This window comes from Monodelphis domestica, chromosome 2, assembly GCF_027887165.1.
Source record: "Monodelphis domestica isolate mMonDom1 chromosome 2, mMonDom1.pri, whole genome shotgun sequence".
NCBI classification, from domain to species: domain Eukaryota; kingdom Metazoa; phylum Chordata; class Mammalia; order Didelphimorphia; family Didelphidae; genus Monodelphis; species Monodelphis domestica.
In genome coordinates this window covers 164,841,461-164,913,549 of record NC_077228.1, presented here as the reverse complement: position 1 = coordinate 164,913,549, position 72,089 = coordinate 164,841,461, and the positions used below count along the sequence as shown (strand labels likewise).

At 41.3% G+C, this 72,089-nt stretch overlaps 2 protein-coding genes across 3 annotated transcripts; both read right to left on the bottom strand.

The window, feature by feature from the left end:
- Positions 1 to 28,319: 28,319 nt before the first annotated feature.
- Positions 28,320 to 33,051, bottom strand: PIGM (phosphatidylinositol glycan anchor biosynthesis class M). Of its 2 annotated transcripts, XM_007481661.3 has the most exons (2): positions 30,569 to 30,677; positions 28,320 to 30,472 (listed from the first exon to the last, which is right to left on the bottom strand). In XM_007481661.3, the coding sequence occupies exons 1-2, from the start codon at positions 30,572 to 30,574 to the stop codon at positions 29,333 to 29,335; spliced, it is 1,146 nt and encodes a 381-aa protein (XP_007481723.1). In that variant the 5' UTR covers positions 30,575 to 30,677; the 3' UTR covers positions 28,320 to 29,332. The 2 variants fall into 2 exon arrangements, with proteins under 2 accessions (XP_007481723.1, XP_001379509.1); XM_001379472.5 differs by having other exon boundaries at positions 28,320 to 33,051.
- A 4,455-nt stretch (positions 33,052 to 37,506) lies between these two features.
- Positions 37,507 to 63,602, bottom strand: KCNJ10 (potassium inwardly rectifying channel subfamily J member 10). The gene is made up of 2 exons (XM_001369713.4): positions 63,338 to 63,602; positions 37,507 to 43,128 (listed from the first exon to the last, which is right to left on the bottom strand). The coding sequence occupies exon 2, from the start codon at positions 43,126 to 43,128 to the stop codon at positions 41,989 to 41,991; it is 1,140 nt and encodes a 379-aa protein (XP_001369750.1). The 5' UTR covers positions 63,338 to 63,602; the 3' UTR covers positions 37,507 to 41,988.
- Between the last annotated feature and the right edge of the window lie 8,487 nt (positions 63,603 to 72,089).

Here is a 72,089-nt window from a genome sequence, read left to right as displayed (position 1 = left end):
TGAGGATTATCTACAACTATACCGTTGTAGAGAGGCCATCCTCACGGCCATGAAGGAATGTGCAGACAGTACAGATAAGTGGATGGAACTGGAAAAAATTAAGCAAAAGGAAGATGAAACACCCTCCAGATTTATGGACAGAATTATCGAGTTTGGGGACAGATACTTAGATTGGGACTTAACTAAAGAGAGTAGTTTAAGACAAGTTAGAAGAATCTTTGTAAACAATTCTTGCAAAGCAATTAAGAATTATTTTAGAACACAATGCCCAAGATGGTCAGATATGGACCTTGAAGAATTGCGAAAAACAGCTATATATGTTTTAAAGGGAAACAAAGAAAAGGAGGAAGAAAATAATGATGACATGGAGGAAATGAAGAAAAAAATAAGATATTTAATAGATAGGATAACTAAATTAGAAAGTGGGCATGATAATGAACCAACGACAATTGCCCCTCTCCAGAAATCCAATTATCAATCCATTACTTGCCACTTCTGTGGGAAGAAGGGCCACAATATGATGGATTGTAGAACTTTTCTTAAGATGTTTGGAAGGAATACACAGTTTAATAATAGTTTTAGAAATAATAACTATAGAAATGATGATAATGGTTATAGAAACCAGAATTCTAGAAATTATAATAATGACTATGGAAATAACTATAATGAATATAGAAATAAGAACTTTAGAAACCAGAATTATAGAAATAGCAATTGGGAAATTAATGACAATGTTCAAATTAAAGAAAATTATAATGATAATGAACAACAACAATATATGAGAAATGGAGCTCGTCCAAAAAATACTCGAGGTGCTAATGATCCTCAGAGAGGTGCCCTTCAGGAGGGTGCCCAGGGAACTTCCCAGTATAATAAAGATGATTCTTCTTAGATTGTATTGATTTTGTTGATATTAATTAACCTTTTTCAGTTTTTTTTTCTCCTCTCCAAATAGTAGGAAAGATGAATAAAGAACTTAAGACTATGATTGGCAAATTATGCACTGAGACCCATTTAAAATGGCCTGAAATTCTCCCTCTGGCCCTATTTTATCTTAGAAGCAGGCCTAGAGGAGACTTACATATTTCACCATTTGAGATGCTTTTTGGACATCCGCCTATACAGGCTAAGCCTTTCTCCCCGGCTTATACATCGCTATTAGGGGGAGATATTACTATTGCTTCCTATATACAGGAGTTACAGTACAAACTACGTGAACTTCATGAATCCGGAGCTGCAGTACAAGCTGGACCATTAGACTTTTCTCTGCATGACCTGAACCCAGGAGATAAAGTTTATATCAAGAATTTCAAGCGAACTGGAGCAACTCAACCTTCATGGGAAGGACCATTCCAAATATTATTAACTACTCCAACATCTATAAAGATTGGAGAAAGAGACTCTTGGATTCACTGCTCACATGTGAAGAAAGCATCTTCTGCTGAGACTGATTGACTCTATCTTATCATAAGAATTGGAGATAATAATCCATAGACAAATGGATGCTGTTTTTTTTTTCAAGAATATATTGAATTACTGATTTTTCTTATTTTTTCTTATTTCTTTTCTTTTATTTTTTATCAGAATATTTGATTTTTTTCTCATTTTTTGTACTGAAGGTACACATAATTAATATTAATATTTTTTCCCTGCAGTAATACAAGTTAATATATATACTCTTGCTATAATATCAATATATGCCTAAAAGCTTTAAACTATGGGAACCTGCCATTTATTGATAAAATATTATAGGACTGTGATTAATGTTTGTGTCTGATTCCAGGAAAAGGGATAAAAACAAGGAGCACAGACTAAACCTGAATAGTGCCAATAGAGGACACAAGAAATATTAAAGTGAGACTCGAGGTTGCGACGCTTAACTTATGTTTAAGTCGTAGGACTTCCTTGTATCTACACTCTTTTCGAAGTACTCAAACAAGTACAAAGCTTGACTATCATGCTGGCTCCCTATATCTCTGAAGGAAAAAAAATCAGACAAGGGAATGACATTTCCCCATCAAAATAGAATTCTAATTCTTTTCTTCTTATATTATGGCAACTTCCTGTAGTCTTGGCTACAAATGGCTAAGTGAAATATTACTGCATTCTGTCCTACATACTTGTGGGATAGAAATTACTTTAAACTGGACCTATACAAGGTCTATTTTGAATTTTTCTTATGTTTTTGATTATTTTTCTATTCTTTTGATAATTGACACATACACCCCCATAAATGAACATTGCATTCTGAGCTAAAACTTGATTTTTTTTTTTTAAATACTTACTTCAGGGGGGATTGTATTTTAATTTAAAATCTAAGAATTTTTGAATTTTTTTTGTTTGAGATTGTATTTTTATAAAAATCCAAGAATTTTGTTTAAGATTTTACTTTTATATAAAAAAAAAATTCAAAGATTTTGATTTTGTTCGAGAAAAGATCTTCAAGAAAGAAGCTTGAAACTTATATCCAGAGAATGAACTGTTGCAGAAAGATGCCGAAAACCTACACTTCATCAAGAAGATCAAGAATGAACTTTGGATGTGATTGATTGGACTGAACTTTTGATTGAACATTTATTATAACTGTACACATTTATGCCAAAAGGGACTGCCCCTAATTTGGCTTTCTGTCAATGCGCCTAGCAAACATTGGTTTTGCTTTCTTTTCTTTTCTATTTCCTCTCTCACTATTCTAATTTCTCTTAGAAAATTGAATATCGTGTATATCTTTAGTTAGAAGTGAATTTAGAACTACAAAATGATTATGTTAAATGATCAATGGGGAGACTAGTCTCCCAATGATCATCAGGGGGGATTGTAAACCTCAAAATTTCTTATTCTTATAAATGTTGGAAATTTCACCATTGGGAAATTTCATACTTGAAAAATTTCCTATTGATAGTGGGTCTTGACTATTGGAATGTGAACCCCATTGGCATGGGAGGTTCCTTCTCCTTCCTTCTTAAGATTACTTTAGGACAGAAACCCTTTGCTGAACAATGGAAAGGACTTTGACCTATGCTTAAGCATAGAACAGGAATTTCTTTGAGTCATGATTGATTTTAGAATTGATACAATGGAGATACTTGGAATCAATCTCCACCCTATTCAGTCCTAACAGGATTGAGTAAGGGCTGCAGCCTAGATCAAAATTTAATTATTCCAATCTCTACCCTACTCAGGTTAACAGGATTTAGAAAGGGCTGTAGCAAAGGAGCAAAGATTTAATCATTTGAAAATATGACCTTCAACAGACATGTGCAAAGCCTCTGGGCGGTCCTGGGTTAAGCTAGAGCCTCCATTGGCACAGGTAAATTGATGGACAGTGATTGGTAGATGTGAGAACTGAGGGGAGGCAACTTGGATGGTTTCCTTAAAGATCAGGGGGGTCTAGAGACTCAAGGGTGGTTGAGAAGTTGGTCGGTGTGGTTCGTGTGGGCTCTGAGAAGCTTGCTCTGAAGGAAGTTGAAAGTGGGGGCCTCTGAGACTGTTTCTCCATTTTGGTCACGTGAGTAATAGGGACTGATCTTTTTTTCTTTGCCCCAGCTATCTAAGGGCTTGGACCTTTTGGCCCAGCCTAAACAGAAGGGGTATTTAAGCCCTATTCCCTTCTCTCCCTTTTTCTCTCTCTCTATCTCTAATTCCTTTCTTACTCCTATTGTAATTAAACTCCATAAAAGATTTACTGCTGACTTGAGTTTTCATTTAGGAATTACATAGCTGAATTCCTTGGCGACCTTAAATTAATATATATCAGTCTTTTAAAGTGATTCCCTTGTAACAATCCTCATTCCCTAGCCCTTACCGCTCTTCTGCCTTGGATCTGATACTTAATGTCAATTCTAATATAGAAGTTAAGTTTTTTTTTTAAAAACCAATAAATACCTACTATGTGCCAGTCACTTTGCTAAGCTCTGGGGATACAAAAAGAGACAAAAGACTGCTCTTGTCTTCAAAGAGCTCACAATTAAATGGGGGTAACAACATACCAGCACATATATACAAAGCAAGCTATAAACAGAGGAAGTTTCCATGTTAATACGTTTAACAAGAATAAATTAAGAAACTTTTGTTCCACTATTGAAAGGGCTGGGGAAGCCAGGCACACTTGCAAAAGCGCTGAGGGCCCTTTTACCTTCTTTAGTTAAGACTTAGATGTGAGCTAAGTTCTGATGTTAAAAGGAGAAACTCTGAGTTGGGGCATGAACTACAGGATTATTTGTGAAAAGACTCCATGATTGAAGGTCACCCATTTAAACCCAAAGCTTCAATTCATGGCCAGGCTTTTATTTTACATAATCAAATCCATTGATTAGTTTTCAGTAATTTCTTCTCTTTGCTTAATAAGTTATAATTTTCTACTCTCCTCACTTAAACTGATTATAGCATTCATTTTTCTCTCAAATGTTTTTGTGGTTTGTCTGTTTCTACTTATATCTTTAGCCTAAATAGACTTTATTGTAGTGCCTAAACAAAAATGTTGGTTGTGTGGTCTAATATTCCCAATAATTTTTAAAATATTGATTCATTTTCCTATCATTTTATTCATATCTATATGAAATATTAAATTACATGACTTTAGTTCTAATTTTGAATCTGATAGTTGATGTTATATTCCTTTTATCTGTTTTTCCCTTTTTTATCCAGTAACAACATTGATAATTAAGCATCTGGTAGGATAATCTGAGATGTGGCAAATCCCCCTTCCTCTTCTTTTCCCCCCAGTTTCACTTAATATTTTTGTCTTTTTGCTTTCACATTCAGTTTTCACCATTATATTATCTAATTCTAATGGTATTTTAATTGGATGGTGTTGAGTCCATAAAATTCTTTGGAAAGGATTAACTTTTTTTTCCCTATATTGGTTCAACCTGTGACTTAGTATTTCCTAGTTGTTTTCATATAGGATTTCAGTGTCTGATGGTATACTAGTTTTCAGATATTGGACAGACTTCCCTCCTTATAACTGACCCTTCCCATTGATTAGTTTCTCCTCATTTCTGTTAATGATAACTAAAAAGACTAGACGATTGTTGTAGTTTTTTTTGCCCTAGTAGTTTGCTTATTATTTATTTCAATTCCTTTGTTGTTGTTGTAGTTGATCCTCTTGGAATCATGTCATCTGGAAGAATATATTTTAATCTTATCTTTGACCCATAATTCTTTTTTCTTGTTTTATTATAATATTTACAAATAAATATTGGAAATATTTATAATATTTCCAAAGCAATGTCAGTAGTCATGAATAATGCTGTTTTGTATCTAGTGGGAATACCTACCTCTTGGCTTCAAATAAATACTTTTTAACATAATGAGGAAAAAAGATTTCATTCTTATGGTGTTTTTCATTTAACTGTATATTGTATTTTACCAATGACCTTTTCTTCATCTACTGAGATAATCATATGGTTTATTATAATGATTGTTTTCCAATATTAAGCCATTCTTGAATGACTGGAATAAATACTACTTGATTATGATGAATTTATTTATTTTTTTCCTCTTTGCAGAACTGATATGCTGAATTTAGAGTCATAAGACTTAGACTGAAATGTTATCTAGACCTTTAGAAGCTATATGACCATGAGCAAATTTCTTTTTTTCATGTATTTTTTTTCTTAACAATTTTATTTAATTACTTAATTTAGAATATTTGTCCATGGTTACACGATTTATGTTCTTTCCCCTCTTCCCACCCCATTACCATAGCCAAAGAGTAGTTCCACTGGATTTTACATGTGTCATTGATCAAGACCTATTTCCATATTATTGTTAATATTTACACTAGGGTGATCGTTTAGAGTCTACATCCCCAATCATATCCCCATCGACCCATGTGATCAAGCAGTTGTTTTTCTTCTGTGTTTCTCCTCCCACAGTTCTTTCTCTGAATTCTTTCTCATAAGAATTATCCTGGATCATTGCATTGCTGCTAATAGAGAAGTCCATTACTTCTTTTCGATTGTGCCACAGCATATCAGTCTCTGTGTATAATGTTCTCCTGGTTCTGCTCCTTTCACTCTGCATCAGTTCCTGGAGGTCTTTTCCAGTTCACATGGAATTCCTCCAGTTCATTATTTCTTTTAGTGCAATTTCTTTTAGAGTTCCATCACCAAAAGATACCACAATTTGTTCAGCCTTTCCCCAATTGAAGGGCATTCCCTCATTTTCCAGTTTTTTTGCCACCACAAAGAATGTGGCTATAAATGTTTTTTGTACAAGCATTTTTCCATATTATCTCTTTGGAGTACAAACCTAGCAGTGGTATGGCTGGATCAAAGGGCAGACGATCTTTTAAAGTCCTTTGGGCATAGTTCCAAATCATTAGCAAATTTCTTAATTTCTCAGAGCCTCAGTTTTCTCATCTAGGAAATGGGTATAATTCTTAAATTAACTTATATAAATATTCAGCAAGGTTCTTAAGAAAACACTTTGTAAACTAAAGCATGGCATATATGCAAGTTATCAATCAGTCAATAAGCCTTTATTGCAGGGATCCCCAAACTATGGCCTGAGGGCCACATGTGGTCTCCTGAGACCATTTATCTGGCCCCCACCACACTTCTAGAAGGGGCACCTCTTTCACTGGTGGTTAGTGAGAGGAGCACTGTGTGTAGCAGTGCTGCAAAGTGAGGCGTTGCTCACATACAGTACTACTACTGGTGACATAATCCTTTGCGTGGCACCTTGTTCTAAGAGAAACTGAATGAGAACGAGGCATCTATGTGATCCTGGACAAGTCACTTAACCCTGATTGCCTAGCCCTTACCACTCTTTTGCCTTAGAAACAACACACAGTATTCATTCTAAGATGGAAGGTAAGAGTTTATATGTATATATATATATATATACATATATATGTATATATATAAATAAAGAAATCCTTTTATTATTTTTTATTTAGAATATTTTTCCATGGTTCCATGATTTATGATTCTGCTCCCTCTTCCCTCCCTCCTTCCAGAGCTAACAAGCAGTTCCACTGGGTTATACATGTATCATTGTTCAAAACCTATTTCCATGTTATTCATATTTGCAGTAGAGTGAGCCTTTAACATAAAAACCCTAATCATATCCATATTGAATGACTTGATCAATCATATGTTTTTCTTCTGTGTTTCTGCTCCCACAGTTCTTTCTCTGGATGTGGATAGCATTCTTTCTCATAGGTCTCTCAGAATTGACCTAGATCATTGCACTGCTGTTAGTAGAGCAGTCCATTACATTCGATTGTACCACAGTGTATCAGTCTCTGTGTACAATGTTCTCCTGGTTCTGCTCCTCTCACTCTGCATGACTTCCTGGAGGTTGTTCCAGTCTCCATGGAATTCCTCCACTTTATTATTCCTTTTAGCACAATAGTATTCCATCACCAACATATACCACAATTTGTTCAGCCATTTCCCAATTGAGGGTCATCCCCTCATGTTCTAATTTTTGGCCACCACAAAGAGCGCAGCTATGAATATTCTTGACCAGGCCTTTTTCCTTATTATCTCTTTGGAGTACAAACCCTGCAGTGGTATGACTGGGTCAAAGGGCAGGCAGTCTTTTAAAGCCCTTTGCACATAATTCCACATTGCCCTCCAGAATGGTTGGACCAATTCACAACTTCACCAGCAGTGCATTAGTGTCCCAATTTTGCCACATCCCCTCCAACATTTATTATTTTCCTTTGCTGCCATATTGGCCAGTCGGCTATGTATAAAATTGTACCTCATAGTTGTTTTAATTTGTATTTCTCTAATCAGGAGGGATTTAGAACACTTTTTTTCATGTGCTTATTGATAGTTTTGATTTCATGGTGTGGAGGAAGATAAGACTTTGAAAGGAAAAAACAAAAAATCAAAAAGAAGGGGGTACAACTCCTTGGAACAAATATAAAGATGGTTCTGAAGGAGTCACCTCACTGCTTCCATAAAACCATAAGTGCGAGCTCAGCCCAGAAGGACTCAGGAATTTAGAGATGATGAACTAATCCTCTCACTGGCCAATAAGCAAAAAGATATGGCCCTCTCCTCTTGCATCTACAGATCCTGTCAGGACCATGTCAGCCTCTCTGGCAATGGGGGAATGGAAGGGTGAGGAGAGAGATCAGTACCTTTCCCAAACCCAGGTTCATGGCAGCAGCCAGTAAAGGTCCTTCCTATTCTGGCTAGACATTCAATCTTAAACCTCTAGTTTCCTCCTCTGTTTTGCATTTCTTTGCCAGCCTGGTCCAGAGGCTCCTGAGTAACTTTCTGGACATGTGCACCTTTGTGAATTTGAGGGTCCCAAGATCTTGGGATCCCAGGCAGAGCCAACTGTCCTCAAGGAGAAGATGACCACAGACAAGGGGAAGAAATCAACCCCTAGCCTTGCTTGTCAAGACAAACCTGGAAAAAACTATTTGCACCATTGAAGAACCATGGTGAAATGAAGCAGCCAACATCAGCAGCCCAGCAAAATGTATCATGTCTAAATATGTTAATTATTCACCTCCCAGGAAAATTGAACAGGAACTGTAAATTATTTGTTTAAATTTTTAGTCAGGGTGCTAATGGGACTTGTGTATGTCAAACATTTCTTGTGCCAGAGGAACTAAATAGCTGTCCTCTACCTGATCTGTACTGTATATTTAGTGCCTTTCTACTTCTCCCTTTGCAAAGATTCTAGACATAAGCAAAAACATAAGTTCTAAGTAGATTTTAACCTGAAACTCTGGGTAGTATAAAGAGTCAAAGAATGTGAAAAAAAGAGACTATCCTCCCCTCCTCCCACAGCAGAGTGATGGTGAATGCTTAACATCTGGTTCCCTGAGAGTGGGAAGGGAGGATATGGGATATTTTAAATTTTAGTCTGCATTATTGTTTTTTTATCACTTTCTTAAGTCTAGAAAATCAACAAAACAATAAATTAAACTCTGATTGGTAGTGTTTACCAATTTTCCAAACTATAAATGCTTACACTGAAAATTTAATGATGGGCTCTCACAGGTAGATTCCCATGAGCACCAGCATACTTCAGCTATCCTCTCTCATTAGAACAGGTTCCCCCAGACTAGATTCCCCTGGAATTAGAAATAGTCAAACAACAATTTTTTTAAAGACTTTGAATAGATGGCTATGTAGGTCCCTTAGAGAATAAGCAGTGTGTTTGCATCTGAGAGGGATAAACTCTCCAGACCCAGAAGCTGGATATAACTGTCAGATATACAAAATAAATACAAAGTAGTCAGCTGGGTGGTATAGTGGATAGAACACTGTGGTCCTGAAGTCAGCAAATCCTGAGTTCAAATTCAGCCTCGGATACTTGCCTATTGTATGACATGGGGCAATTAACTTAACCTCTATCTGTCTCGTTTTCTTCAACTTAAATAGGAAATAATAAAAGCACCTACTTCTCAGAGTCTTTTCATGGATCAAATGAGATAATATTTGCAAAGTGCTTAGCATAGTGCCTAGCATAGAGTAGGCATTATAAAAATGCTATTATTATGATGGTAATTCTCTTGGAGAAGTCAGTAGCAGTCACAGATGGGAGGGAAAGGGATCCAAAAAAGTCTCAAGTAGGAAATGGCATTTGAACTAAACTTAGAAGGAACTTGGAGATATTAAGAAATTGAGAAGAGGAGGAAGCACAATCCAAGAATGGGAGATGGCTTGTGATGATATGTAGAGGGGAGTTGGAACATCATTCATGAGGAACAGAAAGAAGGTGAGATGATTTTTTTAGCCATAGTATTAGAGACTGGCAAATACTGCCACATTTTTCAAGAGAGGATGTCATGATGCCCAATGTCCCAGGTTACTCTGAATTTCTTTGACTGAACAATCTTTAAACATTAGAGAATAGGAGGGAACTTGGAATTCAGGTGGCCCATATTTGAAAGAATTTCATCTTCCCATCTTTCACCATTGGCCACTCTCCAGTGGTTTGTGCTGTGTAGAAGAGCAAGAATGAGAGTGGAGAGGGAACACAAGCAACCAAGTCACAATTCTCTTCTCACTCCCCCATCCTTCTTGGGCCAATTATGAAATGTACTATAGATATTCAAACTTGTGGTCATACTTATACTGTTTTGGGTTTCTCAGCATTCTTTTGTTGTTGATCAGTCATTTTCAGTGATGTCCAAGTCTCCATTGACCCCATTTGGGTTCTTCTTAGCAAAGATTTTGGATTTCCTTCTTCAACTCATTTTACACATGAAGAAACTGAGACAAACAAATCTAAGTGATTTTTCCAGGGTCACATAGCTAGGAAGTATCTGAGACCAGATTTGAACTCAAGAAGATGAGCTTTTCTGGTTCCAGGTCCACTGCAGCACCCAGCTACCCTAAATTCTCATCAACTCTCAAATATGTAATAAGCTGCAACTTCTAAACTTCATTCTTCTTCTCTAATCTCCCAAAAAAGAGAGGGGAGAAATCTTCTGTGATGGAATATATCTGTGCTCTCCTCTTTCCCTCACTCCAACAATACCTCAATCCTCTGAAAAGAGTTTATAGGCTGATAAGCCCAATTTACATTTCTGACAAAATTTTAGAATTACTATTAAGTGTGTTGATTTGTAAGCTTTTAGAAAGGGAAAGAATGATGAAGAAAGCCATAATGGATTCTTCAGTACAATTTTTAAAAAATTATTAGGATGAGAAGAATGCTGTTTTAGCAAACCATTTGATAGTCTCAGGTGGATAAGATGGATATATGTGAGTTAGACGCTAATATTAGAAAGCAGAGTTAGAAATGGTTGAAGCATCAAACTAAAAAAAAAATTGTAGATTGATTCAACATGGAGATAGGTCTCTAACCTCAGGGATCTCTATTTAGCTCTGTGCAGTTCAACATTTTTTATCAATGATATAGATAAGGCACATGGTATGTGATCATCAAATTTACAGGTGAAGCAAAACTGGGAAGAAGAGCAAATATTATATAATATATAATGTATTTGAATACCTCAAAGTCTTGACAGAAGAAACTGATGGTCTAAACCTAATAAGATGAAATTTTCCATGTAAAAAGTAGAATACATAAGCACAGGATAAGTGGAAAATGAATAATAGACAACAATTGGGTGAAAAAGATCTAGGAGTTTTAGTGGATTGCAAGTTTAATAAAAGTTAATAAAGTAAGACTAGATTAAAAAAAATCTAACAGTCTTAAACTATATTAAGAAAGGTATAATGTTCAGAATGAGAGAGCCAATACCCACCCTGCCCTCTTCCCTGGTTAAATTCAAACACTGAAGAGAGCAGACAGGGCTTTGTTCTAAGGCACCAAAATTTAGAAACAGAAAGATCTGCAGAGATTGTACAACTGAAAATGTACTATTTGCATTTTGGCAGTCCTTTCACCTTATCAGCCATCTATAAACTAGGTATAATTCATTCAACTAAGAAGCTACCAGATTATGTGCTGAAGCCTCACCCTAGATTATACAAGTGAATTCCATCCTGTCCCATTCCACCCTGATTCTTTCCTGACTGTGGCTTCTCCAACAATGGTATTGAACTGTTTAGGGAGCCATATGGGGATGGGGAGGAATAGTCTTCCATAGTCTCTCCCTTGTCAGCAGAGACTTGGGCTGTTTTTACATAGTTGTTTTCCATTCTTGCCCCAGATGTCAGACTTCTGAACAACTGTACTGATCCTCATCAGACCACTTCTGCTGTATTCTTTTTAGCAACCTGAGCCAAATCTGAGAAAGAATTTTGACAAATTGATGACCATCTGGGCTGGAGTAGGAGTGGTAACAAGGACAGTGAGAGGACTAGGAACTCTGTCACATGAAGATCATTTGAAAGGATCTAGAGATGTTTAGCCTGGAGAAGAAGATAATAACAATAACTGCTTTAAAGTTTCCAAACTTCTTTACAAGGGTATATCACTCTCTTTCAGTATTTTTAGATCTGCCCTACACAAGAGGACTACTGTTTCTCTTGGCTCTAAAGCAAACCTGAGAGTAAATAAATAGGAGTTTCAGAGAGGTAGATTTTAGCCTGATTAAAATTAAAAGCTCTCTAATAATGTATTGTCCATAAGTTGAATGGGCTGCCAGAGTTGTTCCTAATTGGAGGTCTTCAAGCAAAGGCTGGATGAACACTTATTTCTATGGTATATTGTAAAAGGGATTTTTGTTCTATATAGACTGGATTAAATGGTGCCTAACTCTAACCATTTCTGAAATTTCCTGACTTAATGGGGAGGTAAGAACAGGAAGGATCTACCCCTAAGTAGATAGGTTGTAATGAGAAAAGCAATACAGAATTTTGAGACAGAAGACCTGGGTTTGCATCCCATTGTAGATATTACTCTGTTAGTTTCAATTTTTGTCAAATGTAAATCTAGACTAGAAGATTCTAGAACATTTCTCCAGTTGGTGAGGTCAGAATCTAATAAGAAATTGACCATCTGACCAGCCAGTCCTTATCTCTGAATATGAGTAGTTGCTGAGTAGAATGTCATCATCCTTAATTCCTTGATAGGGACTTTTTGTTTGTTTATTTGTTTGTTTGTTTGTTTGCTTCTCTTTGTATCCCTAGCACTTAAAACAGTGCCTAGCACTTTCTAGGAACTTAATAAATGCTTATTCCCAATGGCCATCCTTAAGATCCCCTGTAATCTGTCTAACAGCACTCTTCCCACCCATCCCTCCCTCAGCCACAAAGGTCCTACCAGGCTGGGATGAGAGATAGAGAGTCCTAATGACCACCCCAGAGAAAAGATCCTGGAGCTGATAGAGGTGAACAGGGAATGGCACAGGCCCCTGGAAGGCAAAATAGAACCTTGTTCTGATGCTTAGAGTGCTGCCTGCTTAGAAAGGGGGATAGAAAAGAAGGGTGTCCAGCTGGGGCCCAAAGAAAGACTTTCTGTCCAGGGACAAAGTGACATCCAGACCACAGCTTAGTCCCTGGGAGAACAATTTGTTCCAATTGCCATGAAGACAGAAAAAGCCAGCTCTATGAAGCATTTATTGCTTTGTTAAATATCAAAGAAACCAAGGTCATCCACAGCATCACCAGCCATCTTCACTTTTGTCTTGCCATTGGACTCTGATGACTCTGGAAGACAGAATAAGGCTGCTAACTTCGTGCAACTCTGCTTCACTTAAATCCAAGGTATAGCAAGTAAAAAGTTATCACCCATGACCTGTTTGTATTTATAACTGCTCTTTTTGTATTGGCAAAAAATTGGAAACTGAAGGGATGTCTCTTAATAGGGGAATGACTGAACAAATTGTGGTATCTGTTGGTGATGGAATACTTTTGTACTGTAAACAGTGATGAAAATTTCAGAAAGAGTTGGAAAGACCTACAAGAACTGATGTGGAGTGAGATAAACAGAGTAACTGAAAAATTGTGGGATGAGCAAATGTGATAGACTTGGCTATTCTCAGCAACACAATGATCCAGGACAATTCTGAGGGACTGAGGACAAAGAATACTCTCCACCTCCAGAGAAAGAATTGTTGGAGTAGAAATGCAGAAAGAAACATGATTTATCACCTTATTTATTTGGGTATATGATTTGGGGTTGTAATATGTAATATAATATATGTAACTGTGCTTCAATATAGCTAGTTTCCTTTGTAATCCTATTTTACACCTTTTAAAACATCACCAGACATTACACATTTTTTAGTTTGGACAGCAGATTTCCTAATAGAGTACTAATTGGTAGTAGGGAAGGATAGCCAGTAAATAGGAGACGTAGGAGAAAGAAGCCAGTGGAGATAACTGTATTATATCTAGGTCCAGAGAGTAATCTATCTCATAGTAGTAGATAACACTGATAATGTGGTTTACTTTCAGCTTCCCAAGGACACAGAGAGAAACTAAAAAGTTCACAAACAACAGAAGAAGAAACTAACAATATTCATTGGGAAAAAATATTCCAAATTGCCAATGATCAAAGAAATATGCATTAAAATAAATTAATACTCATTAAGAATTTACTATATGGCAGGCACTGAGCTAGGTACTAAGGCTACAAATACAAATGTCAGATACATCCTGTCTTTTAAGAGTTTTTATCTATATTCTAAAACAACCAAGGTAGAATCTTAAATCCATTAACTTGGCAAAGATGGCAAAAAGTGAAAAAAAAATCAATGGTGGTACGTCTGTGAGGAAAAGAGAAAAAAGGCATATTAATTCTAGCAGTGCTATAAATGTCTGACCATTTTGGAACACAAAATAGAATTGTGAAATAAAAAATTACAGAAATATACTCTCCAACCCTTCAATAATACTAATATGTAGATTTATATCCTAAGAAAGTCGTTGACAGGAAGAAAAAGTCTTATTTGCACACAAAAATATACTTGCACTATTTATATTAATTTAAGAAAAACAATCATGTCCAATGATTGGAGAATAGATGAATAAATTGTAGTACATGAATAAAATGGAATATTATTTTCTTATAAGGAATGACAAAACATGAAGAGTAAATTTAAACAGGGAAGATTTAGGAGATAACTAAATGTCAATTGTTTCTTGAGGAAAACAACTGAAAGTTAAAAATGTCATCTCTGAGAAGATTAAGAGACCATTTAACTGCTATGCTTATGAAAGCTAAATGGTCTCTTAATCTTAGAGTTAGCTATTATCTTGTGAATGAATCTACAGAAACATTGTGAGAGAAATGCATTCTACTCTTATTTTGTGAAGAGATATTTTTGAAGAGAATTTCTGAAAAATGTGAATTACAATTCCAAGTGACCTCTGTTTAATGAATTGAGGAAGAATCAGTCAATGTATATATGCAAGAATATTCTATTTTTCTTGCCTTTTAAGAACACAGGGGTGACAAATTATGAACATTACTAACCGCCAATACACTGTAAATATTCATTCATCTGTATTATTCTTTAGTTTTGTAACAAATTACATGAGCAATACCATGGATATTATTTAAGTCTCTGAGACCAACAAATTTGAGAGAAAAGCAAAAGCTCATGGAAAAAAGAAATTTTTCTGGTTTATTTATAAGCTGGGGCAGGCTACCCAAATTAATTTACTTATTCAGTGCTATACCTATCAAACTACCAAGAAACTTTTTTATAGAATTAGAAAACATCAGAATAAAGTTCATTTGGAAGAACAAAAGATCAAGAATATCAAGGGAACTAATGAAAAAAAACATGAAGAATGGGGGCCTCACAGTACCAGATCTTAAACTGTACTACAAAGCAGTGATCATCAAAACAATATGGTACTGGCTAAACGACAGAAGGGTGGATCAATGAAATAGACTTTGGGTAAATGACCTTAGCAAGCTACTGTGTGGTAAAACCAAAGATCCCAGCTTTTGGGACAAGAACTCACTATATTTGATAAAAACTTCAGGGAAAATTGGAAAATAGTATGGGAGAGAGGTTTAGATCAACATCTCACACCCTATATCAAGAGAAATTCAGAATGGGTAAATAACTTAAATATAAAGAGGGAAATTATAAGTAAATTAGGTAAACATAGAAGAGTATACTTGTCAGATATATGGGAAAGGAAAGATTTTAAGACCAAGCAAGAGATAGGGAACGTTACAAAATATAAAATGAATACCTTTGATTACATTAAATTAAAAAGGGTTTGTACAAACAAAATCAATGCAACCAAAATTAGAAGGGAAGCAACAAATTGGGAAAAAATCTTTACAACAAAAACCTCCAACAAAGGTCTAATTTCTCAAATTCATTCATTTATTTGTTTGTTTGTTTGTTTAATTATTTTTTAAACCCTTACCTTTCCCAGAGTCCTTTGCTCTCCAACCTGCCTCAGCCCTGATATCAGGGTTCCAAAAATCTTCCCATGCACTCATCCTTACAACATGAAAAAGTGTTCTAAATCTCTCCTAATTAGAGAAATGCAAATCAAAACAACTCTGAGGTGCCACCTCACACCTAGCAGACTGGCCAATATGACATAAAGGAAAGTAATAAATGTTGGAGGGGTTGTGGCAAAATTAGGACACTAATACACTGCTGGTGGAATTGTGAATTTATAACCTGGGGAAGGATCTCAGAGATGACTGATTAATTAAAAAGAAAGACTGTGCATTTATATTGATTTATGAAGAAATATAAGAACAGACTGCCTTAAGATCTGAGTAGAGGATTAATATGAAAATGAGAACTAGTAGCAGAGAGAGGGTAGAGAAAATTCATGTAACTGTCAATTTGTACGTATAAAGTTACTGAAAAGTTTGTTATATCTACATATGTAAATTTATTTAGTAGTTTTCTAGACATATCCTTCTCTTTATAACTCCTTTGGGGTTTTCTTAGCAGAGATACTGGAGTGGTTTACCATTTCCTTCTCCAGCTCATTTTACATATAAGGAAACTGAGGCAAATAGGGTTTGGTGACTTACCTCGGGTCACATAACTAATAAGTGTCTGAGGCCAGATTTTAATTAAAGAAGATGAGTCTTCCTGACTCCAGGTCCGACATTAAATACACATGGATGAAATTCCTGGAGGGCATATACTGCTTCAATTTTGGCTTGGTATCTCCAGTGCCTAGCATAATCAATCAACCAATAAATATTTATTAAACACCTGCTATGTGCCAGACACTATGCAAAGCTCAGGGGATATAAAAAGAGGCAAAAGACAGTCCCTGACCTCAAGGAGTTCATAATATGGGAGAGACAACATGCAGACAAATATTATGCAAAACAAACTATGTACAGGATAAAAGGGATTAGCAGAAAGATAACTCTTGAATGAAGAGGAGTTACGCAAAACTTCCAATAAAAGATATTTTAATTGGGACTTAAAGAAGCCAAGAAGGTCCATAGTAGAAATAAAAGAGGGAGAGTGTTCCAGGCTGAGGAGATGGTCAGAGAAAATGCCTGGACATAGTAGGTCCATGGTAAATGTTTATTGATTGATTGATTGTACAGGTTCTTCTGCCTTGCATGTTGATCATGCTTCAGATTAGATTTCCCAGGAGTTTCCTCAAAGAGATTTCTGGTCAGCCTCCCTCCCTGCCTCTCAATCCCCTTCTCTGTTAAGAATTACCCTTACCACTCTTCTGCCTTGGAGCCAATACACAGTATTGACTCCAAGACGGAAGGTAAGGGTTTAAAAAAAAAAAAAGAATTCTCCCTCAAGAAGCTTCTGGCTTTGTTCAGGCTGATCCCTCAACCCTCAGGGCCTGCTGAAGCCCATAATCAAAATAATCCTCTTCCTGTCTTTCTGTCGGTCTTCCTGTTTCCCTTTTTTCCCCCTCCTTACTTTTAACTTTTGTCTCTTCATGTCTGATTCCCCTGCTCATACATACACATAGCCCTTTTTACAGGGATAGACCAAGAACCTAGGATGACCACAGCAAAATCTGAGGTCCCAACATGCAGTATCATACCTCTCATAGGGCTGTGGTCATATAATCCAATTTGCCTTAATGGATATAGATATAAAATTAAGGTGAACTTCATACTTGTTGTTCAGGAGAATAAGCTCCAAAGTCTGAAAAAGTTTAGAAATAAATGCATTAGGTTGTTTGGTAGAGGAGAGTGAGCCAGAAAGGAGGTATGGCTCCTTGGTGTCTAGGCTCTGACATTATGTAGAATTTAGACAAGGGTACCCACAGACAAACCACAGGTACACAGTTAAGCAATTTTGCCAAGAGAGCAATTTGAAAGCAGGATACATTCAAATGATATTAGTAAATAGAAACATTTGATGAAATTTGGGCAAAACCTAAACATAAGGGGGCTCAAAACACATCCTTGAGTGAACCCAAAGACCTGGACATAGGGATAAAAACACAGGAATTCAGGACCTGGGGGAACCCTAGATTTGTAGCTATTTCTGGCATGCTGGAGAGTTAGGGTTGGGGCAACTTTCTGGGTTCAAATAATCATTAGTTATATTTAAACTATAATAATAAGTTTTCTGAACTGTATAATAAAGCTTCCACACACTTAATTCTAAGTGTATTCCTACCCAGTTGTTCCACAGACTTCCCACTCAATATTCAAAAAGGAGCAATATCTACAATTGGGTGTTAAATACCCTTCTCCCAAAAATACTTCTCCCAATAACTACCTTTCCTCTTCCTTTATAAACACTGACTTCCACCAAAGGTTTCATCCTCTTCCAGTTAATCATACACCAAAACCCCTCCATCCAGCATTCTGTCATTTCTGCTCCACCTACCTGACTCTCTAGGTCTCTACTATCCCCTAAGGCTACTTTTGGCTTACCCTTCCAACTGCCTCCCACCCTCCCATCCATCTCCTCACTGATTCACACACATCTGGAGAGCCATCTTTTTAGTCTGAAATCTATCCTTATCTCTCATGCTACTGCCACAATAAATAATTTAAGCACTGTAATATTGGGGAAATGGAGATTTTTCAACCTCAGAGAGTTTAGATTGAAACTGGCAGGCTACTGTGAAACCTATCTACAAGAAAACTGCAGCATCATGGATTGGCCAATCCAATGTATTGGGACTGGTCGTTGGGGAGAGTTACTTGGGAAAAAGACTTGAGTTCTTACTCATGAGGCTGGCTTTGTCCCAGGTGTCTGGTCCCACAGTCTAGAGTCAAACTGAGAGGAGTGGGGAGGAGGAGAGGGGGAGGGAGGGAGGGAGGGAGAGAGAGATCGAGGCCAAGGATCAGAGGGGAGAGGTATAGGCATCATGCCTATTATATTCTTTCCAGCATACATACTCCTTTCCTAAAGAAAGAGGCCCACCAGATACAGGGCTAGCAAACTTTTATTGCTTCAAAAGCACTATAACTCAGGGGAAAGAGTGTGACAAAAAATTCTTGGGGTGGACCTGGGAGCCCTGGGAAAAGGCCAGTAACTTGTTTTATCTGGAAAATCTCTGGTCAAGATAATGATTTATCTGGAAAAATCATTAAGGTTGTTCCCAGTCCAGGTTCAGTTGGAGCAGTCTGGTTGGGATTCAGCTGGTAGATTTCTCAAGCTTAGCTTATAGTTGCAAAGCATGTCAAGGTTCCATCAGAAACCCTTGGAAATTATGGAGGTTGAGCAAATCCAACTAGTTATCATAGATAGTCTTTCTTTCATTTTCATAGCTTAATCTAAAAGAGGGTAACTGGAATCAGATAGGTTTCATTTTTTTCTTTAAAAATAGGTCTTAAAAATAAAAAATAAAAGTTACTTTTAAGATTAAAAAAATAGTTTTAGTCTCCAAACATAATGAAAGAGCTACCTAATCTCTGAATAGAAGTCTCCTTATACAGACAAACTATACAATTAGATATGTTAAACAAATAGTGCCTCATTACAGGCTAGATCTTGGTTCATTTTGTTCCTTCTAGTCAGAATTCTTGTCTGCCCCTTTCTCCAACATGTGATTTGCATAAAATTCTAGTTCATGTGAGTTATTCCAGGACCTTTGGTCCCTGAAAAAAAAATGAAATTGCCTTCTTATCTTGGTTCCTGGATCTTGGATCTTCCCTGCTTGCCATTCAAACCCTGACTAAACAATATATCACTAAAGTAGCTTTATTTTGCTGCATATAGCTCATCTAAAAAGCTTCCTCTTCTAGATTAGACCTGTCACTCATTATGTCATGCATTTCATTTAAGCTGCCAGAAAAATCGGGTTCTTCTAACAGAAAAGCTACAAGTAACCCTTTTTATGATTGCTCTTGCCCCTTTCATCGAGAATGTTGCAGGAAATGGAATTTTGGAAGCTGTCTTTGCCACACTAAAAAAGGAAATACTTTAGGTTAAAGAAAGGTGAGCATCCTAGATGCCAGGAAAATGGAATAGCTCCTTGGCATCTTTAGCTGCAAAAATAAAAAAGGAAAATAAATTTTCTCAACTACAAATGCAAACATGAGTAAAGTCATATGACAAAAAGCATGTGATATTAGGATGATCTATGTATTTGCAGCTAGGTAGCACAGTGAAGAGAACACTAGGCCTGGAGTCAGAAATTGGGCAAGTCACTGAGTCCAGTTTGCCTCCGTTTCCTAACCTGTAAAATACACTGGAGAAAGAAATGGCAAACCACTCTAGTACCTTTGCCAAGAAAACCCCAAATAGGATGACAAAGAGTCAGACATGATTCAGATAAGTGAACAACAACATGAACATGTTGTCTTCCCCCAAAAGAATGTGAGTTTCAAGACTGAAACTATCTAACTTTTGCCTTCATATTCCAAATGCCTAGCACAGTATCTGGCATCTAACAAATTCTCATTCATTAACTGAATGTAGGGGGAGCTAGTAGTAGTTTAGGAAGAGGAATTAGACAATCAAGATATACTCCAAAGATCCTCAATCTAACAAGGAATAAGATTGATAATGATCATCTTGGGAATTAATTTTAAATTACCATGTTCTTTATGTGATAAAATATATAAATATATAAATATATATAAATATATACTATATAAATATATAAAATATATATGTGATAAAAAATAATTTCATACCCCTTCTCTTTGAAGGTCCTATGATAAGTTTACAAAAGTTCCTCCAAATCTAGCTTGCATAAAATCTGAATGCAGCCAATTATTGCTTTTATTTTTCAGTGTGTATGCATCAGCAAATGATTGAGTTTGATTGCTGTTATCCTGAATGCCAGTTTCTACCCCAATAAAAGGAACTGGAGTTAAAATGGAGTATAAGTTTGAAGAGATTCTTGGAAGATGATGGAAACTGAACTGGGGTGACTTAGGATAGGATAGAGGAAGGGAGGGAGTAAGGAAAAAAGGAGAGGAAGGAGGAAGGGGGGAGGAAAGGAGGTAGGGACAGAAGATAGGAGGGATGAAAGGATTGAGAGATGGAGGAAGGACGAAACAAAAGGAAGATTCCACAGTAGACATATCGTTATGAAAAGAATCTATTTAAGGTGTTTCACCTTTTATAGATAGACATTTAACTTGCTTTCTGAAAGGGGTCCAAAAAAGGGACATTTCTGTGACAAAAGAAGCTTGAGACAGCTCTGAGGACAGGAGAAAAAACTACCCCTCAGCTAAATGGACTGAAAGGACCTGTTTGAAAACAGTTTAAAGGCACAACTACTTACTGAAGGTGGAAATGGCTGCAAGGCATGATTGTCCACCAACTAATTTACATACAATTTTCTGGATTTTAAATATAGCTGAGACCCCGAGAATAGACGAACTGTTTGGGGATTTCAGGGAAATCATATATTGTTTATTTGTGTCATACTCGCTTCAACAATGAATTGGGGCTTTATCATTCTGAGTTAAAGAAGAGTCACTACTCATGGGGTGACCATGTTTTAAGTCATCAGAAGTCCAGAAAATGAGAAAGCTGACAATCTGAGGGAGGAGAAGACGCTGCAGCTGCCTAGAGAGAGCTGACTGTCCCTGCTTCTGGAGAGAATCCGAAGAGAGATGAAAGGTAAGAGCAGTTGCTTTGAGTGGAGTCAGACCAAAGGCTGACACGAGCTGTAGCACAGTGACTGGATTTATTGATATCTACCACCATCTACAGGCTGACGGAGAATGAACATGTGATTTGACTTGCCTTCTTCCTGCTCTTTTGAGCAATTCCTCAGGGCCTCAGAGAGCAGATGTGGGGAGCTACACAGTTCTCCAGCTTAAGGGGAACTGCTTGTCTCTGAAATGGCTTAATACTGCTTCAGTACCCAAACAAAGGCAAGTATCTGGAAAGCTGCAGATCTCAGGCTTAGGGCCATAGCCTCACTGAAAGAGTATAGTAATGCTGCTACTTTATTGAAACACACTTGCACCGAGTTTCAGTGGCCTGAAAGTAGCAGAGAAATTACTTTATCCAGCAAGAGGCTCATAGTGTAGACTGCTCCCTAAAAGACATTACATAACCTCTACACCTGCACTGAATGTTAAGTGATTTTTCAGTCATGTCTGACTCTTTATAACCCCTTTGGGGTATCCTTGACAAAGACCCTGAAGTGCTTTGCCTTTTCCTTCTCCATTTTACATATAAGGATAGAGTTAAATGACTTATCTAGGGTCACACATCTAGTAAGCATATGAGGCCAGATTTGCATTCAGGAAGATGAGTCTTCCTAACTCCAGGCCCAGAACTCTATCCATCACTCACATAGGGGTCCCTGCAGTCTAATGGCCCCAAGTCATGGGTTGCCCTGGGCAGGACTTCCTTCTCCTTTGCCTCATTGCTAGGTTTCTGTATACTTACATATTTGTGTCCATTCCACCTCTTTCCACACACACTTTTCATGCTTGGGTAACAGAATATGACCCAGGTTTCTAGGTGAACTATTATGGTTGATTATTCTTGCTCTTGTCTTTTATTGAATATATGTTCTGGCTATTGTTTCTGCTTGATCATTTAGTGAATATTTGATGTTTCAAAGTCAATGGTGTCATTGGGACTAATTTTGTGCAAATGGAAAGGACACTGGTGGGGCTCCAGAGCTACATGCCGCCATGAGTAGGATGAATGTAGTCCCATTTCATAATTATCCCCTAGACTCTGAGAGTGAATAATAGCTACCCACTCAGAGGAACTACATTAGATTACTGAAATGGGTTCATGAGGAGTGAACAAGAAAGCCAGGCTCCAGCCCAAGGAAAGAGGCTTGTGGTCAGTACCACAGTTGAGGTACATTGCAGAGGTTCTTCTGGAATTTATTATGCATCTTTTCCATTGGCAGAGACCACCTGGAGAGAAGACACTAAAAAATTTCACAGAAACCAACTAGAGAAATAAAATATTGGAATTTTTGGAATTTTTTCTTAAGAAAACAAATCTGTTTTTGAGATATAATTTTGATTTTTACACATATACTGTGAAAAAGGAATTAACTCTCTCCTGCCCATTTTTAGATTTCATTGCCAGAAGAATATACACCCCACTTATCCTTAAGTATGGGGAGGTTTGTGACCCATTTGTGTGAAAGTGAGTGATGAATCATAATTGATTGACTGCCCCCTGGGCAGTCCTAAGCAAAGCTTTAGCTGTAATTGGTCTGTGTAAAATGAAAGGAAGGTGCAGGAAGTGATGAAAGGAATGGTCTTTGAAAGTGGCAAGAACTTCCTGTGAGGAGGTCTTTGGCCTTCAACTTGATCCTGGAGGAGATCTGGCTTGGGACCTCAGAATGCTTTTGATTTTCCTCTAGGACTACCATACTAGCTTTCCTGGAGGTACTAGCCTCCAGAGAGGCCCCTTGTCTTGGAGGAGGCATCATGGCTGGAACCCTTGTTTAATTTATCTCTGGGCCCCCTTTGCTGGGACCTCTGAAGTCCTGCCTGGTTTGGACCAGGCTGGAGTAATTATCTGCTCTCTCTCTGATTTCCTTACTCTCACTCGTTCCCTCTATTTTATAAATAAATTGCTATAAAGTCATTCTGACTTGAGTAATAATTTCTGATAACCACACTCTTAAATGTTTTATCCCTTACCCTAATATTTTAACCCTAACAATTCTTAGGAACTTATATTTCTTGATTTATTAGCCTATTAAGCATGGAGGTTGATATCAGTAATAATGATTAAGTATATCTAGCCAAGTACTGGCACTTAGCAATGCAGAGGGTTCTCTCTCAAAGAAATACTACCCAATCTAAGAAACAAAGATATCAGGGATATTTCAAAGAAGCTTTTAAACATGTAAAGAAAGGTCAATTATTAACTAAAGGGTATGAAGAGAAAAGTAAAATCTTTCCCATGTTCTTTAAATTATCCAAGAATGAAGACCATCTAGAATTCCCAGTAAGCTAGGGAGTTTCAATACTACAGTTGCTTACTGGTGGTGGGTCTGCTCACCTCAAGTCTCTCCCCAGTCCAACTAGTCTTCCATTCAGCGAGTAAAGTCATTTTCCTAAAGCCCAAGTCTGACCACATTATCTCCCTTCCCTTTGCACCCCACCCCAATAAATATCAGTGGCTCCCTATCACTTCCAGGATCAAATACAAAATCTTGTTTGGCATTCAGGGCCCTTATAACCTAGTTCCCTCCAACTTTTCCACTCTTGTACCTTACTCCCTGTTGCCTCTCCTTCTGATCTAATGATATTGACCTCCTGGCTGTTTTACAAATAAGACACCCCACCTCTTGGCTTCTGGCATTTTCTCTGGCTGTCTCCCATGCCTGGAATGCTCTTCCTCCTCATCTCTGACTTCCCCAATTTCCCTCGTCCCAATTAAAATCCACAGGAACCCTTTCTCTACCGCTCTTAATTCTAGTACCTGCTTCTCATAATTATTTCCTATTTATCTTGTATATAGCTTATTTGTCTTCCCCCATTAGATTGTGAGCTCTTCAAGGGCAGGGACTATCTTTTGTCTCTTTTTGTATCAACAGAGCTTCTGGTACATTGTAGTTGTTTACTCAAAACATGTTTAATGTATTGTATTGCATTGCAATTTGCCCAATGGTAACATTTTATAGTTTGCTTACACCAACCTTGGGCCTTCTATTTACCTTTAAGTTTTTTGTTCCTTTGATATCCTTCTGACTTCATGGTATTGTATGATTCCTAAGCCTGGAGAACAATATTTTAAAGATACTAACAATGAAAGAAATACTTCTATTTTCATAATGTTTTCGTCACAAAGCAATTTAGCATCAGATCAACAAAGCAGTTATCTCAATTTTACCAAGAGGAAACCTAGGCAGAGAGAGGTTATGGCTTGCCCAAGCTAGCAAAAGGTGAATCTTGAAACCGTGTTCTAATCTCAAAGCTATCCCCTACCTGGCCTTCATGACTCCAGCTTTCAGAGTTGATGATAATGATAAACTGAAACTCCCCAGTGGTTTTTTACAGAGCTAAATGACATTCTCTCCTCCCTCTCCCACCCCCAATCCAGGAGAGCTCCTCAGTAATGCTCAGTATCTGTGGTGTTCAGGGAAGACTAGCATCTCTGGTGTGAGGGTTTGCTCAGCCTTTTTCAGGGCTCTTCCTCTGTCTTTAGTGTTTATCATGATGGTCAGGCTGTGGTAAAGCCTTTTAGCAGATAGGCTAAACCAGTTGAGTTAGAGATAGATGTTGTCAACATGGAATCCCCAGTTTATTTAGTTCGGAGGTAGAAACCCCAGGTTTTGACCCTGTCACAGGAGAGTTTTCTCCCTGAGGGAAGGCTCTACTTCACTGGTCTCAGGTTAACAATAGGCAATCCACTTCTAGGGTTAGGGTTAGAAATGTATTTAGGGGTTAGAAATCGGCAACATATTTAGGGTTAGCTAAACCCAATCCGAAATCAAGTGACTCTTGTCTCCAGAAGCCTTTCCCAGTATATCAAACACAAGGATCGAACTCGGGACCTTCAGCTTGCTAGACTGACACATGTCTTCTGATTGGCTTTAGCTCTCACCTGAAGTGGATGCCTATTGTCTACCTATTGTCTGATAAAGTAGGACCTTCCCTCAGGGGGAAAACTCTCCTGTGACAAGGTCAAAACCTGGGGTTTATACCCTCAAACTAAATAAACTGGGGACTAATAGATTTCCATGTTGACAATGTCTAAACCAAATGTGTGAGACTTCCCTCAATGGAATGGCAGAAGAGAACGATTTGTTCCAATGGCCATGAAGGCAACTGAAGCAGGTGCTGTTGGGCACTTACAGCTTGATAAGACATTGAAGATACCAAGTTTCAACAATGCCTTCCAGGCCATCCCCAGTCATCTTGACTTTTGTCTTGCCGCTAGATTTATTTTAAAACCTTTACCTTCTTCTAGTGTTAATTCTAAGACATAAGAGAAATAAGAGCTAGGCAATCAGGGTTAAGTGACTTGGCCAAAGTCCCACAGCTAGGTCTGAGACCACATTTGAATCCAGGTCCTCCCAACTCCAGGCCTGGTGCTCTATCCACTCTGTCACCTAACTGCCCTTTTGCCACTAGATTTTGATGACTTTGGAAGAGAGCGTGAAGCTGACTACTCAGTGCAACTTTGCTTCACTTAAATCCAATTCATGCACAAGTCATTAACCCATAATGCTGTAGGTCTTCAGAACAAAGGACAAATAACATAAGCTCAGCAGTATTAGCATACTGAAAACACTGCACTTGATATGAGGGAAGTATGGTTGAATCTTCCTTCTACTAATTACTTGAATAGCATTGAACAAGTTATATAGCCCTTTAAAATCAGTTTCCTCATTTGAAAAATGATGACTAATAATATTTATATTATAGGGCTGAGTCAATTCAGCAAATATGAGCCATACTCCTACTGGACAGTGGGATAGTTCTGAGAACGCTGGGCTGTTCTGTTCCAGCTCACTCCATCATCTTGAAGAAAGTTCAATCTACATTTTTTTAAGAGTGTTTTGGTTTTGTTTTTTTTAGAGTTCTTATTAGTAAGGGTTAAAAAAAAAAGTACCTTAATGAGTTAGCTTTGAGGGGAGGCTGGCTAAGGTCCAATGAAAGGAACTACAGATACTTCAGGCTTGGAGAAGAGAAATTTGGGGAAGGGAAAATGATAATTGTCTTCATGTATTGGAGGACTGTCACAAGAAAGAGGAGTGATAAAGATATTAAAGGCTCTAATTCTTAATTAAGCAGTTTTTACCTTGAAAAGATAGCAGTGACTTAAAAGAAATTGGAATGTTATTTTAAATTTGAAATATGACTTTTTTAAAACCATTATGTAACATCTTGATTATCTTCAAGGATTTGAACCAGAAGTTAAGGATGATGCATATTCTTTGAAGTCCCCTGAGTTTGTTAGTTTTTCTCCTCAAGCTGTTAATGGTAGTAATTAATAGCCTTTGTTCTCTTTGGAATGTACAAAAACTTCTCAGAATCTCAGTGGGGGAAGAAGTCTTGTGTCCAAATTCTGGCTTCAGTCTTTCCAATTATAGACTAAAGCTATATTTTGTCCTTGAGCTAATTCACTTTGTTGGAATTATTTGTATTTTTAGAGGAGTCTTCTTTGGTTCCAGAGGCAAAACTAGAAGTAACCAGAAGGTGAAAAATGTAGATTGAACTATGTAGTAAGAACTCTTAAGACAGAAAGGCAAGGGCTAAGCAAACAGGTTTAAGTGATTTGCTTAGGATCACACAATGAGGAAGTGTTTAAAAGTCAGACTTAAACTCTGGTCCTCCAGACTCCTGGCCTGGTGCTCTATCCACTGTCACCTAGTTGCCCCTAAAGTCTTTCTTAAAATGTGTGTGGCCAGAACTGAACATGGTAAACTAGGTATGGAGAAATGGGTAAACTACAATATCATCTCCCTTGTTCTAATCTAAACATTTATGACCTTTTTAAAGTAGGCTAAGATATCCACTTTTATGGATGCCTTATCATCTTGGTGACTAACACCTTGGTGTATCTAACACCTACAATCTCAGCTCTGGACTTCCTTTGCTGCATGGATTTCAGGAAATTACTGCATGGATTTCAGGAAATTACTTGATCTCTCTGGGTCTTTTTTCTCATCTCTAAGGAAGACCTCTAAGAACCCTTATAGCTTTAAATCGGAGGATTCATTAGTAAATTTTATCAGCATCATGGCATTAAACGTTTCTAATGATTTACAGCCTCATCCAAAAGTAATCTTAAGGGTCAACCATTCTAGAGGTTGTGATTTTGAACCACAATTTAAAATTATGGCAATTAATCCAATTCAATAAAAATTTGTATGCACAAGGCATACACCTGAAAGTGTCATTTCTAATAACATCTCAGGCACATTTGCTTTATTAGCTTCCACATTTCTAGTGATCTCCTAATCCCCAGCCTCAAAGGAACCAAACTTCACAAAATTAAATGCTTAGCAATGTTTTCATCTATAATATCATTTAAATTAGTTGCTTAGAAGCCTAAATAAATTCGGTAGGGCCCCAAATCTCTTGAATTGTAGGCAATAATTTTATTGGAAATTGAAAATGTGACCCCTATGTGGTCTTACTTTAGATTCCTCATGTTCACTGGGAATAAAGGTATTATACTAATGTATTAAGTGAGATTTAGGAATATCTGGCAGACTGACAGAATAATTTGACGGGCAGAAAGATCGAAAATCCCTTTGTGGATAAACTGAGCTTCAAATATTCTCAGGAATGCTACAAGGTATTTTAAACATTAACATAAAAAATGTGGCTTCTTTTATGTAAAGGGCATGATAATTAGAGAGCCTAGCCTTCTGGATACAATCATATGTAGTCTTATTTTCTGGTGCTCAATAAAAAGGAAACAAGACTTACATTTTACACAGAAGGTTGTCCTCTACTGGCCAGTCATTCATCTCAATCACATGACCTACAGAAATGTCATCAGTAGAATTGTGCTTATACTTATAAAGATCGATTAAAACAACTCAGTCATTTTACCAGACAAACTATTATAAACACTTTATAGACTAACTTTCTTTCTAAAGAAAAAGTATTTTATAGCATTCAAGAACTAAAAATGTGCTGCAGGCTGACTCTAAAATCCTAAAGGAGTTTATTTATCACTTTCATATAAACAAACAAAAGCCTAAAGAACAGATATCTCTGAATCTATAAAAATATATTACAAAAATGTATTTTTTTCAGATTTAAATATGTAATAAAATTTTTGGTCACTGAAAATCAGTTACATGTCAACACTAGTAAAGTGCAAAAAAGACCCAGTGACAAAACAAACCAAGTAGCACTGAAATATGATTATCAAATGAAAAAGCATTCATTAAGCACTTACAGGCACAAAGCATTATGCTAAGCTCTGATATACAGAAAGAAAAGTACAACAGTCCTTGCTCTCAAGGAGCTCACATTCTAACAGGAAAACAGCACACTTGTTCAGCTTCAAGTCAAATGGAAAGGTCCTGGCATCTATTCCCTGCAAACTCCCACTCAACTTTATTTAAAAGAAAAAAATATTTTACCTAATCCCAAAATGTTTTATTTAGCAGAGTTTTTTTAGTTGTTATTACAACTTTGTCAGGCTGGTGATTGTTAACTCCATTTTATAAAAGAGAATGCTTGGAGGTTAAATTTTTATTTAACCGAAGACATAATGGAATGGCATAGTAAACTCACTAGGCTTATTAAATGGATTCTGTTGGACTAAACTCCCATTGGCATCAATCTTGCAGTAAATGATTTCTACTTATACTAAGTATTTCTTTGGCAACTGAGTACATTCATTCATCCTTTACAATAGTGTGCCCCAAAAGGGTAAGTGAAGGGTTATTCTATTAAAGCTTAACTCTCCTTTACTAGTATTCTTCCAAGGAGTTGCATCCACAAGAAGCAACAATCTTTCCAGTTTTCTCCCTCCACTCTACTTCAGATTTTGGCTTGAACTAAGTTTTGAGACCCAAACTGAACATCTTTGGGGGGAGGGTTGATAAAAATGCTCTAAGCTTAAGTTAAAACATTTAAAAAAATACTTTAGTGGCCCATTTAATGGGCATAAATCACAGAAACACCATATCATCAATATTACCCATTATTGGGATTTGATTTTCTTGGCCAACTTACCCAACTGATAATGAGAAATAATCTGAATCAGTATATAACAGTTAATAAAAAGGAAGAGCAAACCAGCTAACCAAATGAGCAAAAAGGTGTTTTTTCCTTGGAACTCAAGGAAATAAGCAGGAGCCAGCCATAAGGCTTGTCCCATAAACCACAGCCCAAGAAGGAGTATAGCTCTCTTCCAGGACATCCTCATTTGTGGCATCACAAGAGGCAGTAAGCAGAGGTACCATAAAAAATACTGGGAAGTGCAGACCTTATTAAAACTTACAAAAATGGCAGTGTGAAGGAAACAACAGAAGGCAAGGTCCCTATAATAAGCAAAAGACACAACTACAAGCAACAACAACTGTGGCAAAAATGCTGCCAGTCCCAGTGAAAAACTCCATTTGCTCTCTGCTGTCAGATAGAGCATGTAGAAGTAAGGGGAAAAATTGTGTCTTATGTCTCGCCTGGTAAGGTGATAGAGATAAGTGTGCTCCAAAAATTCCCAACCGTATCTATAGTAAAAGACTAAGCCGAGGGTAAAAAATGTGAGTCCAGCAACCACTCCAAAGAGCAGCACATCCCGATTCCATAGCCTCCTGGCCAGTCCCCAAACACGGGACTTGGAGCGGTCCTTCTCCAACTCCCCAGACGCAGTCTGCAAATACAGGGCTATGGGAAGGAGGTAGGTCACCGGGTACACTTTCATGTGCACCGCCAGGCCGTAGACCAAGGCAGCCCATACCACATTCCTCCTCTCTAGAAGGTACAACGCGGTCAGCACCAGAGCGGCGATGAGCGACTCTGCGTTGCCCCGGCTGGACACCACTAGGGGCAGCGGGTTGAGCAGCCACCACGAGGAGTAGCCGCACGCCCGTGAGGGGCTCAGACCAGTGAGGAGCAGGAGGCGGAACATGAGGAAGCCGGTGAGCAAATCGCAGCTGACGAAGAGAAATTTGCCGAAGAGCTCGGAGAGGGAGATGTTGGGCGTGAGGAGCCAGGCTAGCAGAGGCGTGTATCGGTACGTGGCTCTCCGGTACGGGGAGCGACCCTCCATCACCAAGCGTGCCCCGTCCGTGAACACTCGGTAGTCGATGTCCGTGAACTTCACCACTAGGGTACGGTCCTGGTAGAGGCCATAGAAGATTAGGGCCACGCGGGCCGCCAGGGCGACGCCGAACACAGCGGCCGGCCCTCCCCAGAACCCGACTAAGGGCCTCACCTTCATCCTTGGCAGCTTAGTCGCCTCCTGCGCCCCCTAGCCAGGCCGCTTGAGCGGCGACGGCTCGGGTCCGGCCAGCGGAGAACCATCTACAGCCTCTTCCGGGGACCTAACCCCGCCTCTAGAACCCACTTCCGGTTCTGGTCTAGCATTTTTGATTGGTTCGTATGTCTCTCGAGCCCCATCAGTCCTAGGGAAAGGGGAGGACTTCCTGTCCCGTGGCATGGCCTAAGTGTGGTGAGGGCGGGTTGAGGTTTGAATTCCCTGTGTTGGTTGGTTCCTGTTAAAACTGCCCTCCAGTGAGATTGCGGAACTTCTGACTTTGAAAGTTAATGGGAAGCAGAATAGGAGGAAAGGTGATGTATTGTTGTTGTTGTTGTTGTTGTTTTTTAAAAGGGACCCGAGAATCTCCGCTCTGTGTACGTGGGGCCAATGATCTTTACTTCCGAACTGAATTATAAGGAGGATGATTAACGAATATCAAAAAAGGAGCTGTGACCCCCGAAATACAGCGTAGCTTCATCAGGAACAGACCATGCGGGACTAACCTCTTTCCTAATTCAATATAGAGAATAACAGCTAAACATTTAAGTGGCATCTTAAGATTCCAGAGAGTTTTACAAGTATTACGTCATTTGGTCCTCACGTTTCAAGATCAATTGTGTCCGATTTTTCTTGGAAAAGATACTAGAGTGGTTTGTCATTAGGAAATGGAGGCTATTTGCTAATTTGACAGTCCAGGAAACTGAGGCAGACAGGATTAAGTGACTTGCCCAGAGTCACATTGCTAGTAAGTGTGGGAGACCAGATTTCAACTCAGACAGATGAGTTTTCCTCTGACTTCAAGCCTGGCATCACTTAGCTACTCTAAAAGTGTTTGCATACTTCCCTTCCTCACCCCCTTCCCACCCCTTCACCGCCAGCCCATGAATCCAGTTGTTAAAATTTACCAGCATATCTCTATATTATGCTAAACACCGCTTGGGCTCAGCATATGCGGGGCTGAGGCTCAGGCAATAAAACCAGGTGACTATAAGCTATAGCTAGAATTTATAGTGCTTTAAAGGTTTGTAAAGTGCTTTAAATATCTTGTCTCATTCGAATCTCACAGTACATGACATTAAATCCCCTACTTCCGTGTTGTTTTTTTATAGGCAGGAATCTTTAACTCCCTCTATAAGGTTCAGCTCAAGTGCCATCTTCTACAAGAAGCCTTTCATGATTTTCCTAGATATCTACCTTCATTTCCCCCCTTAAAACTTACTTTGTATTTATTTTCATAGCATTTCTTCTGGGAAACTCATTTAATCTGCATTCAGTTTGGGTTTGGATTTCCCCAAAACAGCTGCCACTTCAGATTCTAGGGTTATCCTGTGGGTACTCATTTGTAAGCCACTACTTGGGTTTGGTATGCTTTCCCATTAACAATCTGCCAGTATGCACAATCAGTTCTTAGCAAAGGCATTTATTTACTAAAACTGAATAGTAACTGAACAGTACTACAAAGCATTCCCCCATAACCCAGGAACATATTCTCCCACAAATATACACAGTGTATGTGGGAGGAGTGGGAAAAAATAGAGTACACTGGTAGAGTTCCAAATACATATCGAACACATGACCAGAGAGATTCACATCCCCAGAACTGTAGGAAGTTTTTTCTCTCTTGTGAAGACCTCACAGAGGACCCCTGGATAAAATATATCTACTAGATGAGGAATTTAGTTGTGTTTCCAGGAACTACTTTTTTCCACCTATCAACTTTCAAATTTCTTGAGTTCGTAGATGGTTCTCTTCTCTGTTGCCTGGGGTCCAGTTTCTCAATCCTGCTACCCGCTTCCAGGGCCTGCCTCTCAGTATCTTCTCCTGTGGGGAGTGTGTTGCTCTGCTTCTTTAACTATGCATTGAATTCTCCTGACCTAGTTCTTCTACTGCATTATGGGGTGTCTTTTTTGAATAGTAGCTCTGGAGTTATATTCCATAACCAATAGGGTGGTTCTAGTTTGCACTTACCCAAACTGGTCACCTTTCTCTAGGGTTTATCTATTTAAAACCCCATAGGCAAGTGGCTCATTTTCAGTCCTGAAAATCATATTGTTTCTCTGATTCACTCAGAAAAGGATGCTCACATTTTCAAAGGTTTACTTGGAATTAACCCATTAAATCCTTTTTACTTCTGTTATGGCTGACCCTTAACAATGGCTTCCTACTGCCTCCAGAATCAAACACAAAATGCTTTGTTTGCCAGTCAAAGCCCTTTGTAACCTAACTCCACTCTGCCTTTTCATTCTTCTTAAACCTTACTCCTCTACTCGGTGCCACTGGCCTCCTGAGTGTTATACAAACAAGGCACTCCACCTTTCCATACCTTTTTTTTTCTCCTGGCTGTCCCCCATGCCTGGAATGCTCTCCCTCTTCCCCTCTGACTACTGACCTCCCTGGTTTCCTTCAGTTCCAACTAAAATCTCACCTTCTACAGGAAGCCTTCTCCAATCCCTTTTGATCCAGTGTCTACCCTCTTTTAATTATTTCCTACTTATCCTGTATATAGCTTACTTTCTATCAATTTGTATGCTTCCTCTTGTAAGCTCCTTAATGGGAGGGACTATCTTCTACCTCTTTTTGTATCCCCAGTGTTTAGCCCAGGGCCTGGCATATAGTAGACAAATGTTCATTGATTGATTGACTGTTGAGTTAAATTCTGGCCCCCTGATTACTCCATAGAAAATCATTATATAATTTTATACATGAAAATATATAAGATACTCATCCTCTGTTTCTCTGGGGTTCATTTTTACAAGCTCTCAATTTTTCACATTTTACCCCTTTGAGCCACAGTTGGAAATGACTCAAGGCTCCAAAGCTCTTTCCTTCTTTTATTCAAATAATGCCACCTCTTTAGACATGACTTGCTTTGACGAATGGAGTCAGATGACTTCATGATTTTATCTGTGAAACTTAGTGGTTTGGGTTGGAGTCTTATTCTTTCAACTTTTGGAAAAGGCCACATTCCACCAAATGTTCATCTCTCACCCTCCCTATCATTCTGATGTGGAGAAATGATATAGGCTAGACCATGTCTTATTGCTCAGGCTTTCCTCTTTCTGGATCATGTAGGTAGGAAAGGTACACATCATGATAATAATAAAAGTTAGCATTTTACAAAGATTGACATGGTTTTACAAGTTACATGTTATCCCATTTGATCCTTACAATACCTACCTGGAAGGTAAGTGCTACAATTATGTCCATTTTTACAGATAGGAAAACTGAGACACAGGAGGTTAAATGATTTGCCCAGGGTCACACAGTAAGTATCTGAAGCAGGATCCAAATGCAGATCTTTCTGTCTCCAATTTTAGCACTCTATACTGTGCCACCTAATTGCCTCATGTAGGATATCCCAGTTGACTTATCTGAGGATCCCTCACCCCTGTCAGCAACTTATTACCAAGCTTTTTGATTCTTCTCTCAAATTGTTCCTTAAATCCATCTCTTCTTTTTGTGGACAATCTAGCCCAAGACCTTGGGCTTTAGCCTTTGCTGAAACCATTGGTTAACAGGAAGTGGGAAATCTGCCTTTAGCTCCAGCACTCTCATCTTTTAACTACTATCTGAAACTTCTCTAACCAATGAATCCAAATAGCTTTTTCTGTGTGCCTGGCTTCAGTGAGATAACTCATTAACTGTCCTGTTTCTCCTTATATATTTTGGTGCTCATTTCTAGCACCCAGTTCCCATTTTCCCTTTTACCCCTTTCCTCCACATACGAGCAGAGGTATCCAACACACTACCCATGGGGTCATATGAGGCTCACAACCTTCTGGAGTATAGAACCAGACGAAAATAGAATTTGGAAATATTTAACAAATTTATTTCATATAATATATAATAATATGAAATTTATGTAATATATTAGGAAATCTTTAACAAAACAAATAAAAATAATAAGATATGGATTTTATGTGGGTTTTAAAAGTCAACATATGGCCCTTAGGGATCCTTATTATAGTTTAATGACCTCCCTTTCTATTTGAACCAATGTTCTATATCATAAGAGTGTATTTTCTAAGGTTTGCTTACAAGGGAAAGGTCCCTACGACCACAAATTGTGCAACAGGGCTAAGTATAGCCAGAAGGAAATGTATAAACCTCACTCCAGGAAAGCCACTTCTCTAATCAGGGTGTTTGTTTCCCCAACCTGTTGTCTTTTTCTTATGTCACGGAGTTGACCTTAGATTATAGGAAGCTATACTAGTAGAACATAAAGTCTGTCAAGCAAGGCTCTGAAGGTGGCCCAGTGGTGGACTATATACCTATTTTAAAAGACCAGCCTGGTTAACTTTGAGGGCCTCATCATTAGGTTGGCAGCAAGGTTGATAGATTTTATGCCCACGAATTCTTAAAAATAGCCAAGTAAACGAGGGTGGGAATCTGTACCACTAGAAGGAAAATTCTTATCCAGGAAATCACGGATTCTTGAAACACCAAAGAATGAATGAATATATCCACACACATCCCCCAAAATATTATGCCAGGGTAAGTTCACGTAGAGTGTAACTAAAAAGAGAAATCTACCTAGTCTCAGACTTGGAGACCCCTCTTAAGCTACTATATTGAACCAGGGTTCTCTAGCCTTAGATAAAAACCAGGTTCCCACAAGCCATGATAATGTTATATGATCTAAACCCCATATTTGGCATGGACATCATCTCTCTCAGCCTGAAATGTCTAATCCAATATGCCTAGATAAAAATGGCTTAGCAAGAATTGGAAAACTGGTGCCCTAACTTCCAAGCCAATCATTTTCTACTATACCACTACTTTGTTGTTTCATTTTTAAAAATTTTAAATTATATTTTCTTTTCAGATCCACATTCGAATCCACTCCTACCCCAACCCCAGGCTAAGTCTTTGACCAGAGCAAGGAAGGGCCAAGTTTTGTGCCCACTCATGGAAATCTCAACATAGGGGATATATAGTGGTTTGCTGGTAGGCCCTGGTTTCTTAGTCAAAGATACTTGGACCTACAGAATAAAATTAAAACTCCTTAAAGACCACTAAATTTTTCTATTTGACTTGAAGTTGAAATCTCCTATATGTATTGTCTTTCTTTTTTAGAATGTGAGTTATTTGAGATTAAAGATTGTGACATTTTTCTATTTATGACTCCAGTATTTAGCATACTGCTTTGCATGTAGTGTTTCATAATTTTTTTCATTCATTCATTCATTCATTAACTGGCATTCTTTATCTCCATAATCTGGCCTCAAGTATTTCTTTTTTTTTTTACCCTTATCTTCTGTCTTAAAATTAATTCTAAGTATAGGTTCCAAAGCAGAAGATCTGCAATTGGAATTAAGTGACTTACCCTGGGTCACACAGCTAGACAGTACCTAAGATCAAATTTGAACCCACAGCTTCCTGTCTCTGGGGCTGGTTCCCTATCCACAACCACCTAGCTGTCCTATCTGACATATTCTCTAGGCTTATCTTCCATTTTCCCCAGCCCCCCCAAAACAAACAAACAAAACCTCTCTGCTCTAGCCAAACTAGTCTTTTTAATGACTCCTAAATATACCTTGTACATTTTTATCCCTCAGGCTTTGCTCACACTGTTTTAACACCCAGAATGTGCTCCCTTTTCCCTTCTGCTTATCTAAATTCTATCCCATTTTTCAAAGCCATGCTCAAGTATCACCTGTTTCATGAAGCCTTTTCCAAAGATATCCTTGCCTTGGAACTTCTCAAGCATTATTACCTATACATGGAAAAAACAGAGACTTGGAGTCAAAAGACTTGAGACCAAGTCTCAGCACCAATAGTTCCTAGCTATATGATCCCAGGCAACTCACTTAACCATTCTTTACCTGAGTTTTTCCATCTGTAAAACAGACACAATAATACTTTCATTCTGTACCTCATAGGGTTGTTGTGAGCAAAGTGCTTTGTAAACCTTAAAGCACAACAAAAATTGAAGTAATTATTAATTTGGCACTTGATTTTAAACTATTTACTATTTATTGTTTTATCCATATTTCTTCCTTCTTCTCTACCCCTTCCTCCCCACCCCTACTTTATTTATAAGTTCCTTGAGGGCAGAAACTAGGTATTATATTTCTCATTATAACTCCAGGACTTTACACAAACATAATATTTGTCCTCAATAAATGCATATTGTAATTGCTAAATGTTTATTTATAAGACTACACTTTAATTCTCTTCCTTCCCAATGTGTTGTCTGAAACAGGGACTTTTGCATCTATTTCCTTTCTAAGTAAAACGAAACCTTGCTTGGCTGGATGAGAACATACACATTTATCTCAGAACTTCAATAATGAAAGGTAGAAGAGAGATCAATTTCTCTGAGATCTGAAGCAGCTCCCCAGCTTAAGCCAGGGAAATAGGACCATGGAACTTTGATGTCCTTTCCAGCTCTGTGATTCTGAGAAGATTCATCCACAAATACAGACAACAAGCTGACTGACTGATTTAGAAGTGAGGAAAAAATGGTTTTGTGCTAACTCGTGGATAGAAAGTGTCCAGTATCGAAAGTAAAGTTGACCTTAGGGAGCATGATGTCAGATAGGACTTCAAAGTAGGTAGGAAATATTTCTTTCATCCTTTCTGTGAAAGCCACTGTCTTTCCCATTCCTCCACCCAAGTCATAGGGAGTATCTTGAGAGGTTGTCAAAAGGGTCAAAAGTAGGAGGGGTAGGTAGAAGGATGAGTGGCCTTAGCCAAAGACTTTTCAGAGATGAAGGGAGGGGATCAGACCAAGAAACCAGAAAACCACTAGTGTTTATTCACCTGGTCAAATTCTAACTATCCCCAAGCCTCTCTATCTGCCCCATCCCCACCATACCTCCATTAAGGAATTTTGATTATTCCTAAGAGGCTTGTTTTCATGTCCAAGAACAGCCTGGATGCAAATCATGTTGATGATTCAGAAATATTTTATTTAGTAATTTATTCTGTACAGAAAAAAAACAAACACTCAAGCATATTTTTCCTGGATAAATCTGACCCGGTTTAGTTTTTAGCGCAATGAATGGAAACACCTTTTCCTAGATACTTCTGGTTCAGTAGAATGGGCCATTACTGGACCTGAGGCCCAAGCTAGCTTTACAATGAAGGCAGCTGTGTGTTACTTTAAATCAGACTAAATAAGTCAAATGAGGGAGAAGGACTAGGGTAGCAGCCTGGGGAGGGGAGTAGTATTCCTGCAATGCAGGGTGGGAAGTTGTAAGTAATCTCTTCCTTTCCTTCAGGCCACATATGAAACCCTCTGGTAGTCTCATTAGATTTTGGCGACACTGAAGGACTATTCATAGTGTGAAAGATATAGTAGGCTATTCCCCAAAGCAATATTATCCTTTTCTCCTTCTATACAGAAACAACCCATTATCACTCATGGCGGGATTGGGGTCTACTGCCCTTGGAGGCTATATATGTCCTTTTAAGTCTTTCTTTCAACCAGCATTTAGGCAAATACCTAAGTATCTGTCTAGGGGTACTATTGGAAATAGTAGCCCACCAGCCCTGCACTGGAGAGTTGAGATGAGGGAGTAAGAAGGTGAAATGCTCCTATTCCAGCTATACCCCTCTCTTCAGCTTTCATGATTGGGAGGTCAAGATGGAAGCTCAGTGTTAAGATTTCCAATATGATAGTCATTACCCCTAAGGGCTCAGGCTACAGCTGCCATCACCCCTGTGACTAGAATGGGAGGGAAGGTTACAGAGAGTACGCAGAGGGACGAATTGGATTGGATTGTACTCTGTTTGAAAAAAAAAAAGGATTTATAGGCTAGTAGCCAACGACTGGGATTCAGAAACAGAGCTAAGAAATTTTCCATCAGACTCCGCCTCTACACGAAGATTAAGAATCCAAAAAATCTTCTCCTCCCAAATGGCCTTCCTTCTTTCTTTCTTTCTTTCTTTCTTTCTTTCTTTCTTTCTTTCTTTCTTTCTTTCTTTCTTTCTTTCTTTCTTTCTTTCTTTCTTTCTTTCTTTCTTCCCCTGCCCACCATAGGTCCTTCCAGACCCTTGCAGCAGCACTGGGCTATGGAGAGTGATTAATTGGCTGAATAGCACAAGCTCACAAAGATACCTCTTTTATTTCCAACAAGATCAGTCCATTCTATCCTTTGTCAGTCTCCAAGGACCTCAGAGCAAATCTCCCAACTCCAGCCTGGGACAAGAGCCAGTGATGGTCGGGAGACAGGGAGACAGGGAGTCCGGGGCATCCCACCCATCCCTCTCCCCACCCCACCCTTCATTAGGGTAAGGTATCCTATCCCTCACTGTAAGCTCTCTGTGAACTTTTCTGTACACATATTTACACATATATGTATATATTATATATATATATATATATTATTTTTTCTATCTTTCTTCCATAAGTAAACCTTCTATACATATGACCTCTTCCCCCAAACCCTGCCTATACCTTTTCCCCTTATCCAAGGTATTTAGGGCTGTATAGTGGTGAGTGGGAGTTCTCCCAATACCACCACCTTCTGTCTTCTCACCCCATCCACTCCAAGGCCTCCAACCCTCCCAGGGATTACCAGACCATCCTCTGAAGCATTCCCCTGAAGCACCCATGACTGCTCTCATTCCCTTTCCCCCCACATTCCCCAGTGATAGCTGGTGGAAATAAAATCCATTTCCTGGAGGAACTGTCCATATCTGGAGGCACATTTCACAGTTTAGAAGAGAAATGCATCTCATCTGGGAAGAGAAATTGCTCTCTATTGAAGGCATTCAGGGTTGAGTAGGAAAGTGGGATCCTTGGCATGTGTGTGAGAGGTTAGGGTGCCAAACCAAAAGAGAACATGGCAAGTAAAGTGCAACTTACAGGGAGACCTGGAGTTGGGGGCAGGTCACAGGCAGGGAAAGGGCCACAGAAGAAAGGCAGTGAATTGGGTTCCAGGTAATTTCTCCTCCCAGTTTGCTTATTGTCCAAAGAGCTAGGAAGTCTGAGGAATTAAGACTCAGGGGTGGGTGGGAGTATGTGACGGGAGGAGGGATGATTCATGTAAGGGGGTGGCAGCTATGTGTGGAAGAAACCAGATGGATGGGGACTGATTAGGAATAATATATAGGTATGGGCATTATATGTCAGTGGGTATGTGTCCCTTTCTGTACACATACAGAAGAAATTAAGGAAGTCTGACTTTAAGAAGGGAAAATCCAGCAGATGGCTCTCCCTTCTGGGCTCTGTGGGAGGCTTTCAAGTATCTGTAATCTTCATCTTTGTCTAAATTCCACCTAGAGCAGGGCCTCTAGTTGGGTTTCTCATAGGCAGAGACTGATGGAGAGGTGGTATTCATCTCCACATAGCAGTTAGGGTTCACCAAGACCAAAAAGTTCTTCATGGGTACAGCTTATGCAGATGTGGTCAGTTTGTGATTCTGGAGCCAACCTGGAGCCTGTCTACAAGGCTACAGAATGAGCATGCACATACAGAGATATCTGGACACAAACACATTCTCCATAAGCCTATAGGTTGGAATGTGATTAGCTGGGTACAGGTTTGTATAAACCACCCTAAATACTTGCTTCTGCTGTAACTCTGTCTCTGTCTCTGTCTCTGTCTCTATCTGTCTGTCTGTCGGTCTGTCTCTCTCTCTCCTGATGTAGAGACAAGGTCTCTCTCAGCCACCTCATTTAGTGCCATTCCCCAAGGACCCTACAAAATGTGTCCCCATTACCTGTCACTGGGATTCCCTCCACCAACAGGGAGGCTTCCTTCAACCCAAGAACCCAGGTGGCTAGGGAACTGATCACAGATTAAGTGCTGGAATAGTCCACCTCATTTGCAGATGAAGGAATTGAGACCCAGAGAGTTTAAATGATTTGCCCCAGGCCATCTATGTAGTAAGTGGCAGAGCCAAGATTTGAACTCAGGTCCTTTGACTCGAATCCAGCGTTCTTTCTACTGAATCATACTGCCATCCTTGGGCCCAGTACTATTCCTCTGGAAATGCTTGCATATTAAGCATCTGGGGCTGATCTCTGAGGGAAAAAAGAGAGTTGGCACAAGGCAGATTCTTTTCATTTTTCTCTGAGTCCCAGGCAATGCCATGCTCTTCTTTCTGAGAGCATTCAGGTATTTACCTAATGGCCTAGGAAGTAACTTGTACTTTTCAGAAGAGTGACTAGGAGTGTTAATAGTGGCTTCCAACCAAAGATCTTGGCTTCTGTCCAGTCCTCAATAGCATAGCACCAGTTCCTTAAAGGCATACCCCCAAGAGACTCTACCCAGAGGCCTGGTGTATGAAAAATTTCCCACTTGGTGAGATTTGTCCAAGTTCACTAGAGCTTTTGGCCCTGTGATCTGGTCTTCAGTGTCACAAAGAATAAAGTCCTTCTTCTCACCAGTTCCCATTGACCTTGGGAAACAAAGCCAGGATAGTAGGGGGAAAGGAACAGTGAACAAACAGGTTAGAAGGGAGAGGTCCAGCTAGGTCCAGCTTCTGTCTGTAATATCATCTTAGATCCTTTCCTAAGAGTTCAGACACCTGAACCCTTCCTTGGGGGGGGGGGGGAGAATGAGGTGACCAGGGCCAGAGCTCTCATAGGACACTTTAGGAAGCCTAAGGAGATAAGCACCTGGAATATGGACAATAACTCTTTTCCAATGATCCTTAATTTGAAGAATCTTAAACTCTATGAGTATGTGATTGTGGTATGACTACGTGTTGTAGTCGTTTATTATGAAATATTCTAATCTCTGGGAATGTTGGCATTGAAGGAGGGATAAGTCAGATCTGGGATTTGGGAGTTTACTTGGGGAATTGTGAAGGAGCAAATGGTGGTTATCAGGTCCATAGGTTTGGGCCAGAGTGGGAATCTGTCTCATCAGAAGAGGAAGTAGGGTATTCTGTTGGGGGATACTGACAGGTTGAGGCTTTATCCACTGCCAGGTCCTAGCATCAGGCATATCTAAGAGCACAGTCCCAGAGTGACCAGCAGGAAGAGGCTGGACTCAAGGAACTAGTTGGGTGGGAAGGTCAAAAGGTTAAGTCCTCCATCCTCAAGGCACCAGGCTTCATAAATGGAGCATCCATCCATCCAACTGCACAGTTCTCTTACAGAGTCTCCAGTAATGGCTGAGATTTCTTAAGCCTTCTCAGCCCAATCTCCTTTGTCCCAAACACCCCAAACCCTCTCTTAGAGGTGGGGCTCAGAATCCAAAGGGGGACTCTTCCCTCAGGCTGGCCTAGACAAATTACAGGCCACTGGGTGGAGGGAGATGGGATTAGGAAAAGGGTGATCCTGAGGCTCTCTCCAATGAGCCTGGGTAGGATACCCCATGGAGCTGGGAGAGAGAACAGGCGTGAGATGGGGGTAGGGTAGAACCAGAGGAAATCTCCTCTGGCCAAAAGGGGTGAGGGAAGTGGGAGTCAAAGCAGTCAGACATTGCTAATTCGTACACTGAGGGCACTGCCCTCCTTCCCTTCCTGTTCCCTGAATGACTCCTCTAGCTTGAGCTTTTCGGGGTCCCCATAACGGACGGTGGTATCTCGGAGGCCGCCGGGAGGGGTCACTTTCACGACCTGGTCAAACAGACTGAAGTCAGCCACATACTTGCCACTAGCTGAGAGTGAGATGGCAGGTGTGAATTCGTAGCCCCAGAGGATCTCCTCGGGCAGGTAGGATGTGCGCACCTGGCAAGTGGCACTGGTTGACTCCACGGTCCCACTGAGGATCAGCACCAACTCAAAGTCCCCCTCCCCACTTCGAAGGGGCAGGTCCCGCAGAGGGCTGGAGTCATCCACCACATGGTAGAAGGTGAGGGGGAGGATGAGGAACGGGCTGTCGGAGGCTGTATCCACCTGGAAGGCCACGTTGACCTGATTGAGCCGGATGCTCTCCCCCTCCTTGGTTAAATGGGTCTGGAGCAGCTTACCTGTCACCTGGCAGCCAATAAGGAGACTTTTGCGCATGTTGGCAACGCGGATCATGAGGCAGGGTTTGCCGTCGTGGGTGGCCACCACAGCGTGCTGGCTGAAGCGGATGGTCTCGGCCCTCTTCTTGGGCCGGGCGATTTTGGCCAAGAAGGTCCCCGTGATAAAGATCTCCAGGATGGTGGTGAGCACCAGCTGGGCGATGAGGAGGACAATAGCCAGTGGACATTCTTCACTAATATAGCGGAACCCATAGCCAATGGTGGTCTGTGACTCGAGGGAGAAGAGGAAGGCCCCTGTGAGTGTGTGTACCTGCACCACACAAGGCGTGTGGTTGGCGGGAGGCCCGAGCTCCAGCAGGTCTCCGTGGGCCACAGCCACCAGGTACCACACCACACCAAACAGAAACCAGGTGCCCGCAAAGGTGGCCGAGAACAGGAGCAGCTTGTAGCGCCACTGCATGTCAATGAAGGTGGTCCAGAGGTCCTTGAGGTAGAGGAAGCGCTTGTCGGCTATGTGCTCCATGCGCACGTTGCTTCGGCCATCCTTGGTCAGTACCCGGCGGCGGCGCAGCCCTGGGCCCATCAGGGGCCGGCTCTCTGTCTGGGTGGTCTGGCTGTAGTACACCTTGGCGACTGAAGTCATCTGCAGAGGGAGACAGCATGGCAGAGGTTATACAGGACCCTGGCCAACCTCTGGCAGCCACCCCTCGAGGGTCTCTGACATGTGGACACTTTCCAAGGGTAGCCTCAGATTTGACCACAGTATCAACCCACGATTCTCTGGGATGGGGGTGAGGAGAGATAGAAATGCTCCTAAATATACCCCAACCCCATTAGAAACCATAACTAATTCTCTGAGGCCTTTTGGCTCCAACATAGGATTCTGCCCATCCTGGGGTCATCATCAGGCCTGCCCACTGCCCCAGCCCAAAGAATTTCTATCAGAGGTCTTGGACTTGAATTCAGCCTCTGCCACTATTGGTGTGTCTTAGGGCAAATCACAACCTCTCTGGGCCTCAGTGTCCTTACCTGTAAAATGAAGGAAATGTCTCTAAGAGCTTTCCAGCTCTCAAACTGTGACTAGCTATGATTGTCCCCATTTCTTAAACCCAGTGAAGAAACAGAGATATCTAGCCATCTCAAAAATAATAATTGCTGGGCCAGATAGATGGCACAGTGTATAGAGAGCCAGGCCTGGAGACAGGAGGACCTGGACTCAAATCTGGCCTCAGCTCTGTGTGACTTTGGGTGAGGCACTTAACTGCGATTGCTAAGCCCTTCTGTCTTAGAATTACTACTAAGAGAGAAGGTAAGAGTTTTAAAATAATGCTAATAACAACTGATATTTATATAGTGCTTTGAGGTCCACCTCTAACACATGCTGGATGTGTGATCCTGGACAAGTCACTTAACTTCTCAGTACTCAAGGCATTTTTAAAAGCCTATAAATTACAGAGAAGGTGCTGACCGACACTGGTAAAAGGACTTTCTTCATCCATTAGTTCTCTATAGAATAGTGTGCTCACAGTCTCTGGCCATTTTTGTCCTTTGTCACTTGATCTTTACAAAACCCCTGCAAAGCAGTTACTACAGATATTACCATCCCTCTTTGACAGCTGAAGAAACTGAGGCTCAGAGATGGCATTTAAACCCATCTCTCCTGACTCAAAGTCCAGCACTCAGACTACTACCACAATATCTCAGAAACTGCTCTCCCTGCGCTGGCTAATGACATTATTTTCTAGGTGCTTAATCTCATGCCTAAGGGATGCCATGTGTCACAGGTACCGTCAGGGTTAATACAGGGATTCGGGAAACAACGGTGAAGGAAGGAGCTCTCTGAAAGTTCTGGGGCGTTTTCTTAAAGGGCCTCTGGGTAAGAGTGGTAGACTTCAAACTTCCTGGCCCAAAGAGGAAGGTTGGAAGAAGGACTGAGTGCTAATCATCGACGGTGTCTGACCAGGCTTAAATGCAGGACTCTTACGCCATCTCGCCAAAAGGAAAGCCACCAAAGCATTAATACAGGAGATCATCTCCTCTAGATTGGACATCGGGCACCCCTGACTGCCTGTGGAGTAACTTGTACTTTTCCAGAGTTCACCAATGCGTCTACATTCTGCCTGGAGGCCCGGCCTCCTGGGGATGTTCTGGACCTGCCCTAGGGAGGTTGGATGAGCTCCGTAAAGACCTAATACTCCCAGGAAGATGGGCCACCAAGACCTCCAGAGTATCTAAAAAGCTGCTGCTTTTGTCTTCTCCTATTTTTTGAAAACATTTAAAAGAAAGATAGGAGTGATTCTCCCTGGAACATAATCACAATAATATTCATAATTATGCTAGAACTTCCCAAGAGAGTGTTTCTCATTGGTCTTAAGCTTTCCAAGGGAAATAGCTCTGTTGCCTTTGCAGTGAGCCTAGGAGGGTCAAAGGCAGACACAGCCTCAATAGCCCGTCTCACACAGCTCCATCTTCATGGGCAGCAGAGCCTTTGGCTTCGAGCTGGCCTGTGTGCCACCTCCGCCTGTTGTCTGCCACCTCCAGTTGTTGTATCTGCTGGTGCCAGCTGTTTTATCTGCCTCCATCTGTTATCTGATGCCCCCAGCTGTTGTGTCGGCCACCTCCCACACCCAAGTGACTTGGCTCCTCATGGAGAGCCCCGGCCAGGAGTGGCTGCGAAGGACTCTCCTCTCATCCCTCCGCCTCTGAACTGGGCCCAGGCATGTGGGAAGGCAGGCTGGCCGCTGCGCCAGCGACAGAGGGGAGAGGTCCCCCCTCTGACCCCGCTTCTACCAGCAGAGGGTGATGTTGTCTCAGGAACAGTCTCGACCTACCCTGGGACTGGGACCAAAGCCAAGATGAGAGAAGGCCAGGAGATCCTGGTCAGAATCACGGGATTTTAGACCTGGGAAGGGATCACAGGATTGTCGATGAGAGCTGGACAGAACTTCAGATGCCGTATAGTCTAAGTCACTTCATTTTAGAGATGAGGCCAAGAAGGCCCAGAAAGATGAAAGAACTTGCCCAAAGCCACACAGGTAAGTTAGAGAAAGAGCTGGGCTCTGCAAGGAGGGCAGCTGACTCCAGATCCAGGGTACGATTCTGGGCAGGTGCTTCTCACTGAAGGGCTCTCATCTTATTGCCCCTTTTCCTTCATGTGAGGTGGGCTGAGACTTACCCGCCACACTCACCAAGCATGTTGGCCCTAAAACCCTTAACCATGCCAGAGAGAAAGGCTCTCTCAATTTCCCCAGATATTTTCATCTATAATGCTCTAACTCAAAGTGATAAAGTGATTCCCCACCCCCACCCCCACCCCCTTTGGCCATGCATCTAGTACATTTTCAAATTAGTTTTTGTTTCCATTTTACTAGAGGAAACAGACTCAGAGAGGTGAAGTAACTTTACTGTTGTCACACAGCTATCCCAAGGCAAGGCAACATGTCTTAAGTATTTTTCTGCAAAGACAAAAATTAAATTAGTTCACACTTAACAGTAATGAATCTACTGAAGGGATATATATTTTGGAACCACGATTTGCCCCTAATTTTCCTGACTCTTTTTCATTAAACTATGAGACCTCTTAAAAGTGACTGGACAGGATTAAGGAAGCAATCTGTACCTTTGAACTGATTCCACATACTTCCACACCCTCAGCTAGTTCATGGGTGAATCAAGAACAGGATAAGCTTGGTGCTCTAACTAGCTAAGTGAACCATGCAGAGCATGCATTCCTCACAATTTTATTATTATTTTTTTGCAATAGATTTGTCTTCTTAGTGCTGTTTTTTCAAGCTGCTCTTAAAATGAGGATGTCTCAACATTTTTTAAAAAATAAAACAAGGTTGCCTCCCTTTCCTACCCTGACTGACAATCTGAGGGGATTTTGATGGAAGCATGCTGGGAGGCCAGTGGGAGCCAGGTTGGTAGGAAGACTTCGCCCAGGGATAATTCCCTGATAACTGACAAGATGGTAATTAGAGGTGATAGCCTTCTTTTTTGTTTCCTCTATTCACTGTTCACATGCTTTCTTCTCTTGGTTTTTCAGACTGTCTTCTTTCTTCTCTCTCCTTTGTTTCTCTTCCATCCTGTCATCTCTTTGGATACGTTTTCCTCTCTTTCCTAGTTTCTCATTCTTTTTTGTTTCTCTCCTCCTTTGTCTCAGGTCTTCCCTAAAGTACCTGATATGTGAAAGGAATATGCTAATAATAAAAATGAGATAGTTCCTGCCCTAAAGTCTCTCTCTCTCTGTCCCTCTCTTTCTTTTATCTTTCTCCTCCTCCCTCCCTTCCCCTCTTTCTCTCTTTCCTATCTATCTATTTATCTGTGTATATGGTGGTTGTGAGGATCACAGGAAGTAATATGTGGAAAACTCTTTGCAAATCTTAATGCACTACATAGATGTCAACAACAATAATATTTTTGTTTGTATTTGTGATTTCCTTGGTGGAAGAAGCTAACTCCCTTTAGAAATGGAGATTGGCAGTCATTTAGCACTTAAGAGTTTTAGAAAACTGACTGGGCATTTAGGGGCTAAATGTCCTGACCAGGGTCACAAAGTCAGTATGTGTCACAAAGTTCAGCCCATTCCAACTAGTTCTACCCTTCAGGAAAATGGGAAATCATTCCCCAATCTCCTTGAAATTGGGTCTTCCTGCTTTTGAGTCCAGATCTCTATCCACTATCTCTATGGCAATAATAAATCTTCCTATAGGAAAGATATTTCAGAAAACATTGGAAAAATGACATGGATGTGCCTATTCCACTTTTGGACAGTTGGAATTATTAAGTTTTCCCCTATTTTGAGTTGAAATTTGTCTCTGCAACTTCTAACCTTTCCTGCTACTTATTTCCTCTAGGGCCAATCAGAACAAATCTCTTCCCATCTCTATGCAACAACCCATCAAACACTTGAAAACAATTAAATCACATGTCCCTGCTCCTACATTCATTCCTTGTCTTTTCTCCAGGCTAAACACTTCAGGTTCTAGAAATTATATGCTCTCCAGTCTTCCCACCATCCTGGTCACTCTGCAGCCAACTCACTAGTTTTTCCTTTCTGAAATGTGTCTCCATTGCTCCAGGGTTGGGCTGACCAGACCAAGGGCTATCTTCTTTGGTGCAATTTCAGCCCATTTCCACTAGTTCTGCCATTCAGGAAAATGGCAAATCATTCTCCAATCTCCTCTTACCAGGCTTTGCTTTATGTCTTTAATGGATTACCAATTCCAACTCAAACACCAGTCTAGCCTGAAGGATCTCTAAAGCAGATTAACTAAAATGGAGCAGGATCTTGCAACTATCCATCTACGTTTAAGAAGGGAGAATGGAGAGGTAGGACGAGGAGAAAGAGGAGGAGGAGGAAGAAGAGGAGGAAGAGAAGGAGGAGAAAGGGGAGGAGGAGGCGAGAGAGAGAACTGGAGTTGATATAAAACTCAAAACAAAGAACAAAGCATTGTGGGTTGGATCAACCTTTGAGAAAGAATGGAGTTATGATTTATTTGGGATTCTCTTGAAGCAGCTTTGTTTTTCATCAATTTCTAGTTCATCCTTAGAAAGATTGAAAAATAAAAATGGAATCATATGAACAATAAAACTTGGAAGAGGGTGGTTGTAGAGGAGGCAGAATAAGGGATATGCATGTCTGTGTGTGTGTGTGTGTGTGTGTGTGTGTTCAAGTTCATTTCTGGCTTAGTCATCATTGCCTCTATCCCCATCCTCTGCCCTTCTTCCTTTTCCCTCCCATCCCTTGGCCCCAGCCTGGCACACAGGCCCAGGGCCCATAGCAGAAGAATAGGCTTTTCTTCCCTTGTGTCAATGTTTGGAAAGTTTTCATTGCCCGAACAAAAAAAGGAGAAAAGGCTTCAAAGTGTTTCCTGGGAGCCAGAGACCTCTGCCTGGCCCCTTCAGTTCCCCCATGTGCTTTCCGGTTAGGGGAAGGAAGGAAAGAGATGGGACCATATTAGAGGCCCTTCTCTAACCATCCAAAAACTCTGTCTGATGGGCTGATCTTGGCCTCTCCTTCTTTTCCCCCTCTCCCTCCTCCCAAGCCCAGTAATTCCCAATCCTTAGGCCATGCCCTCTGTCCTCTGGAAAGAGGGCACAATGTTCCTACAGAGAGTTGCCCGGAGGTTGGCACTACAGGGCTTCCCTCTCCTGGTTCATAAATTGAGGGCAACAGGAGGGCAGGCTTCCTGGGGCACTCAGCAGATGGATACTGGGTCTATGCATCCCCTCCCCACCCTCCAGGATCACCAGGCCACAGCGGAGACCACACCAAGGAATCTGCCCTATACCAGGGCCAGCAGTACTGGGTATCCTAGCAACAGCTGGGGTTCTCTTTTGTGGGAGACTTGGAACTGGGCATAAAGGGTGGTAGAGGACTCGGCTGCAGTTGCCCAGGAGGGAGAGCTGGAAATAAAAACTTCTCAACCTTGGGCACCATCACTCATTCTCATTAAAGGACAAGCTGAAGTCAAGTATGACCCAGGGGATGGCATTCCACCTCCCAACTTTCCAATCCATCTCCACTGAGGAGTCAGAGGAAATGAGATTAATCTGAAACAAGAAAGACTGAAGTTAGATGTTGGGGACAACTACATAACAGACAATAGGAAGTACCCAAGAGAGTAGCTACTTAAATGCTTATTGAATTGAACTGAATTGGTTGAAGGGTCCTTGTCCCGGGAAAATCCAGGCTGAGTAAAGTCAAGGCAAGGAAATGGACAAGATGACCTCTTCTCTCCTTTTCTGTCTCCACCTTACTCTGATATATGACACACCTTCTCTGAACATTAGCACATCCTTGTGTTTCAGAGGCTCTCCATAGCAAGAATCACATAAGCCAGCCTTTATGAGAAACAGTCAGTCCCTTAGCAAGAGAAGACTTCCAACACAGAGGGCAGAGGCACTTATAATAATAATTTGCATTTAAATGTTTAAAATTAGCATCAAATGTTAAATTTAAGGTTTAAAGTACTTAATAAATATTATCTCATGTCATTCTCTGTACTCCTGGGGAGGTGTTTCTATTATTATCTCCATTTTACAGATGAAGAAACTGAGGAAGCCAGAGTTAAGTGACTTGCTCAGTTTCTGTCATTTGGCTAATGAATGTCTGACACCAAATCTGAACTCAGGTCTTCTTGGTTCCAGGTCCAGCCCTCTCCCTAGCAGCTTTGTCTAATGCACTTGCTGAGAGTTCCCGCTCCCTTGTGGAGATTTGCCCCCAACCCCATTCTTCCTGGATCCAAGAGCCTGGACAGGAGGCTAGAGTAAGAGGATGAAGACACTTTGACCTTGTAATGCTAGAATTCCTTGCTCTGGTGTCCTTCCACCAGAGGGCAGGGCTCTCTGGATGGGATGGGGGGGGGGTGGGATTATCTTAAGTCCTATCCCACCTTAAGTCATCATTTGCCCCAAGTACGACGCTTCTCCTTCCCTGAACCCTTCCTAAAATAACTGCTAATGTATTTCCAGATTCTCCCAAAAAGCTCAGGACTACCCCAGTGCATCGGTTTTCTGCCCACTACTCACCAATCTCCAAGCCCAAGAAGGGGCCAGTGGGCAGTGGGCTGGGAGACTGGGGTGTAGTATACTTAGATGAACAACGATCAAGGGGGTCAGGTATCTCCAGTTTACCTTTCCCTGCCTCCTTTAGGTGCCCCCTCCTGAATAACAACCTGAGCAAGAGGGGGTCCTGCAAACCGTCATGGGGGTTATTGCAGGGGGCATATTTTATAGTTCTCAAGCTGCTGAGTAGAGCTGAATTTCCTGATTTTTGCCGCCATCACCTCCCATCAGGGCATGCCCCCTTCACCTTCCCCAGGCTCCCGGCTCCAAGAAGCTGGCAGGCCCTGAATACTGGTCTGTGGCATGGAGATGGCCAGGCCCCAGGAGATAAGACCTGAGGGAGTGGAGGCCAAAGCACTATTGAGCTGTCACCAGATCTGCCACCAACATCTTGGGCCATGGCCCTATGGAGGAGCCAAGAAACCGGAGAGGGGCCTAAGCCTGTCGGACCGGCTCCTCAGGGGCTCCTGGCCCCCTGGGCCCAGAATGAGGCCATACTGTCCTCCAGCAGGGAGAAAGGAAGAAGGGCAGGGACACTGGCCTATGTCTCATTTCCATTTTCCCCATTCTATGCCTCAGTTTCCCTGCCTGCAAGGGAACTATCCTCCAGGGTAGGAGGAAATAGTAAGTGGAAAGTGAAAATCATTGACTGAGAGCCTTAAAGGAGGAATAGAAAATTGAAGAATCCTAAGGAATGGAGTGTTTCTGGGAAGCAGAGGGAATAGACAGAATCACATCTCAGTAGAAATACACCTGGGAGAGTTCCTTTATTTTATTAGGTGGTTGTTGCTGTTTTAGAACTGGCTGAGACCTCTAGAGGTCCTTTCATCATTCCCCCGCCTTGATTCTTCTTCTTTTTTTTTTTAAACCCTTACCTTCCATTTTAGAATCAATACTATGTATTGGTTCCAAGGCAGAAGAGCAGTAAGGGCTGGACAATGGGGGTTAAGTAAGTTGCCCAGGATCACACAGCTAGAAGATGGTTGAGGTTGGATTTGAACTCAGGACCTCCTGTCTAGGTCTGGCTCTCAATCCACTGAGACCTAGCTGCCCCGTCTTGCCTCTTTCAAACAAGAAAATCTTTCCCTTATTAAAAGAGATTGTGGGAGTGATTCCATATAAACTTCTCCATACTCAAATACCCATTCTAGAATCTGACACTTCTCATTATTTAGTTCTTCCTTCTGTCTGACCTCAATCTCTGTTAGTGCAGCTGCAGCTTAACTTTTCAAGGACTTGGGAGATTCGAATTTAGTCTCTCCTCAAGATTGAATTTAACATTTCCTCCTAGTGCTTGTCCTCTTAGCCCTCTCCTTATCTCTTTATCTATTCTTAGTGACTCCTCTTCAACACACTTGTGAACTCTCCACAGTTGGGGAGACCAGATTTCTTGAGGCAGCACAATCCTGCAGGGAAAACTGAAGAACAGAAATCACAAAGCTGGAATCAAGAGTTCCAGTATCAGAACTCTTGGGTTCTTCTGACAGACTTGGACTTTCTCATGCAACTTGGGGGAATGAGTAAATTTCAGGATCTGGAGGTGAGAACCAGAGAGTTCAGGACCCAAAAGATGTCCATCCTCCAGACCCAACAGGTATATATCCCTAAGGAAGCACTAATGGCCACCTCTTACTGCCCACTGCCCCATGCTCCAGATTCCTGGCTATAGCTGAGAGACTGTGAGGGTCTAGGTTCAAATCCTGCCTCTGCCACTGTGTGACCTCTAACATGTTTCTTAACCTCCAAATCTGGTCTACAAAATGAGGGAGTTGAACTAGTTGATCTTTAAAGTTTCTTTCCATTCTAAAAGCAGTCTTGACCTCTTATCAGTTGAAAGGGAAACTGAGGCCCAGGGAGAAAAATTGAGAAGGTGAGAGAGATAGAAGGAACAGTCCATAGCTCCCTGGGATTACAAGTTTCTATATATTTTCTCTCCAGATGTATACAAGTAGACTTTGAAGGATGAGTAAATTTTTCCAAAGTCAAAAATAGGGGAGAGATGGGAAAATAAGGCAGAGGCAACAGCTTGATTGGTGGTGGAAAAGCACAAGATAGAGAATAGTGATTTATCTGACTTGGCTGGATTGTTCCTGTCACAAAACTCCAAAGTGGAATTCCATAACTACTTTTCCTAGACTAGGCCAACCAAATGGAATAACTCAATAAATGACCATTTTTCAACTCTGTTGCTTTGTTTTAAACATAAAAATCACAGAGATGTCTTTGCCCTTTTCCCCCAAGCCCCCACTTCTCCCTTCCTGTTCTTTTCACTGGCCGTTGTCCTTGGGGATGCTCCCAGGCCCTGCGGCGTCCAGTTGTGCTGTCCCAGCCTATAAAAATATCTGATTTGATTCATCTTTTGTTCAACCTCTACCACATTTCAGGTAAACAGGGTAGGAGAAAGGGTTAAGAACATGTCCTTGATTGGGGCCAACACTAGGAAGGATGAAAATAGATGGTGCTGGGGAGAAAGAGAACAAGGTAGGCAAGGACAATTATAACTCCACACTGGACTGAGGAAGCAGGGAAGTCCAGTATTACTATCCTTCCATCTCAACCTAAATGTGAGCCTTTGGGAGACAGAGGTAGATGGCAGGGATGAAGTGAATGGAACAAAATGAACTCATAGTGGGACATATTGAAAATTTGTCTGAAAAACCAGAAAGTTTCAGGAAATTCTGTAGGCAGCAGGTCTCTGGAGCAGCTTCCAGACACAACTGTCCCTTGCTCAGTCTCAGCCTGTCTAGGTATCTGCCTTTCACTAACATTTCCAAGAAAAGAGGGAGCATTTCTCATCTTCTCCACGCCTGTGTGTTTAAGGTAGGATTTGAGTCTTAACTTAAATCCCAGTTACTGTTATCTAAGCAGATTCTTGCAGGTTTTAACCCTTGGCAGAAATGGGGACCAAGAATGACCTCATAATCCCCCATCTTCCCCTCGTTCAACACACAAATCTGGGATCATACCTCCCTGATTTCCTCCTAAACTTTTTGTCAATATTCCTTTCTTGGGTATACAGATATGGAGAAATGTCAGAAAGGGGAAGCCCAAAATCAAACGCAAAATCCTGGCACCAAAGCAAGGGGGACTTTTGCCTAGAAAGCTGTGGGAATAAGAGTCCCACCACCTTCTCACTCTCTTTGGTGAGTATGAACTGGAGGAAGAATGAGATCTTTTGGAGACGACCCACCTTGAGAAAAGACAGCAGGAAGGGAGAAAGAGCCCAAGGTTAGAGTCACTGAAAGAGAGGTAAGGAGCTTGGGCACTAGGAAAGAGGGAGAGGGCCTGGGGGGCAATGGGGAAGGGTCTGGATCTAGGAGTTTTCCATGTATTCCTCATTTTGCTAACCAGGGAAATTAGGTGGCATATAAAATATGCAAACAAGCAAACTCCAGTTCAGGTGTTGCTATCATTGGTGTTTCAGAAGATATTGCCTCAAGCCAGAATCCCTTCCCTGATAGCTCTAGCACCCTCATCTTGTAGTGGGAAGGCTTCTTGGATTTCTCTCCTCATCCTTCTGGAGTGTCCACTACCAGACCCTTGAGACCAGAAGGCGCTTCACCCATGAGAGCTTATGAAGCCCATCCTTGTGTGTACATATATATGAGCTCCACCATCAGAAACGACTCAGATTAGATATGAAAAAAGACTTCCTAGCATGAAAGCATCTGGGACACTGGGATGAGCAAGCTGCGGGGCTGTAGAGAGCCTCCATCTGCCCAGACAGAAGCATGATGAGATGACCTTTCCAGGTCTCCTTCCATCTTCCTTCCCTCTCACATCTTCCTAGGTTGGTGGGGCATGTGAGGCACAGAGGTGTCCTCAGCCCAAACACCGAGTTGGGGACTGGCACAGACCAGGGGTCCGGTGACTCATTTGATGCAACACAGTGGAAGGTTGGCTTGCTTTGTTCAGGGACTCAGGGAGGCTCGTGCCCTTTCTCAGGGGGAGGGAGGAGAAGGACCCTGAGAAGAGCCACCGTGCCTTGCTCCAGAGCTGCAGGGAGTGCGCTCTGGTTAAAGTTTAAGCCACTGCTGGAGTAGTGGGACATTCCCAGCCCCAGGGCCACATTCTCGAGGTCACAACAAGTGCAAACTTGTTACAACCTGTGTCAGAGCAGCAGGGGGCGGCAAGGGCACCAAGGTGGGGGGAGCCGAGGTGCCCGCGGCAGGGAAAGGGGGTGCTACCATGGCTGGGATGGGGGGAGAGGTACAGATGTGTGCCTGTTGGAACGGGTGTCGGGGTAGATGTGCAGGTGTGTTTGCGTGTGGCCCTCAGTGAAATGTCAGAGTGCCTGGAACCAGAGTCATGAGTGTACCTCCATAATGTACACATGTGTGTGAGCGGGCCCAAATAATAACTCACATTTCTATAGTGCTAGAAGACTTACAAAGTACTTTTCTCTCAGCATCCCCAGGAGGTGAGTAGTGCAAGGGTTACTATTATTCCCATTTGATATATGGGGAAACTGAGGCTTAGAGAGATAAAGTAAATTGTCCGGGGTGGCCCAGCTAAGAGGCATCACAACTAGAATTCCTCCTCAGGTTTTCTGACTGCGTGTTCATTCAGGGGTCTCAGTGAGTGTGTCTGAGTGTGTGTCTGCATATATGAGAGTGTTCGTGTATGAGGGGATGTATGTGTGTGTGTGTGTGCATGCATATATAAGTGTCTGAGTGTAAGTGGGGAGGGGGAGGCACGTCTGTTTCCATCCTGTATCACAGGCTTGGGAGAGTAGAGGAATGGCAGTTATGAGACCGCGCTGGGTATTTGTGACATGGAGGTGGGCACCTCTGGAAGCATCTCTTTCCTCCAGCCTCATGGAACCCACATTCCAAACAGGAATGGCCGCCCCCCAATCCAACTCCCACTGGCAATTCAGTGCTTTGCCTGCATCTGTACCCAATGAAGCCCAGTCTTGCCAACTGCCCATCTTTCATGCCTGACCCAGGGGTGGTAGTGCCCCCTGCCCATTCTCCCCCACCCTCAAGGTCCCTGGCCCAGAGCCTACTCCCCCACTCTCCTCAGCCCCTCCGGACACTGTTGGGGGGTGGAGAGACTCTGAAAGCAGGTGACTGTTTGGGGGGGAACTCAGGGACAGAGCCCCCATTGTGCCTGCCTCTGAGCCGCCTCAATGGAGAGCTGAGGCACAAAGCGGCTTTGACAATGGGCCCTGCATTAGTATGCAGGGCTGGCCCCTCCTCTGGCTCCCTGTCCCACAGTCTGGAGGCTATGTGTGTGTGTATGGTTGCGGGGGAGTTAGGGGGGAGGAGGATGCAGGGCTTTGAGGGGGGGACTGGGTTAGGAGCTTAGGGCAAAGATGGGGAGTCTTGGACCCTTGTAAGATCCCCTAAAGATGCTGAATAGGAAAGAGAGAGGAAAAGCAGGACTGAACCCTTTGAGAGAGTCTGTCATTCATGCTCCAAACCCAAAAATCCCAAGAAAAGATTTTCCAAATGAAAAAAGCCACAAAAACCTCATAGGGATGGAGGGAGGATGGGCTAGGAAATATAGCATCCAGGCAGGTCTCTGGAATGGGAGAAGGGAGGATGGCTAGCCCACTTGCTCTTCGCCTTAGTTTCCCAGATTGTTTTTAAAGGAGTTGTGGAGGCTGGAGAAACAGAGACAGAGTTCTTCAGAAGAAGAAAGCTAGAAATGCCAGAGTCCCAGAGGGTGGGATACTGACAGAGGGGCCCGGGAGGGAGCTGAAGCCACAGAAGTCTCCCTTCTCCTAGTCCCCACCCCAACGGGCCCTTCCCACAGGCTTCACCCCATAAACTTCCTGAGAATAGACCAAGGTGGATGGATAGAGCACCTGAGCCCAACCTTAAAGCCAGGAGATGTGGCTTAAAGAACCACCTATTGTCTGCACTCCTGTTCTACTCCTGTCTCTCCTTCTCCATCTCCATCCCGACAACACTGTGTGAGCGGCAAGCAGTGTCAGTGTCCGGGCCTGTCCCCATTCACCCATTCAACAAACCCCTTCATCCCCAACCCCGCCTCCAGCTCCATCCCCAACCCCAGGCGTCAGGACACAAAGCAGAGAGGGAAGCCAGGGGGTAGTCACTGGGGACAGATGGCATGGGGCAAGGCACAGGAAGGGGTGAGAGCCTGAAGTCCAGGAAAAGAATTAGAGACAACTGTCTGGGAAGAGGTGACAAGCAGGAGCATCAGAAATGGCACCGCGGCATAGAACAGAGCGTAGAAACGGGAGACTCAGGCGGGGCACCTGAGCTGCTAGAAACACAACTCCCTCTCATCACGCTCAGCCCCAGGGCTCACCTGGACTATAAGGTGGAGAAAGGGCCAGGGCTATACAAGTCAATAAAAGAATCTCAGTTGGGGGACAAATCAGCCAGAGATATCAGATGGGCTATTTTTCAGGTTAGTGTGGCAAGAACATTAGAATGGGAGATGAAAGACTTGAACCCACTTGATTTCCAGTTATGCTCCTTAGTAGCTATGTGATGTTTGGCTCAAACCTACATGAGCTTCAGTTTACTATGCTTTAAAATAGGAATATTTGGGCTGCATATCTCACAGGACTGTTTTGAGGATTAAATAAAGCAATATGTATGGAAATACCTTCTAGACTGCAAAGCATCAGATAAACAGAAGTTATTACTACTTTCTAAATTGTCATACTGGAGTGTCTCTAGAGTGCTCCTGGCAAATCCAATTACTCTCCTTTGACTTCAGGCAAATCATTTCATAACTCCGGGCCCCTGGGGGACCTGCCCCAAAGTGACCCCACTTCATCGTCCCACTGTCCCTATGCTACAACAGCCTGAGCTCCAAGGTCAGGCTAGAACCAGACTGGTCTTGGTCAAGGACATATCGCATTTTGACCTGACGTGACAAAAGCACTGGGGTCCCCATTTCAGATCTCCATGTTAGAATGGTGCAGGAGTGCAGGTAGAAGAGGAGAGGGGAGAGGGTTCTGAGAGTGAACTTCCTACCCTACCTAAGACCCACACCGATTTCCAGAAGCCTAGACCCTGCTCTCTGGGATTATCAGGAAATGATTATTCCCTCATCCAGTCAGAAAGACACTGGATTTGGAGTCAGAGGACCTGAGATGAAATCTTCAGTCTATTACTAACTGTGTGACATTGGACAAATCACTTTTGTTCACCTAACCTCTCTGGTCCCTAGTTTCTTTATGAAATGAAAGGGTTGGACTAAATGACCCCTAAACTTGTTCCCAGCTCTAAATCTAGAACCTGAATGTACTTTATACTCATTGACTTTAGAAGTAAAAGGACCTTAGAGATTACCTAGTCCAACCCTTTAACCTCAAGATAATAGGAAAAACATCTATATAGAACTTTAAGATTTCAAAACTTTACCTATGTTATCTCACCTGGTCTTCACAACAACCCTGAGAGCGAAGTGCTATTATTTTAGCTGAGAAAACTGAGGCTAAAAGATGCCATATAGTTAGTGTCTGAGGCAGGACTGAAACTCTAGTCTTCTTGACTTGAAGTTCAGCACTTTCTCCAAGCACCACTTTCTTCCCTCTAAAGCCTAGAGAGGGAAAAGTGACTTACCCAAGGCCACAGAAATAGGAAGTTGCAGAGTTGGGATTCAAACCCGTGTTAATGCATTTGCCATAGCTTTTCTTCTACTAAATTACTAGCTCCTTGAGGGTAGAGACCATACTTTATGGAACTCTGTACCTTCCCCGTATCTTTGTATAATGTCTTACACAGGGTAAGATGCTTAATTAATATTTGTTCAATGAATGAATGATGAGCAATGAAAATAGTCTGAAGTCCAACCTGTCTCCACATCACAACTTAAAGATTTCTGCTGATCAGTTCTGAGCCTCTATTGTCTATCAATCTCTGTGCTGGGCTCCTGGAGAATATCTAAGGCAAGAAAAAGTTCAGGTGTGTGGGAGAGAAAAATGGACACACACTCAATATAAATCATTGAAAACATTAACACCGTAATTAATGTATATGACATCCAGAACTATTAGCTGAGCTTGAGCATGAAAAGGGATGTTATAGAGACTGACTTGTCTGGATGGAAACCATTTGGGAAGCCTGGCTGGGTAAGGTCAGTCAGGAGCAGTTTGGGAAGAAATAAAAGTCAAAGGTCAGATGAGAGAAAAGAAAGGGGGGAGTACTAACCTAGAAAGTGTGGAAAGAGTGGAGCAATGGTGATGGAGTTTGTGTCAAGGCTCAGGGGTTGGAAAGGCATGGGTGAACAATGGAAAAGGCTGGTTTGTTTGTCTAGAAAAGTCTCTAAACGGGAAATCCTAGGAGATTAGCGAAATTAGGTGGGAAGAGAAGAGAAACCCAAATTACACAACAACAGCTATTTATTTGGTATTCCCTTACAATTTACAAAGCTCTTCCACATACATTATTACATATCAACCTCATAATAACTCAGGGATGTAGGTAGAGGCAAACATTAATAGATCAAGAAATGAAATCTCAAATGGAGGTCTCAAAATGGAGACTAACATTGTCTAAAAGGAGGGACTAATGCTCAATAAAGTCCCTCTAGCTCTAAAATTCTGATTATAAAATCTAGAACAGACCCTGAGGCAGCATGGGACAGTGAAATGAGAACTGGCTCCGAAGACAGTTCAGATCCCAGCTTGGCATTTGATATCTTCATGACTTTGGATAAGTCATTTAACTTCTCTGATTTTGAGTTTATCTGTGAAATGGATGTTGAATTAGGTGACCTTCAAGGTCCTTTCCAGCTCTAAATCTATAATCCTAAGGCTCAAGGGGAAAGAGTCATGACCTGAATCAGATCTATTGACTCCAGTGCTTTGCCCTCATCTCTACCCCTTGTATACATCATGATGCCTTCAATGGGTAACCTATGATTAGAGAGTTTTCATTTGGGTGTAAGATGATTGTGCTACTATGAGGATCTAAACAGGGAAGGACCAGTATTTAAAGAAGTAATAAGGAAGGTGATTCTCTGTGGGTAGTATAAAGAAGATATTAATAGAGAAAAACTGGGTGAAGGTTGTTTCAGGTGTCCAAGAAGGATGGGATATAGGCCTGGATGAAGATGGAAAGGTATAGAAGGACAGAAAGGCATGTTTAGGAAGAGCAGAATGACTGACAAGATTTGAGGAAGGCAGGAGAAGAAGGACCCAAAAGTTCCACAATAATATGTTGACAAGCTATTAGAGGAGTGAACTGAGGAGACTTTGGTTCAAATCTTGAATCTGTTGTTTACTATCTGTGTAACATTGGGGAAATCTTAATTTCTGGAGCCACAGTCTCATCTGTCAAATGAGGGGACTGAACTCGATGACTGCTGATGTTCTTTCCAGTGGTCTCTTCTAGTATTAAAATCCACTGGTGAGCCCAGGGATTCATGTCACTGGCAACAGTGGAGAAGATGGAATAAGAGAGTTTGGCATGATGGTGGGGAATTGAAGGACTTAGTTGGGATATACAACATTCCCCTGTGGGCAAGAGGAGATTCAAAGCCAGATATGTGGAAAAGGGTGAAACGAGCTGTGTAATTAAGGGATGAGACCTCTTTGCACATCAGACATAGACTGCGTGTACGGTAGTTGTTTAATAAATAGTTGATTTGAGTTGAGTTGAGCAAAATTTGTTATGTACCTACTGGGTACAAAGCATTGTGCTTCCTGAAGGAAGGGTCTGAGAAATGTCTAGGACAAACGCCACCCCCCTTTAAGAGGTCAGGAAGAAGATGATAAAGGAACATTTAGAGATATTGAAAGAGACCCTGGAGAAGATAGGGTCCCCTGAAGCTCAGAGGAGAAAAGATGCCTATTACACCCTTATGAAATTTTAATCTCTAAAATAATTCTAGATTTGCCGATCTTCCATGGTCATTATCTATCCCTTTGTCTCTGAGCCAATGCCAAAAGATATGACCTCCCCTAGGAGGTCATCTAGGACAAAGATCATAGCTTCCTTCTCATTTTCTCTTTCCTTTGCTCTATATTTCAGAAACCCTTCCTTTATGCTTCATCCTCATGCTTCCTCTGCCTTCCTGCCCTCAATGCAGAAAGGAAAGTTCAGGTCTCTTTTATATATGTACTAACTTCTAAGAGCTTTGAAGACCACAATTCAGCTTTGTTGCCCCACTGCATCCCACTAGAATCTTATTTTCCAGACTGAACAGCCTCTATCTAATCTCTTATCTCTCACCTAGTAAAGAAAGTTTTAAAGAAGTCACTTTACCTCTGTGGCCTTCAGTCTCGACATCTGTAAAATACAGGGCTTTTGTTAAATTATAAATCTCCTTCTGGATCTGGTATTCTATTAAGTATTTACTTACTTCCTTCAATCACCTCCAATTCCCATCTTGGGTTATGGATTTGACGAAGGAAGGAAGGAAGGAAGGAAGGAAGGAAGGAAGGAAGGAAGGAAGGAAGGAAGGAAGGAAAGAAAGAAACAGAAACTACTATGATTCTCCCTGCAATCCCCCAATTTGTGGTTAGAAGAGGGGTTTTTGAGTTGGTCCCCAAACAGGGGAATAGACAAGATGATGTCAAGAGAATCCCATCAACTCTAATTCAGACTTTAGGGGAACTGCCTCTTTCATATCTAGCTAAGGTCCAGTACATTTTCCTTCTCTCTGCCCACACACCAGTCACTACAGGGAGTTTGGATCCCCTTTCTCAACTTTCTTGTGGTCCCATCTCAGAACTGTGTCTCAGTTTAAAAATTCCCTTTTCTCTGTTCAGGGCTTCAACCTCACCCTGCTGTCCAGCCACTTGCCCTCGTCTTGGCAGGACCACAGACCAATCAGGCAGAAAGAGAATCTAGGACGGGGGAGGGGTGGGTCCAGCAAGCTGGTTTTTTTCCTTCTGTCCTAAATAACCTTTGGCAACAGGCTTTGGGGGCTCCACTACCCAATTATATCCTCTCCAGCCTCACAACCAATGCCAAAAGGTCACTGACCTGCTTTTCCTTGTGTCTGAAATCCAGGCATCATCCAAACCCAATTCTGGAGGGTTTTTCTATGGTCAGGTTACCCTGCATTATCTACCCCAACCCCAGATCACCAATCTCAGAACTGCATAGAGTTGGAGGAGGGTGCAGACCTGATGGGTCCCTGACCCTTGAATCTTAGACTCTGAGCCCAGGGAATGAGCAAAAAGGATCCAGGAATACTGGCATCCTGAACATCTGAATCAATTTGCCAATCTTCTCTTTCTCACTCCCAAGCTCTCAAACTTAAGATAAAGATAAAACTGGCTTTATGAGTAGGGGGCAATACAAAAGGGTATCTGACTGGGGGAGGAGCAGAGGAGGATAACTCTGCCACCCATAGATACCAAATATACACCCCCATGTGCAGTGGTGCAGGTGGGAATTGGATCACAGCAAGGGGGCAGCTGGGATACAGATGAGACAGCGTGGGATATAAATGGCAAAACAGTAGTGGCTTTTGCTCAGGGTGAAGAGTGGGGGGTCAGGCTTTGTGCCAAAGCTACAATAAGGAATCTGGACCATTCCCTCCCCTCCTCATTAGTGGAGTCATTGCTATTTGATATCCACAGAGACGAGCTGGCTGTTCAGGCAGTGGCGGGGTGGGGAGGAAGGGATGACTGAAAACAGCAGCTCCTTTCAGGACCCAGGTTGGCTGGGGCTTCTGGAGGCCAGACAGGCCTGCAGCCCCCACCTCCCCTGCCACCACCTCAGCCCTGACCACCAAAGGGGCTATGGAGAGGACATGGGAGAAGAAAACTGACATCATTTAAGGCTATGCTAATTGTCTCTGTAGACTATCCCTGGCTCCTCTTCCCATCATGGCACCTCCCTCTCAATACCAGTCTGAAGAATTTGCTGGGAACCAAGACACCTTTTTTTCTCCCAGGTTCCCTTAGCTCCAACCCTACCCAATCTCTAACCTAAATCCAGAGATCATCAGTGCTAGCCTTTGAACTAAAACACAGTATGGTTGCCGGAGTTAGTCTGGGATATATGTGCTTAGAGATCCTTTACCAGCAGCTTTTAATGGACCATTCAGAATACCTAGGATTTAGGATTGAGATTTTTTGTGGCTAATCCTGGTCTTAATCAGAATTAGAAGCCACTTTCTGAAACAATTTCCCTTCAGCCCCTAAGAGTATTTCCTTTGCTCTGACTTCCTGGAAGGACACCTTCGATGTGGGAAAGGGCACTGAATTGGAGCCCAGGAAAGCTGGGCTCCAAATGCTGGCTCCATTATTTACTACCTGTTGTTACTATCACTGCCTGTTTCCTCATCTGTACAATAAGGCTAGAGAATCTATAAAGTCCCTTCAGGTTCCTCAGCTATGATACTATAATGATCCCACTCCTCTCTCTGCCTCTGGGAAAAACAATCTCTCCCCAACTCAGACCTGGGCTGAAAACTCAACTAAGAAAGGGCTCCTGAACAATCATTTTTCACTCCCCCAGGGAGCCTCTGAGAGTTCAGATATTCACCCATCACTGAAGGCATGGCCTAAAGGGTCTTGGATCAGTCGTGGGGAAGGAGGAATATCATGGGGACATGGAGGAAATTCCTCTTCACCTCCTCTCCCTCAGTGAGTCACTCCCACTTCTCCACCCCCCCTTATTTTTGGAGTGTTCCATGGTTCCACTGCTCCTCTCGGACAGCTGCCTACAGTCCCTTGTTGGGGGTGGGGAGCTTGGCCCTAAGCAGCTGAAGGATGGAAGAAAAAGAGGGGGCCATAGGGGAGCCGGTGTTAATGCTAGGAAACGGCCTCAGAGCTGGGAATGGGGCTACGGGACCAGGCAGAGATGATCATCCGTTGAGCTCATCCTCTAACAAGAGAGCTGTGCGTTTTCTCCTAGTGACTGGTCCAGGGGAATGGCTGGCACTATGAAGATTTTACTATGTGGGGAGCGGGACAGGGGCTTCTAAATGCTTCTGGGAGGGAGAGGGCACAGCCTTTGTAGTTCAGGGAGGATGTATATGAGGGCTCATCTCGGAGTCACTGTGTCATTGATTGAGGAGCTGTGTTGGCAGTTTATCAACGCCTTAAGCTCCTGTAAAGCGGGGTGGGATGGAGAGGAAGGACATGAGTGTCCAAAGTTGCCCCCCCCCCCCCATCCCTAGGTGGTGCAGGAACCAGCCGACCTTAACTCTTCCTCAAGTGGTCCCCGCAGGGAATAATAGAGCGAAGCGGAGAAACAGGACGTCGGGGTCCGAGGAGGGCAGGATGAAAAAGTCTCTGGGGTGGGGGTGGGCAGCCCTCCACAGTTTGTTGTTTGAAAACACCAGCTTCTGTTCAATCACCCCCGATAACCCAGGGGCACGGTCGCCGCATCCCTTACCTTGGGTCCGGGGCAGGAAGGAACCTCGGACTGTGTGGCCAAGAGAACGTACGGAAGACTTGACTGACGGGGCGGGCTGGAGAGTGAGGAGAGGAGCGGAGCTGTGTGACGGACGGGGCCCGGCTCTTAAACTAGACCAGTCGATCAGATAAGGGCTGGGCCGGAGCCGGGGGCCGGGGCCAGGGCCGGGCCGGGCCGGGGGCAGAGCTGGGCCGGGCCGGGCCGCCCCCTCCCTCTGCAGTGATGGAGCCAAAGTTTGTGTGAATGGAGGGGTCGGGGGAGGGGGAGTTGAAGGGAGGGGGAGAAGATGAGTGGAGGCGGGGCAGTGACCAATGAGAGAGTCGAGCGCTGAGGACCTGTTGCTGGGATTGGAGGGGATAACCCGGGGGTGGGGTGAGTGGGCCAGAAGTGAGGGAAACAGACCAGGAGCTACACAGAAAGGGATAGAGAGACAAGGGAAGGGAGAGAGAGATGGACACAGACGCCGGTAGGACACAGACAGACGGCCAGACTGAGAGTTAGAGAAATACACCAGAAACAGGGGTTGTTTAGAAGACAGAGAGCGCAAAAAGGAAGAGGAAGCAGGAATATCAGAAGAGGGAGTAAGGCCAGAGCTGGCCATTAGGCAGGGGGAGAAGTGGGGAGATGTGGGTGGGGAGAAGTGGAATTGAGGTAGAGTTAATGAGGTGGAAATAAATTCAGGAAGGGCGCAAGTTATGCTGGAGGCTGCACTGAGAACAGCTCTTGGAAGTGAAGCTGGGCTTGGGCTCCTGCCTGGCTTTGCCAATATGACAGAATGTCATGTATTCCTTCATTAAGTACCTACCTACTAGATGCTAGGCTCCGTGAGGATTAAAAAAAGAAAGAAAGAAAGAAAGAATGTGCCAGGATCCCTAACCTGGTGGGGGAGGGGGGTGTTAAAGCAATACTGGAGAATCCAAGATGGTGTTAAACATCTGGGCATTGTTGCCATCCACCATGCAGACTTTATTTGGGGAATCATTGCTAGGTTTGGGGGCTCATTTTACTGGGAGAATGGCATGGTCATAGTGGAAGTTCCAATGTTTGGTAGTGCTAAGTGCCTGGAGGCAGAAAAAAACCAGGAAAGTATTGAATGAAACAGTCCATCAAGAAAGTAAGGAGGGTCTGAACTAAGCTACTGTGAAGAAAGAAAATAAAGGCAAGATTCAGAAGATACTGAAGAAGACAAGTTTGAGATGGAGGAAGGAAGACTAAAAAGGTCACAACATCTCACAAGTAATACAATGATAGAACTGGTCTTAAAGTAGCCTAAACCTCTCATTTTGCCTGTGAAAAAACTAAGGCCCCCAAAAAGAAATGGCATTTATCCAACATAACTAACTAGTAAGCTCACATAAACTCACATAACTAACTAGTCAGTGGCAGGACCAGGAATAACACTCAAGTTTGAAAACCTCTAAAGCATGCTGTTTCTTCTACATGCCAAATGACTGGGAAAATTATTTTACTACTAGCATTTCAAGAAAGACATTTGACAGTCTCTTATCTTATAAGCATGATGTCATCTGGATGTCAGTGTTGCTGAATTCTAAAGAATAGTAGTAAATGGTGAATTCACATCAAAGTCTGATTAGATATCTTTAATGGAGGGCCACAGAGATCAGTCTTAGCCCTACTTTGTTCAGTATTTTTAGCAGTGACTTAACTGAAAAAGAAAGCTGTGAAAGATAGAAGTCTGGGTAGCAGAATTAATATTTTTTAAAGCATAGGATAAATCTAATACAAAACATATCAGACAAATATAAATTCCTAGTATTTAGAGGAAAAGATCTTAAATATCACCCATCCCACCATCCAACCATCCCAACCAAAGTGTAGGAAACTAGGAACCAAATCAAAAAAGAGGAAGCAATTTGCCAAAAGTTATCCAGTCAATAGAAGGGCAGGGATTTAAATCTCTGGTTTCAAATCCAATTTTCTTTCTACTATGCTACACTGGAAGTTTTAGCAAATCAAACACAGTATAAGATGTTGAAAAAATGGGCAGACAACAGTTTCTGTGAAAAAAAAGAAAGGAAAAAATCAATTTATCAATAAGTATTTATAAGCCAAAGTTAAATGGTTATACAAATTCTTTCCCTAGCAATTAAACATGTAAAATCATGCAAACATCTCAATATTAACCATATTGTTTAAAAAAAAGAGAAACAGAAAAAATATATTCTAAAAGATACTTTAAATGTTTGGATTGTGAATGGAATTAAGTGAACTACTATCACAATAATACCTAGCATACCTGTAGCACTTCAAGTTTGCAAAGCACTTTCCACATTTTTACATCAGTATCACTAGATCATCCCAACAAACCTGTGAGGAAGGTACCCTTTTCCTCATTTTATAAACAAGGTAGAGCAAGATTAAGTGACTTGCCCAGGATCATACAGCCAGTAAATATCTGCAGAAGGATTGGACCTCAGATTTTCTTATTCCAAGTCCAGTTCTCTATCCACTGGGCCACCTAGCTGTCAAGTTCACCAGGATTCATCACTGGGACATAGTCACCAAAAAAGTTCATGTGATCTTAGGCTGCATTGAAAGGTACACTACAGAGATCAAACAAAGGAGTTGCTATATCTTGTTCTGACCCCATCTGAGGTATTTTGTCTAGTTCTGGTCCCTGATCAGACCACCTCTAGAATAATGGATTTATTTCCAAGTATCATATTTCAAGACTGGCATTGATATACTAGAGCTTAGCCTAAAGTGGCTAACAAGGAGACTATTTCCCATATGACCATTAGTTGAAAGACCAATTCCAATAACTCTCCAGGAATGACCTGGAGAATAGATAACTTGGGTTTAGGAGTGAGAGGTATGATAGTAACCTATCTGTCATCTTCAAGACAGATTTAATTTACTCTGTTTGGTCCCAGAGGGCAGAAGTCAATGCAACATGTTGAAATTGCAAAGGGGCAGATTTCTGTTTACTGTGATGAAAAAATTATGATCAGTTTTTCATTTTAAAAAATTTAGGAAGCATTAAATTTCTCAAAACAGAAGATCATTAAGAAGTGAATGGATTGGGGCCAGTTGGGTGATTCTGTGGATTGAGAGCAATGCCTAGAAATGGGAAGTCCCAGTTCAAATCTGGCCTCAGATATTTCATAGCTGTGTGACCCCAGGCAAATCACTTAACCCCCACTGACTGGCCCTCAGTTATATTCTGCCTTGGAAGCAATACACAATACTGATCCTAAAATAGAAGATAAGGGTTTAAAAAATGGTAGAAGAAGAGAATGGACAATCCAATTGTTAGGTTCACCATTAGGTTAGGGGAATTTTCGTTTTGGTATAGACTGAAACTGATCTCTGAAGTCTTATACAGTTCTAAGGTTCAGTAATACATTTTAGAGTTAGAAGCCAGTTTAGAGACTGAGAAGAAGGCACTGTCTTGGAAAACAAGGAAGAATAATGTGTTAGGAAGTAGAAAGTGATCAACTATGTCAAATGATGCACAGATGTTAGAAAGAAGAGTTATTGGAATTGGTCTTTAGTGATTTTTGAGAGATAATTTCAACAGAGTGCTACAGGCAGAAGCCAGATTGAAAGAGAGTGAGGATTAACTGAATGACTGATAATGCAATGGAATCAATGAAAGTAGACAATTCTACTAAGAGTTTTCATAAAAATGTTGTTGTTTGGCTATTTCAGTCATACCCAACTCTTTGTGACCCCTATTTGGGAATTTTCTTGGCAAAAGATACTGAAATAGCTGCCATTTCCTTCTTCAGCTCATTTTACAGCTGAGGAAACTGAGGCAAACAAAATTAAATGACTTCCTTAGGGTCATATGGTAATTTTATGAGGCTTGATTTATATAATTTATATAATAATATCTAGCATTTCTGTAGTACTTTAAGTTTTCAAAGCACTTTCCATGTTTTATATCACTAGATCTTCCCAATGAACCTGAAGTAAGCACTCTTCCTCATTTTATAAATGAAGCAGAGTGAGGTTAAGCATCTTGTCCAGGATCATACAGCTAATAAATGTCTGTGGAAGGATTGGAACTCAGGTCTTCCTGACTCCAGGCTCAATGGTTTATCCACTATGCCACCTACCTGCTCTTAATAAAAATAAGGAAGTCAAAAAGAGAAGGATCTATGGAAAGAGAGGTAGAACAGGAGCTTGAAAGGTTAGCAAAGTGGGGATAAGAGGTTGATTTATGTTATTTGAGGGTTGTTTTGTCATTAGAACAGAGAGAGGATGAGTATCTATAGGAAGAGAGAACAGAGAAAATGAAGAAATTAGAAGAGAGAGAGCCAGAATAATTGAGGGATTAAGGAAGACAAGGTTAAGGAAACAGGTGGAGGGATTGATGTGAAGGAAAGGAAGAGAGAATGGGTAAAGCCATAAACATGATTTGGCAATGGGTGAGATTGGGGAGGCAGTCGAGGAGAGAGAAGTGTTGAGAATATGGTTCAGAACCTGGGTACCTAGAGGGACTATGATATTGTCAATCCCTTCAAATCAGAAAAATTGAGAGAGAAGCAGATCTTGAAGGGAAGTTAATGAGCTCAGTTTAGGATTCTGGGCCCAGAATCAAACTTGAAGAAGAGAACTGGGATGCATTTAGAAAACTACACAGTGTTTCAATAACCTCAGGCTATTGATTCACATACAAATACACACACATATTTTTAAATACAAATATTCTCTCAGTAATGCTGTAAGGATTCAAATCACAGAATCATCAAATCATGATCCAATTATCTACAAAGAATCAAAATGACAGGTGTCTCTAAATTTGTGGGGAGACCTATCATGGACCTAAGCAAGCTACAGCATATTACCAAAACTACTTTACATGCAAAAAGTGGTACCAAAGATAGCAGTCAGGAAAAAAAAAAAAGAAGTGGCTTGGCCCCATAGCAAAATGAAAAGATACTAGGTGGAGAGCCTGAGGGCTCCATGGCAGCCACAAAAATGTAAAATAAAACAACAACAACAAAAAACCCTAGATGAAAGCCTCCAACACTCCAACACTTCTGGGCTTGCAGCAGTTGGCTGTTCTCTAAACTTTGCTTCCCCTCTCCCACCTCTGTGCCTTTGTATAGGATGTTGTCCATGTCTGGACTGCATTATCTCCTTAACGAATTCTAAAAACCCTTGGCTTCCTTCAAGGCTCAAATCAAATATCATTTCCCTTCTTCTTCATCCCTTTATTGTTAATGCTGGTCCTTCTTCAGAATGTCTTGTATGTTTACATTGTCTCTTGTAGAAATACATAAGCACCTTACTAATTGTTTGTAAGTAAAATTTTAACATCTGGATCTCTGGGAGGAAATGCACATTGGACATACTTTTAAGTTTAATTTGCACAGTTAAATTTTTCTCTCACTTCCTTAAGCCTCAACAACAAAATAATAACTCTAGCCCTGGTTTGTAGGGTTTGCTGATTTTCTAAAGTGTAAATGCTCACCCTAAAAATTTAGAAATCAACTCTGTCCAGCCTTTGGAACCTGCACCCTGGTCAGAGACTTGTCTGCTATCCTTGGTACTTTGCATTATGCCTGTCACATGGTAGGTACTTAAAGAAACGTTAGTTGAACTGTTTTGAATTATGTTGGTGGAGGAATATCCCAATTTATGAAATCACAGATTCATTGACATATTGAAGTAAGAATTTATACTGCTGGCAGTAGAACCAGCTAGAGATGTCCAGCAGGAGATGGGGAAGCAAGCCCAAGTAGAATTTGAAGAGAATAGGGAGACTGAGGGTGGAAAATGATCTAAGAGTCATATGAATGGAGATAAAAATTGAATCCATTGGAGTAGTACAGATCAACATTCATTTTCTCTTATTTTGAGTTCCAAATCCTTTCCCTCCTTCATTCCCCACTCTAATCTAGCCTCCAATCAGTCATCAAAATGATTTTTCTGAAGCATAGGTCTTACTGGGTCTCTCCCCTACTCAATAAACTGGTTCCTTATCGCCTCAAGGACTGAATACAAAACTCCATGGCAAAAGTCCTTTTAATCTGTCCCCCTAAAAACTCTCCAGTCTTTTTAGACCTTATATCCTCCCAGGTACTCTTCAGTCAAGTGACACCAACATCCCTGCAGTTCCCTAACAAGACCCTCCATTCCTTTGCTTTGAACATTTACTCTGGCTGCCCCAAAGCCTGTAATTCTCTTCCTCCTCATCTCTGCCTCCAGACTTCCCAGGTTTATTTCAAGTCTTAGCTAAAGTTCCACCTTCTGCAGTAAGCCTTTCCTAATCCCTCTGAATTTTAGTGCTTTCCCTCTCTTATTATTTTGTTTAACCTTTATATAGCTTGTTTGTACATTCTTGTTCACATGCTGTCTCTCCCAAGACTGAGGTCCTTAAAGGCAAGGACTATCTTACTTTTCTCTGTATTCCCTCTGTATAGCATAGTGTCTGGCACATAGTAGGCATTCAATTAATGCTTATTGACTAGCTGACATACGAGTATCTAGAAAAAGCCAGTTTTCCATTAATGGTAAAAACAGTCTGTGCTATGATCTCAGCTCTGCCAATATCTCATTGTGCTTCCTTGAGCAAAGCTCATTCCCCTCTCTGGGCCTTAAGTTCCCCAACTGTAAAAAGAGAAAATTGGCCTAAAACAAGGGTTCTTAGCCATTGCATCATAGACCTTTTTATGAATCTAGTGGTCTGTGGATCCCTTCTTAGAATAATGTTTTTATTTTTTTATTTATTTTGTATTCTTTTAAAACCTTACCCTTCCATCTTAGAATTAATACTGTGTATTGGTTCTGAGGCAGAAGAGTGGTAAGAGCTAGGTAATGAGGGTTAAGTGACTTGCCTATGGTAACACAGCTAGGAAGTGTCTGAATTGAACCCAGGATTTCCTATTTCTAGGCCTGGCTCTCAATCCACTGAGCCACCTAGCTGCCCCAGAATAATGTTTTTTAAATACATAGAATAAAATATACTTAGAAAATCTCAGAGAATCAACTAAAAAACTAACTAAAACAATTAACAATTTCCATATAACCTTTATTATTTTTTCTAGATCTATAAAATAATTTTTGGTAATTTTATTGGCATGGCACTGAATTAAAGTATTAACTTCAAACTATTATTTTTATTATATTGGCTCAGTCTACCCATCAATTAGTATTTCTCCAATTGTTTAGATCCATCTTTATTTGTGCAAAAAGTGTTTTGTAATTGTGTCCATAAAGTTCCTGGGTATGTCTTGGCAGATAGATTCCCAAGTATTTTATATTGTCTACAGTTATTTTAAATGGAATTGTTCTTTAAATGTTTGGTAGGATTCACTTGTAAGTCCCTCTGGTCTTGAGGATTTTTCTTAGAAATTCATTGATGATTTTTTATTTCTTTTTCTGGGTTAGGGTAATTTAAGTATTCTATTTACTTTTCTGTTAATCTGGGCAGTTTATATTTTTGTAAATATTCATCTACTTCATTTAGATTTTCAGTTATGATGGCATATAATTAGACAAAATAACTCCTAAAATTGTTTTAATTTCATCTTCATTGGTGGTACATTCATCCTTTTCATTTTTGACACTAGTAATTTAAAAAACTTTTAAAATATTTTTTATTTTTATTTATCTTATTTAATTGACTAATTAAGAAAAATTTTTCCATGGTTACATGATTCATGTTCTTTCCCTCCCCTCCCCTCAGCCCCCTCCTGTAGCTGATGTGCAATTCCACTGGGTTTTACATGTATCACTGATCAAGACCTATTATCATATTATTGATATTTGCACTAGTGTGATCTTTTAGAGTACATCCCCAATCATATCCCCATCAACTCTAAAAAAACTTGTGTATAATTTTTTGCTTTTTAAAATCAAATTAACCAATGCTTTATCAGTTTTATTTTTTTCATAAAATTTTAATTTATTAGTTCACCATTTTGTTTAGTTGTTATAGTTTTTATTTTTGATGAGCAATTTTCCTTTCTAATCTTACAGTTTGGGAGGTAAGAAGGCAGGTATGCAAACAATTGGAGATAGAGATTGTTAGGGATTGGTAATAGGTAGAATATAAGCTCATTGAAAGCAGAGAATGGCATCTTTTCATTTTTCAATCTTTGTATCTTTTACAAGTTTAGAAAAACACCACAGTTTCTTTCAGAATGTTGCAGATGCCTAGTATAGTGACGTGCACTAAGGAATAGTATTGGAAGGAGTTATTTCAGAACCAGAAAACTATTTGGATGGTCTAGAAGAAGTGCAAAAGAAGGAGAGAGTCATAGGGCTGAACCAAGAACTGGCAGCCCCAGGAAATCAGCTAAAGAGGTGGGGGTCTCTTTAACTAAGCTATGGAAGAAAAAAAGAACCACTGAGAAGGGCTATTTTAGAGCAGAAGACCCATGTGGATGCCTCTCAAGTGATCAAAAACTCAGTGAGTATGACTTTGAAGGAAGTGCTGAGAAAAGTTTGTCTTTCTCCAACTCTTCCTCCTGGTGCCTATCTATCCACAGACACACACAATATAATCTGCTTTGTTTCCAATAACTTAAATTTTTTCTCAAATAAAAAGAGGCCAGGGGTTAACTAGAGAAAGATATAAATGTGAATCTAAGTAGAAAGTCCAACTTCTGCCTAAATCAGGAGTTCTTGATCTTTTTGGTATGTTATAGAACCCTTTGGAAGTCTGGCAAAGCCTATGAACTCAGATTTTTTTTTAAAAGTCATAATTTAAGAAAAATGCTCACTTTCAGTTAAAAGTTAGTGAAAATAAAGATGT

Coding starts and splice junctions, on each gene's coding strand:
- KCNJ10 (XM_001369713.4), bottom strand. CDS start 43,128: ATGACTTCAGTCGCCAAGGTGTACTACAGCCAGACCACCCAGACAGAG.
- PIGM (XM_001379472.5), bottom strand. CDS start 30,574: ATGAAGGTGAGGCCCTTAGTCGGGTTCTGGGGAGGGCCGGCCGCTGTG.